This window comes from Falco biarmicus, chromosome 8 (genome assembly GCF_023638135.1).
Source record: "Falco biarmicus isolate bFalBia1 chromosome 8, bFalBia1.pri, whole genome shotgun sequence".
In the NCBI taxonomy this organism is placed as follows: domain Eukaryota; kingdom Metazoa; phylum Chordata; class Aves; order Falconiformes; family Falconidae; genus Falco; species Falco biarmicus.
This window is the reverse complement of record NC_079295.1, coordinates 15,209,094-15,271,208: the sequence shown is the minus strand read 5'-3', so window position 1 is coordinate 15,271,208 and position 62,115 is coordinate 15,209,094. Positions and strand designations below refer to the sequence as shown.

The following is a 62,115-nucleotide window of genomic DNA, read 5'->3' as shown; positions in this document are numbered from 1 at the left end:
GCAAAACCATCCTTCAAAGGCAATTTTAGTATTACTCCTTTGTTTGAACGATCTGTTGGTGGTGGGTTTTTGGGGTGGTTTTGTTTTGTTTGGTGAGCTACACTAAAAGCCACCTCCAAACCTCTTACACATTAGAAATGTGTACAGAACTGTCATATTAGAAATACTAGAAGCATATACTAGAAAAGAAATTCTGTCCCCAAAATATTATCATTCTCAGGATTTCTCTCACTACAGCTGGGACTTTCCAAGTTTCACAATTTTAACATAACAGACAATTGTTACAGTGACCTGCAATAAGCATCTGTACTTTTATATATAAATCTCAGTACAGGAAAGACATGGACTTGTTGGAGCGGGTCCAGAGGAGAGGCACAAATATGATCAGAGGGATGAACACCTCTTCTGTGAAGAAAGGCTGCAGGAGTTGGGGTTGTTCAGCCTGGAGAAGAGCAGGCTCCAGGGAGACTTTGTCGCAGTCTTTCAATCCTTAAAGGGGGCTCATAAGAAAGATGGGGACAGATTTTTTAGTAGGGCCTGCTGTGATAGGACAAGGAATAATGGTTTTACACTAAAAGGGCAGATTCAGACTAGATAAAAGGAAGAATTTTTTTGTAATGAGGGTTGTGAAACACCGGAACAGGTGGCAGATGCCCCATCCCTGGAAACATTCAAGGTCGAGTTGGATGGGGTTCTGAGCAACCTGATCTAGTGGGAGATGTCCCTGCTCATTGCAGGGGGGATGGGGGTTGGACAAGATGGCCTTTAAAGGTCACTTCCAGCCTAAACTATTCTGATTCTATATGCATGTGTACATGTTGTACAACACAGCTGCTATGATGTGGCTGTACTCTTTTTCAAACTGTTCTGCATTTTAGCAGGTAAAACATTCCTGTTGAATGGATGATTTTGCAACCTACTATTAATTCATTAGAACACATTTTCAACCAATAGTTTTCCATCTGCTGTCTACAGATCCCTGTGAGTCTGTGAACTAATTTAAAGGGCTCATAAAATTTTGAGGAAAGCAAGACTGCCTAAAGGCTTAAATTCTCTGTAAAAAGGAATGGATTTTTACTGAAAAAGGTTAGAGATCTGTAAATCAGGAAAGGCCAAAAACTTTCAGTATGAACAAGTTCCAGATAAGAGAGTTCATCATATGGATTTGAGGACGATTAACAAATTTTAACACACGCTTCTGCTACAGAGTAATGCAACTTCACTAGTATTTCTATTCCTACATGCAAAAAAGCATATACAGATGTTTAAAGAGCAGAGAAACAGTTAAAAACATCTGAAGTGCCTTCTATGTAAAATAAGGTACCAGGGCTTTGTTCTTGCATCTAAGTGAGAAGTTTTTCAGCTTCTTTTCTAACATTTCAGTGACACAATGGACCTTGGGAACAGAGGAAGAATCCACTGCAACATGAGACTCATCTGCTCTTTGCTAATCATGGGAGCATTCTGCATGTCACCTTTCCTCTGCCATAGCCAAACTGATCCACTAGCTCTTGGGCGAGCAGATCCCCAGTGTTGGGAATCCTCCTCGGCTGTCTTACTGGAGATGAGGAAGCCTCGCATTTCTGACTCTGTCAGTGGCTTTTGGGACTTCATGATCTTCCTGAAATCATCAGAGAACTTGAAACATGGAGCTTTGTTCTGGGACCTCGCTCAGCTCTTCTGGGATATCTATGTGGACTGCGTGCTCTCCAGAACCCATGGCCTAGGGAGAAGGCAGCTAGCAGAAGCTGAACAGAAGATCACTACTCTACGTTCTCAGTTCACAGGGAGAAACCAAGGTTACTACTCCTTTAATACGTCTCATGGGCAATAACCAGAGTCTAGTAGAAAAGAGATACAGGCTTACTGTATAATATGGTACTAGTACAGAAACAGAGGACAGTGCTGCAGAACTGCCCCCAACCCCATACTGAGCTACGTTTATGTTCAAAGTGATTTCAGTAAAAATTTAACCTCCAGATAAAAGCTGTCATTAGAGTTCCAAGTTAAGTTTCAGTTTGGTGGGGGAGGAGGGGCAGCAGAAAGCAAAACACGGGAGAGGATTCAAACAAAGAGGGCAGCTCAGCAACTGAACATACAAATATATTCTTCCACACCAGCATTTTTACTACTACTGTACCATGGACAGGCTAGTTCTGAATTCCTCATTCTGAGAGGTGCCTCACCCCAGGAACGCGTTGCACTGGTGCTGCTGAGGAGAGTGGCAGTCCTTCAGCAGAAGAGTAAGGATATGTTTATTTGCCATCTAGTAGTTAGCCACTAGATATTTCCTATTTCTATACTGGTAAGTTTTGCCCAACACACAATGGAAACAAACCGAGGACTCGGATGCATGCAGGCTTTCAGACACAGCTACAGCTTCAGGAGGAAGACCAGTACCTATGACACTAAATGCTGTAATTCCTAATCTTCAGGTTCCCAGCCCCAGAGCAGAATCCCCAGGCTTAATGTGTCTCCACATGCAGTAAGGTGTGAGCTGGCAAATAGCAGCAGGATCTGCAAAAAGTAGCATCACTTAGCCTCCCCATTCCCCGCAGGAAGATAGAGCATAGTTTTTCCCAAACCTCCGTCTCTTCTAAGGCATCAGTTCTGATCCCGCTACCAACAGACGCATCCTCCCCTTGAGAATGTCTGCTTTCAGAAAGGGACAGGTGCTATAATATGACGGAGGGGTAGAAGCGCTGCTGCCATCACCAACAGTGTAGCACATCAGGCCCACAGGGAGAAGGCAGAACTGCCTTTCCACTTGAATGGAGTCAGACACTTATCTCCACTTCCTTGATCAGTGTCTTAGTTACTAAGACTTCAGGGGAACATCCAGGGAATAGTAAAGAACCTCTCTGGACAGTTACTCATGAGTAACCAGAGTGTCTCTATAAAAGGGACTTGAACTCAGGATTCTTCCATCCCAGGCACACTACACCACTGGAAAGTGCAGCTCTTGCTCACAAATTTTAGAGGTTTGTGTATTGAAAGATAGGATTTGAGAGGAAGGGTCGAGAGGTCCTTACCCCCACGGTTACCTACAAAGAGTGTCCTAGCCATTAAGCTAGGAGGTGGAGGATGTGTTAGAATCAATCCCCTCACACTGAAGAACGCACACAGGGACAGTTTCTAAACTCCAAACCAAACAACCACTATCTGCATTTTAAAGGCAAGGAGTGGATCCTCTTCTGCTCTGCAAAGAATCTGAGCTACCACGCAGCTTTGAAGATGTGTGTCAAGAAATGCTGATGGCAGGCAGCACGGAATCCCCTGCTGGTTCCCAAGTGGCCTCAGACATCACAAATGCAACAGTTGCTCAGTCCTGACCAGACTGATGCACTCTTGGGTGCAAACAGAACACAGCTTTAGACACGAGGTAGTAGTACTATCAAAAATTGGCGTGCCCAGCAGGCTAAAACTCCAGATGATTTTTTGTTTTCAGATCGTGGCTTTGAATATCACCATCTAAGTTCCCCCTTAGCCTGTTTACATCAGTCTCTTCGTGTCTGAATCACACTGTGGTTTTCCTAAACAATGAGATTTTGTTCCATTCAAGATTAAGAGGTAACAGTCTCATACGTTTTGAAGAATCAAAGTATGAGGTTTGTGATTAATACCGACTTTAGTTTACTCCTATACAGAGAGATTTTAAGCACTGTAAGTATTCACACTTTAAGACAAACAAGGATTCCTCCCCTTCTCTATTCTTTTACCTCTGTGCTTTGTGAATTGTAATCAGTTAATCTGGTTTCCTCTGCACAATTGATTAACATCAGTCAGTAGCAGGCAGCTTATAGCAGTTACAGCCTGAATTTTATTTTTTGGAGGAGCTATCTAACCTTTTATCCAAGTCTCCCAGTTTCTTAACAAAGCCGACTGTTTTAATCTTTGTGACCCTACTGCCTTGTTTCACCGGTGAAAGCAGAAATCAATTGTTAATAATCGCAGGTAGAAATTGCATCCTAGCAAACAATGAGGAATAGAATTACTGCTTCTTATGCGTAGAGGTGTACAAGCCTGTTTTCTTAGCCCAAAGAGCAGCACTAGTGGCATTTGAATGACCTTGTATACTCTACCGCACATCTACATGGCTGACTATGAACACCTTTCAGTAGGCTTGTTCTAGAAGTCAAACAAAAAAGCAAGATTTTTTGCTTTATACTGTTACTTTTTCAACTATCGATACCATCTTTATTGATCCACACTGAAGTTTTTAATCTTATTCCTCTTTAAATATTCACCATTTTAAAATGGTTGGTTTGTTGTTGTTTTTTCTTTCTTTGATGGCAAACAGGATCATAAGTCAGGAGCAATCTGTAAGCTGCATTCACTGTAGTTCCTTAAACGTATCATTGAATTGGAAAAGCAAAACAGAGATCTGTACTTGGCAGAGAAACGCCGATGTTAAGGTGGTGTTATTCTAGCATCAGATTTCAGAACTAAAGGATAAAACCCCATGAGGTCATTGCCAATATTGAGTATCAGGAACAGAGTTTTTCTAAGAAAAAAAAACACCACCAGAAAAGCCCTCCAAGCCAAAAAACCTAGTGAAGTCCTTGGTAAAAGCTTCTCAGCAGTACTGAACAGAAATACTTCATCACATCTAAGATACATTTCCCACAGTTGCCCATACTTTGACCTTCTGGGAAACAAGTCTGTCCAAGTATATACCAGGACAGCGGTAGAAGTAGCCCAGGTCCAAACCTATAGGTTCAAACACCGTTTTCTGAACTGCTCTAGTCCTACCAGGTTCCTGATTGTAGTTACCAACAGATCTGAAGATAACTCTTCAAACTCTACAGGACCCATGAAAGACATGACAAAATCAGAACACCTGTATATGAGTTACCTCACAAACTGCCTCCAGCCAGCTAACGTTCTGCTTAACCCAGCAGCATTTTAACTTCCCTAGATACCCTGCAGAGGAGCATTAGTCAGCTTTAAACTGAGACAAGTTGGGAAGAGTCCTTTACAGTTACACAGCCAAGGTATCTTTAGCAACACATCCCTTTCCTCTAACAAAACCAAAGCACTATGAAAAAGCAGGTTTCATAAAAACATTTCCAATGGAGTCAGACATGTTATAAGTCTTTATATTGTCACTTTAACAACTTTTAATGAGCCAAAATAAGACTTAAAACCACAAGGAAAACATAGCTTTTGTACTTACAGCAAATATTCCTGAAGAGCAACTGTACAAGATGACCCTCCTCAAGAAGCCATGTAGCACATCCTCAGTATAAACCTTTGAAGAATACAAACATAAACCCCTCTCTACTACTTTTATGCTTGTTCTCTCCTCACCCAGCAGTCTCTCTACCACCTCACCACCCAAAGTGGCCTCAGCTGTGTGCACCTCCCTCACAGGTGCAGGCAATTGGGCTCAGATCAGCCCTTGCACCTGGCCCAAGGCAGACCCAACTTACTGTCCTGACTCTTCTGGGCTGCAGGGTGCTAGGGAGGGCACTGGGGTGAAAGCTGCTGTATTATGTATTTGAGGTCTGGTAAATAAATAGATACTATGTTAACCAGTTACTTTTTCAGAAGACAAATGTGTCTGAAAGAAATAAAGCCAACCTGTTGGCTTTTGGAGATCATTGCAAAGAAAATGCCCCATAGTTCCTCAAGGAAATAACAAATGTGCTACTAAACAGTGTAAGAGATCACATCCACTGTGCAGGTAGGTTGATAACAAGCCAGTAAGTAAGACTGTGAGCAGACTTCAGTGCTCTACTGACTGAAGGAAAAGGTCTATGCTGAGGAAAAGATTACAAAAGTAATTTGTCACTGAAAGGCAACTTGTGAATGTAGAGATATGGCTACCACCAAACAAAAGGTTTGGGGTCAATGCTGATAAAATGGGGACCAGCAGCAGATAAAGACAGAGGAGTATTCGGCTGTTCTTTGCTGTTTAGAAACGAATTACTTATATGCATTTTCATGTTACTTTTCAGGGATATTTTCTCACGTTCAGAGGTCACCAGTTCTGAAGAAGAAAAACTCATTTGAAGATTTAATAAGTATCCACATGCATAAGAGTAGATCGAAATTACTTGGAAGAATCATTGGAGAGCTAGGGAAAAAGAGGATATAAACATTTAGTTCAAGATCTTTGTAGATATTTTTTAACTTCTCTTTAATTTTTGCATTTTAATCTATTGATGTCAATTTACATGGTGGAAGAAGACCTATAATCAGAGATACAGTGCTCATAGTTAACTTGGACTTGTGGGGTTTTGTAATTACCTAGGAATTCAGTTTCCTTATTAAACTGCATGATTTATAAGCCATTGCCTTCTTCAATCTGTGTGTACCTCAGGCTATTTTGTAATGCATGTGACTATTCAAACTATTGTCTTTCAGGTGCCAAAGCAGGAAATAACTGACCCTTCAATAAGACATAGACAAGCAAAGAGGGAAGTTGCCAAAAATCTCCACTGGCTCCAAGACAGGATTAGAGTCAAGATGGTGATTGATGTCGTATTGTATGCATAGCTGTATACTCATACAAAGCAACCACTGCTGAAAAAGGTCATCCTACTGAAGAACAGCAGTACATGTTTTTATATTAAAAATACATTCAAAAAGTGTTTTTGGTTTTCCAGAAAACGTATAAATTTTAACAGGTTTTACCAGCTCCTGTTTGCTTTCTCATTATATTTTTACAGTATTTTTCCTAAATTTTAGTCATTAAAAATGCCACTTAATGTTACACATTTTCACTTAAAGTGTTTAATCAAAAGAATTCTCACACATAACTTGAATTTGCTTCTTCTTTAGTTTATAAGTTCTTTGTAGATAAACCAGTTTCCTCTAACTGTTTTTTACAGCTGTAATAGACAATTTGATGTTAAACTAATGCAATATAACTTTCAGCAGGTAACATCTGATGCCTTGATGAAATGAAATATTTCTATTGCCTGCCTGGCTGAATGCAACTACAAAATTCAGCTTTCCAGGGCAACTACATTTGGTTGTGCATTCTATGTTTCTTTCCTTGAAATGTGATAATATTTGGCTGGGTTTTTTTTTCTTTTCCAAATGCCTAAAGAAAAACTCAGTTGCTGGGTGTTCATCAACTTGCAGAAATGTGTAAATGAAATCTTAAAATGGTTACTAGGTCTGAACAAAATAAAGCTTAAACATAGTCCCATTGGGTGAAAACCTGATCTTATGAAAGCAAACAAAAACCTGTAAGACATCTACCAGCTTCAATGGCAATGAATTTGTGCTTAAAGTTAAGCATGCAACAAACTGTTTAAATGTTCAAGAGAAGAGGGAACACTAAAGCAGGGTAAGCACAGGAACATGGTTTACTCGGCAACACCTCCCCAGCTGCCTCTGCCTGCAGCTGCAGCCTGTGAGAGCGCTCTGCTACCACGTGGGAGGGACGCAAGAGCACTGTCACAACAGACCTGCTTGCTTCTGTACTACTGTTGTTAATTATCTAGATTATATTAATATAGAATTATTATATATTAACATCTATATATCTTTGCCCCATTGTGCACAACTTTGCATCAACATAAGGGACACAGTCTTCATCCACAGTACTTCAGCCATTAAGACTGGCAACTGACAGAACGTGTTAACAGCTGGATGCCTCAGCCAAGTAGGATTGGCGTTGAAGTAGACCAGATGTTACCTGTTCCCGTAAGCTCTCAAGCTCTAGAAAATGTAAAACCAGACAGATTATCTGGACCAATACAGTTTCTCAGATGCTTTTTCCACAGGGACCTTTGGGAAGAGGCTAGTGCTTCCAGTTTAGATATGTCCCACCTGTAACCACGGGATCTCCTAAGAAAGGACTGCTGGCAGCTTTCTTCTTCCCTTCAGATAGCAACAGAAATGTTGAAATACCACTACGGGCTAAGTTGATGTTTAACTTAAATTCACAATACATCTCCGCTGCAGCAAGCTTCTTAATTAACAGGCTGTAGCGTCATTTGGCCTTTGAGGAAATGAGCAGGAAAGGATTAGCATGTGCAGAAATGACTGAGAAAACTGAGATAGGCATAGGTCACGCTGTGGAGAACATTTGTAAACTGCTGATGTAAAAGAGACCGTCTGCGTTATTAATTGTGCTGAAATAAAAAAGGAGATACAACCTGCAAGTAAACCTGCAAGTGATAAATTTCCTAAAGGAACTCCTACCTCAGGCAATTTCTTCTCTTTGAGAGGTCTCTGCTACCTACAGCAAATCATCTACCTGTTTACAAATTTTGTGCAGTTTATATGTTTACTTACATGCATATATGCACTTGCATATGTGTGTACAGTCTTGATAAGTATTTTTAATACTCTGGAAGTTTTAGATATGTTCTATCAAATACAAAGTGCTAGTAACAGAGAAAACAATTACTTTTCTCAGATTTTAGATCCTGCAGGCAAAATTACATTCTTAATAACCATTCTATACTAAACATTACATTCTTCTTAATCATTCTATACTAATATATAAGTTAATCAATAATGGAAAGGCTCTTCTAAAGCCTTTAAATGTTCAAAGCATCTTTAAATATGAATTTAGTAGTTCAGAAAAATATGAATATGTAAATATCAAGCATTGAGAAGTCTGACTGAAGTCTCTTTTAGTCTAAGAAACAACAATGTGATAGTAAATACATCACTGAAACCAGCTGACTCAAGCCAACTCTCATAAAAAACCAATGTTTCTGAAACACAAGGACCTACCAATTACACAGCAGTAAGAAGAGAGGGCACTTGTGAAAGCCAGTGTAACAGTATTGAAGACATGCTGATTTTTATCAGCTGGGCCAACATCTACTGCACAGCAGCTGGAAACCACCAATACAAAAGGAACATGGTTCTCTAACACGATTTACGGTTCCTGGTGAAGTCAGTAAATGCAGAAATCTGTTATGCTGGCTTATTTATTACAGTGCAACACCTGAGACACTTTAAAGAGTCTGACATAGCATCAATTACCTTCAATAGTTCAGTGAAGCTGTAAGGAGAATGGTCTTTTCCATCATTTACAAGCTGGTGAAGTTACTTGGTTGATGAGGTCAGAAAAGGAACTGCAAACACGTTCAGCTGTAGAGAAGAACTCCTGCTGCAAAACAGACTGTTGAGCTGAAAACCAGAACAGATTTAAAGTCTTTTAGAGCAATTGAATGCTGCCAGAGTCCTAAAAAACTCTTTATAAATCTCTAAATTAAGGTAACTCTGTAGAAACAGCAGCTTTTTCTGTCATTCTCCTTACTGCATGCTCATTACCAAAAGTCAGGCATCCTGTGTGTTGAACAAAACTCCGCTGTGTAAGACCATTGGTTACAAAGGGATTTTGTACTCATGGAAGCCTGCCTGGGACTAGAGTCATAGTTACAATGTCACAGAAGTGGCAACAGTAAAGACCTCCAGTGCCCTCACCAGAATAGATTTGCTCCTTAATTGACCGCTGAGACTGATTTCCTCTTACGTGCTCTGACTCATCCCATTTCAAATTAGCCCAATATTAGGGGCTATATTCCACCTTACAGGAGTATGTTCTACCTTAAAGTGTAGAGCTGTACTTCTACAATGGCAAAGGCAAGTTCCAAGTTTCCTCTGAGGATAAAATGATTATGGACAATATTACAGAGTAAACTGGATGAAGGGGAGACGACAGTCTAGATAACTGGGAGAACTTATATATACCTGGTTGGGCTTGGAGAGACAATGCATTCTTCAGTTTCATCACTAGCTGCTGCAGTTGCTCTTCCTCACTGACTTCATTCTCATCAGGTGATACCTGCACTGCAGTGGGGGTAAGAACTTTATTCCTCATGATGCCACTGAGGGAATTTTCTGTCGATTCAGGCAGGTATGTTTGATTCTCTTTTGCTTTTTTATACTGTCCCATATAAAATCTGTCATTCTGCAGGGACACTGACTCCAGTGGGTCTTCTGAGAACATAAAGTCCACTGCAGTGGGAACCACAGGCATCTGTACAAGCTGCATTCTATCAGCAGAGCTGGGAGGATTCAAAGATTTCCAGTCCACACATGTTCTGGAAGTAGATCTTATTTGAGCAGGATTTAATCCACCTTGCATTCTCCTTTCCAGCAGGATATGTGGATTTCTTGGCATCATATTCTGACACTGTGCAAAAGGATGCTCTGATGACTGTAACACTGTCTGCAATAGACAAAAAACAGAAACTATGTTGTGAAAATAACTGATATTTTGGTTTTCTGGTAGTAGTAAAATAGGTAGAAAAATAATTTGGGGTCAGAATAATATTTTTTTTAATTTCCAGTGAACTAAACCAATTCTTTTCACAAATATTTTCCTGCAATAAAACAGAACATTGTGTTTGAGTTTGGCCAGTTTTCCACAGCTCCAATCTGAAGACATTATATGCTTTAATGCCATTGAATAATAATGTTCTGAGAGTAAATTTGCAGGAAAATTTTCTAAAAACAATGAAACTAAGGGGGGGAAAAAAGTGTATACTAAACACATATCAAACACCTCACACCTGTTAACATTTGAAATTCCAAAACAAGGTTGGCTGTCAGTGTCACAATTGTACTTGGAATTTTCTGGACAGAACTATGATGGCAAATACCATCCATTGCATGAACACAGAATCTGATGTAACTGGGATGCACTCAGCTGACTGCACATGCGCTGGACACTTAACTGTCTGCATGTATGCAACCAGTCCTGTGCTGTGGACAGGCCTGTGACAGGACTGGATTGGATGACATGCCAGGTCATACTGGACTCCATGTGCAAGTGATTTCAAAGTGACCAACTGTGCATTGCAGATGTGTCTGGCTTTTCTCTTACGTCTGACCACACCTGAAAAAGACTTTAAAAACAGCTTTGCAGAAAATACTACAAAAATGCTTTAGGTTGTAATACGCATGCATTCGTATGAACGAATAAGGGCTTTTTCAGAACCTCAGAGATACTTCAGTACAATTGAAAAGAAATGAAATATTTTCTGTAAGAGGTCTGTCTTACATCCCAGTACAAGACAGCGATTAGGAATAACAAGAGTGTTTTATTATTCAATGCCAACACAGGATTGTTCTCTAAAGAAAAGACTGCAATGAAGTATCTAACAGCTCTGTTGGAAATAATTTTCTCACTCTTATTGGAATACCTGCTCATTATTTTCATTGCAGTAGTATCTGAACATCCCAGACATGAATATCTGCTAGATGCTAAATATATACAGAATGACAAGAAAATCACTGCTGCAAAGAGCCTATCTGCCTTCTCTGAAGACAAGAACCTAAGACAACTGAGCAGACAAGCAGAAGGTGCAGAAAATAGCATCAAGACTGCTGGTCTACAGGAAAAGGAATAGTTAGTGTTCAGTAATTGCCTATAGCTGTGAAGAATCCTGGTATATTTATCACTATATCTTTACTTCTTGTTTCATCTGCTGCAGCTTCATTTGCAGGTTTTCATGACTTGCTCTCAGGCTTTGGAGCTTTGCCTCTATTTTGCAGCTTTTTTCTTCCTGGCGGTTGTGAAGAAGTTGCATTTTGTCCTTCCACTTGTTGAACTGCTTCTTCATGTACCTGCCAGGGACACGGGAGGGTGGGAATTTTGCTAGATCACACATATACAAATATATCCAGTCATGGAAAAGAGCAAACATTATAGCAAAACCTTTCTCCTCTTCATCAGTTCAGGAAATTTTTGTCAGCTGTCACTGGTGTTAGAGGCCCGTATTTCAGGAACTGGGCTGTATCCGTTGAGCTAATAAGAACAAGAATGTTCTAGATGAGGAAAGATATGAGCTGAGTGGAACTGTGGCCAGGGCTGAGCCTTGCATCTAGGGGTTTTACCTTTCACACAAAGGTGGCTGCAACAGGAAAGACATTACAGCAGTCCCTCTGTCTAGACACAAACTACTTAGGGCAATTCCTTGACCTGCAAAAGATTCCACCGCTTCCCCCTGGGCAACAAAGGACTAAAAGGAGCCTCTGCCCCTTTTATTGAGTTCCTTCTTGCTCCCGGTATTCTGTGCAGCTTGTTTGATGATACCAGTAGTTTCTGCACAGGCCACTTGTTCTTGAAAAGATACTGTGGTTTTTGCAATGAGAAGTACCGCCCTCCCACACACACCAGAAAAGATCTAGAAATTACCTATTCAGGGCACAGTATGACAAAAATACCACCCATATCTCTGTTCTAGAGTTGGGATTTTTCTAAAAAGTCAGGGTAGAAATACAGTTTTGTCTTCCCCTTGGCTGAGGTGGAGACAGACTGAAAAGTTTGTTAACGCTACAGTAATAAACCAACTGCTTCATATCACACAGCTGAAATAGCTAACTCCCTTGCTTAGTTATATCCAGAATTTAATCTGATTCACTTTATTTTGGGTATGCATTGGCTCACAGACAAGAGCCCCATCAGTTTCACTGGAATTATGCAAGATTTGTCCAAGTGGGACAGCAAGCCAGATCTTTTAAAATTAAAAATAATATTACAGTGGTCCCTTATAACAGCATTTAAGGGATCTTTACAGTAAAATGCTGACTACCTTCAAGTAACTCGGAGCCCAGTTCTGTGAATAGGCACATAAATGCTGGATGTTGATCTACAAATAAGAACAAAGAGTTTCCCATGAGTAGTGTGAGTCATTCACCCAGTTATATGATAAGCTCTGGGTCACAGGGTGATGCAGTATTTCAGGAGCAGGCTTGCCAGATACCATCTCAACTATGGCTGATCTAAACAAAAGCTGAAGATCTTTGCCGTATCTCTCTGTTTTCCCATGTGAGAACAGAGAGTGAGGTAAGGATGCAGACTTACAATGAAACTGCAGTTGTTTTGCTCTAATCTTGGTGTGCCCTTGTGTGAATTCGGAGCAGCAATTATACATTGAAACAAAACAGGAACAGAGGGAACCTAACATACTGAAGGAAATAAAAGGAGTAGATTCAGGATCAAATTCTACACTTTGCCGTAATTCCATCGGTTTCAGTGGTCACAGAGATGATTATATCTACAGCACATTCATATATACCTACAAAGATGAAGGAGGGGAAAGCAAAAGTGAAAGAAAAAGGTAAGCATTGTTGCCCATACACCAGTATCCACTTGCCCAACAAGCAAGCAAACCACCCAAGAAACCTGTAGTTTAGGAATTAATACTTTTGTCATGTCAAAGGTCTGAATATCAGAAGGGACTTCTGCAATAATCTAAGTCATGGAATTTTTACCAATAGTTATTGTATTAAGCCTTGTAATCTCTATGTGACAGCATATTTTTTTGAAAGATACCCTACTTTGATTTAAAAACTATATATGAATTATGAATTTGTTTTGTTTAAGCCTTATTCACAGAAAAAAATTAAAACCTGTGCTACTCTGATATTTTTATGCAATACATTTTTTCCCTTAAAAATTTCCTTTAGAAATGTAAACTAACAATTACAGAAATGCTGATGAAAAAAAATCATAATGTTGTGCTTTGCCAGAAATTATTTTTCCTGTGATGTCCATTTACAATTTTGTTGCTGAGTTTTTAATCATTCATCCCCATTTGATAGGATATGTTTTTTAAAATCTCTAAATCTCTAAAGTATGGAAAGATAATTTCTCTTCTAACTCTCCACCTGAGCAGCATTACCCACCAGTCTTCAGCCACTGTACTACCTGCATTTACCTACCTGCTCTCATTGTGAATGCTTTTGATGGATTCATGCATTTTTAAAACATCTGCTTCAAAAGAGGCTATGGCCTATAATAAAAAAGAGAAAAGTATCTGTTCATAACTTTATCAGCAATAAAATTTCATTTTCTAAGCAAATTTTGCTGTAAGAGGGCATGGCAAATTTGGGATTTGGTCTGTTTTACAGAGTTACTAGTTAACTTTTTTAATGTAACTGCAGTCAACTGATCCGTTAAAATATTCCTGATGGCTGCTAGAATGGACTGGAAAATTTACTCTACAGCACAAATTCTTTGTCCTATGACAAATTCTAAGTGTATGAGAATTATTTTGTTTTAAATTAGAACAAAAACCTTATTCCCTGGAATTCCTGCAAAATTGAATATTCTGATTTGGGAACAGTCTCTCCCAAGTCACGCAACTGCTTTGGGACAAGGAGATGGAGGGAGAGACTGGATATAGAAGAAAGAAGAGAAACTCCTGGTCTTTGTATGGAAGCAGCAGTCTCTGGGCCACACAGGGGACAGTAGCCCAGAAGTCAGGCAGATAAACACTTCCCAGGTACTTGCTTTAGAGGCATGGTATAAACTGGGCTGGAATAAGGGCTGCCAGGAAAGTACGAGATTGAGAGCTGGATCCCCAGGACCTCCAAGCTCATGGATTCTACTAAAAGCTATCACTGGACTTACACTCTGCACCCTTTTAATCAACATTGAAATCATCTGCACTATAAGATGTTGGAAATCAGTACAAAACTGCTCAAAAATAATTCTCAGCCCAGAGAGAAAAAGAACAAGGGAGCAATGTGTGTGACAGAATCCTACTACAGGGATGCAAGTCCCATCTCGCTGTCTTCTAAAATGAAAAATGCCAGCCATCAAAATTATCTGCTTAAGCAATGGTTGTTCACAACTTCTGCAGATATGTGCTGGCTGGCACTGATACCTTGAGCTGGGCATCAGAGTCCTAAAAGATAGGTCTTCCAAAGGGCAGCACAGAAGTAGCAGCCAAAGAAGTGACCTGACATGCACAGCCTAGTTCTCAGTTACTGCACCCTTGGCTTCTGAGAAGAACAAGATGAGTGGATGACACAAACTGGTTTGAACACAACCCAGTGTTCCCTGTATTCCAAGTATGTGCAGATCTACCAACCTCTCAAATAAATATAGAAATAAAAAACCTGCTATGCACTTATTTTTTTCTACACTGCCCTACCCACTCCTCTAGCATTGTTTCTATACAAGGGAACCTGGAAATGGTTTAGTGGAGAGCTTTTATGTATGAGCTGTTTTAGTTGAAAAGGACACTACTCCGTGTTTATCCTTGAGAAGGGCCCATTCTGTCCTCTTGCTATTGCCATGGTGACAAAAATGGCCTGAGTCTAATAAGAATTACGGCATCCTTCCTTGACATTTGCTTGCAGTAGGAGGACATGATGGCATCTTTTACTGTCAGAATAGAGGACTCCAGGGACTCCAGACTTAGCTAGTCTTTAATGTGCTACTCTAAGACAACTTTGGGGGAAAAAAGTAACAGAGCAAATATTTGTACAGAGGCTTCTGAAGGTTATGGAAGTCCAGGAGTTAGTCACTAATCTTGGGAGAGTATTGAACTCAAGCTTCACTAAGTTTTCAGATTCCACATTTTTTCCGTAAGTGAGAAATGAACAGGAAGGTGAAGCTGCCCATTAAATTTCTTTTTCAGTGGTAATTAGAAGGCAAGTAGATAGTTAACTTGGTAGGTCTTCTTCACAGCTTTAGCACTATTACAGCTTCATGTTTTGCTCACCCGGGCTTTTGTCTTGCTTTGCTCTGGTGTCTTGCTGTTATTCTCACCCCTCTGCATTACAATCCTGTTTTCAGATATGAACTTGGGTGACTCCAGGATAGGTCTGTCCACTGGGAAAGAAAGGTTTTCAGGGCCAGGTAGTGGTGAAGCACTGAGTTCTGCAGGGAGACTGTATACCAACAGAGAAATAATGAGTAGAGAAAGGATCAAGCCTTACATGGCTTTTGTACCAGAAAGATCAAAATAAAACTAATGCACTGTAAGTAGACAGAGAGCTGTGCTATTGACTAAGCAAGAAGTATGGTTTAGCTATGCCTGCTGGCATATTTTGGCTGAAGGCATGAGATTCCTGAAAACAAATTCCACTCTTTCAACAGAATTTCAACAACAGGTTCTTCTTTCCACCTATTTAGTATCAGTACAATTTGCTGCTTTTCTTTTTTTGCTTCCTTTAGCCAAGAGCTAAATATATTCGGAAATTCAACTACAAAAAGATAGCAAAGGGCCAGATACCCTGCTGTTCAGTCCATTCTATGCTAGAAAAAGCCCAGATACCTACAGTCCCATTGTGACACCTGTACAGCATCCCCACATTCTTCTTTCTCTCATTGCTACCCAAGAATTAGGTAAGAAAAATCCCACAGAATTACAGACAAATCTTGATTGCTCACAGAAGAATTAAAGACATTCAAATGGAAGAAATACTTTTTGTTGCTGAATAGAAGTGGAGAAATACTAGCAATGGAAAATGTTTTGCATTTGACAACATTCTAAAAACCAAACACTAAAATGATATTCTCCATGAAAATCACTGTAACTATCATCCATTGGTCTTAATGTATATAAAAATAGGTATCCAATAGCAATGTACTTACCTAGCAGTGTAGTACAATCAAGTTTTATAAACAGATTTTTCTCCTCCTTCTTCCTTTCAAGGAAGAAATTGATTCTTTTAGGGAGAAATGACCATTTTTTCCCTATTTCAGTCCCACGGAAGCCTCATTTGGAGAACACATGTAAGGTGTGACTTGCTAGGTCTTTATACAACTAGGAAGGAATCTCACCCTTTGTATTTTTGTAGTGCTTCTCTTGTATAATCATTCCTTTCAGTTTCTACACCTAAATATCAACCAAAATCTCAGAGCAAGGAAGGAGAAGCTATAGGGAAAAATCACGACATGACCTGCAATGCTCACTATTAATCACTGTAATCAGTGGAAATACAGTAATGATTTACATTATTGATTACATTAACATGAAATACATGTTAAATATAAGCACACAAAACAGAAGTGATCTGAAAGAACTGGAATGGTGAGATCAGCTACTCACTCTTGTGAGTAATCCCACGGGATTGCAATTCAGTGGGACTTGAGCAGCATGTCTGTCAGTGAACACACTGTGGATCACATGTGGAAAGTATTCACAGTTAATTTCCAACACATTTGTCAGAGGAGGTGCCTAAAAATCCATGCAGTTGTGACAGGTACTAAATATTTGCAGTGCTTGACCCTAGACTGCGCATAAGAAATGGCATGGAGAGAAAGAAATGACATAAGGAAGGAGGGAAGGAAGACACAAGCATGTTATATTTTAAAAGACAACTGGTCATTAGGTTGTCAGCATGGTAATCATGGTTAAGCTACAGAACAATGTGTAGCAACTCCCCATTTATGCTTTCCCTTTTTAATGGAAAAGCTGTGGCATGGTGCCTGTCATAACAAAATCACTTACTCAAAGGATATAATCAAGCAGTATCCCACAGCCTGACACATTATTCAGAGATTATAAACTTATCTGAAACAGAAACTCACAAAGTCTTTTTGTGAGTAGGGAAATGCCTCTCCTCCACTGTCTCTAGAGCCCTCCTTCTTTGAGCTTCCTTTCTTCGGCAGCGCTCTTGAAATAGGTTGTTCCTGATGGTGCGGAGAAAGTGCTTTGCATTCGCCTTTGCTGACACCTATTGGAATGAGGGATAATAAAGAAGGGATTGAATTTTCAAACAGGTGCTGCCCACAAGTAGACACGGTCTGAGGCAAAGGCGAGACATAAGAACACAAAGGTTCACCTGCTCAGCAACTGAAGAGGCCCATGGCTGCTGTCTGAGCCCTAGAAGAGGAGCTGAGGTGGGTGATGATGCATGACCACAGGCAAGAGTGGCTCCAGTTCTGTTAGGAAAGCAAAACACTCTGCCTGGGCCAAATTCAGGCAGTCTGGAAATGCCTAATGCAGGATTTTGGCAGTTACAGTGATTAAGCTCACAGTCACAGTAGTACTACCTGCCTAGTATCTAAGTTGCCTCTTGATCAATGGGAAGAAGTACCTTTATACTTGTATGAAGTGCTAATAGATACAGCCTCCTGTGCCTCACGTCCTCCTCTCACACAACACAGTAAAAACCACACTCCCATTTGTCACGGCAGTGTCAGACTTGGGTATAACTAAGCTCAGTAGCTGTATTATAGGAGGACACAAACCAATTCTGTCCCAGGAAGTGACTTCTGCACAACGCGGCGTGAGCCCCAACAGACTGAACAGGAAAACACAAAAACATACAGCATGACTCCTAGTCGTTCCTCATCGTGGTAATAACATTATAATAACATTACCACAAGGTGTCAGCGTGGTAAGGAAAACCAGTGCTGATTATTTCAAATCCCCACTCAACAGCCCACTCCCTCATAGAGACAACGTGAAAACTTACCCAGCCAACAGCATCTGCTAAGAGTGGAAGATATGGGAAAAGTGGCTTACTACTGATTGCTTTATGTCCCACATAAAAAATACAAAAATGGTATCTGTCATAGTGAGTAGCTTATCTTTTAAATTTTGGTATAGATTTTGGCCGCAAAAGTAGTATTTACAGGGTTAGTGTTAAGAGTAGGACTTCATAAAGGAAACTAAGTTCAGCGATCCATTTGCAATATTCCAGAAACAATGTGGGAAAGCTCAATGTCAGACAATAGTATAGAAGGCAACTTCATTTTAAAACAAACCTGCTTTCACTCATTCATGCTTACTCACAGGCACTAACATACATGTGTCCAAGTAGCCTTTCTGGCATTCATACACCAAGGTGTAAGTATACATATGGTATGGCCATGATGACTTAAGAGTGACATGGAAGACAAGAAGATGCCAGTTCTCCTTAAGCCTTCTGGGTTCCTCTTAGTGTGACCAAACGCTGGTTTTTGGATGTGCCTTTAGCTCCTTTGGGAGCTGGCAGTGATTGCAATCTTTTGTCTCCTTATTTGGGTGTCTTGTTCTTTACCTTCATATCATCAGCTCTTGTGAGGGCATCTTCAAATGGCAGTTTGTCCTTTCTTTCAGGCTATCTTTTGTTTATCTGATTGGGTTGTTGTGAGAAGCTGTGTGTGGAAGTGCTGTGATCTTGCTGACCTGACCAACCTGACCTAGGTTGCATCATCTCCTGCCTTGTTAGATCCCTCCTGCCCTTCCTTTTGGCTACCTAGGTATCTTTCATGTTAAGGACAGGATTTCAGGAAGGAGACCATGAGGCATGGGGGAAACTTTCATGGGTGCTTTTCAGCTCATATACTGGAACAGAAGAAGAGACTGTTATACAGATTCACAAAAAAAAAAAAAAAATAAATCCCTGTCTGCTGCTGTGTGAAAGGTCTGGAATCTCCTGCTCAAAGGAGAAGCTTATCTACCAAACACAAATTCCTAGTGCTGAACTTCACCACTAGTGTGATGAAAGCACAGGTTGCCCCTGTAATGGAGCCCAAGTAGGTGAGCTTAGTTGGGCCCACGCTACCTCTCTGTGCTGCATCTCTGACTGTCAGAGACAAATGAGTCCAAAAGGTTTACAATAAAGTGGGAAAGCTCTCAAACAAAGCAGGTTGTACAGCTTTAGGGTAAATTAATTTCTGAATGAGTCCACATCGGGATTGGGAGGAAGAAGCACTGGGGCACACTGAGGGCCCTTTCCACAGGTTTAAAGATGATCTGCAAATGGAAAATTTGCCATAAAACTCCTTGGGAAGAGGATTTGCACTATGACATTTCATGGTTCTGGGCAGTTATTTCAGAACAAAACACTCCTAAGGTTAGAAGCCTCCTTTTTTCCTTTCCCTGACTCACTGTTCCCAGATTAATAATGCTAATATGTCATGGCCATTATGGCTAATACACACATAATTTCATAACCAATGTAGTTCAAGAGTCTACTGCCTACTTGCCTCCATGAAGAACCTGGACAAGGAAATTAACCAGTACCACGGGACTCTACCTGCACACAGTGTTCCACAACGGGATGTGACCTCTTATGGGGTTTGGTGAGACGGCCAGTGAAAAAGCAGACTTGACAAAGGTCAAAATTGAGACACTTCAGACAGCGATACCTGCAAGGGAAAACAGAAGGATTAAGTTACTTTTCCACAAGTAAGAACCTGGTGTAAGTGCACTTTATTACTGGAAATCCAGATCCCTGGGTTCTGAAATGCGGAGAATCTTGATTAGAATAATGACTTTCCTCAGCATTCTCTGAATCCAAGAGTTATTTTGTCCAAATGACAGTGGACTATTCCCCAGAATCCACAAATGATTTTGATATTATTTGCTGCATCAAAATTCAATCGAAGGAAGAAATGCTTTTTCTAGCACCATTTTTGAGAATGTAGTTACACCTGCATGTATTACATGCAATTACACGTTCTTATGCACCAGCTTATCTCTGTTTGCTGCTCTCACGTAACTGTAACATCACTACATTATTGATGTAGGATTTGCAACTTAGCATAAAACTAAAACTGCAAAAAACTAAACCTGCAAGCTTACTATTAGTGAGAACAAAGTAACAGTAAAATGCTTTTCTGAGTGTTCTGGTCAGTAGGTAATGGTTAGTGTGGAGTGTTCTTTTTATACCATTAAGCTACTTTATACCATTACCTAGATGAGTAAAATGCTAAGATGCATAACTTAACTAGCCAGTTAATACACCTGATTATGGGGCAAAGAACTAAGAAATTACATGGGTTTAATTGGCTTTACCACTGAACTGCCAGTTTACTTTCCGTAAGTCTCCATAATCACGTCTGTGTTAGCGAACTAAAGAGAAGCAGGATGCAGGCTTGAGCACTAGCCTGTGACGGTTCTCTCTCTCCTTGTGTTACTTGTCAAATTAGATTATGCCCAAAGTTTTTTGCTTAATACAGCAGTTATAGCCTGTAAGGTATGTGAACAATGGTAAGAACTATTTATGTGGATGCTATAGACTACAGTAATTATTGACGCACCTGAGGCCTGTAATGGGGAAAATTTTGCAGACTCTGCATCTAGCTTGGTGAGAAACCATTTCTGTGGCTGATAATCTGTAACATGTAGGGAGCCACAGCAGAACAGCAGGCTCTGATCTCAGCCAAGACAAGAATTTTTCTTCAACAATTCCTGAATTCAGAACCTGGAAAAAAATATATGTCTCAAGTTCAGCCATTTACTTGAAAAGAACTGGTGTCTCATCTACAATTCCTAAAAAAAGCTCTGATATTGGACTCTGCTAGCATAGATTTTCCATTCATGTAAAATGTTACTGGGTTCCAAAGGTTTTGGAATAAATGCAAGAGTCTTCAGTAATATCTTACTAAACATCTTTTTTTATGAATATAGATCCTCCCATATTGTGAGATTGATAATCAGTCCTGCCCCTTAAATGTAGATGTTGGTGGATGTTATATGGTGATACACTTGCAATTTTAATACACTAGCAACATTCAGAATAATTTCCCAGGACATCATAACTTCACTCACCCCATGGAAACAGCTGTGAGTTGCATTTTCCACACAAGACAGAGTGCAGCTTTCTCCCACAATGGCTGGGATCTGCATCAAGAAGAAAGGCTCAGAAACACCTCAGTAAAACCCAGATGTTCCCATCATGCTCTGCTGAGATGGTGACAGCACACAGATGGTGAAGCATCTATAGAAATGCCATCTTACGTACTGTTCTGAAGAAAACCTGTTCATATTCATACTATCAGTATGCAGTTTCATAGTTCAGTATGTGACAGAATGATTCACTTCCAGCTCACTTACTGAAATGGATCAACATACTATGTTGCCATATTAGAATGCTGAAGGACACTAGGTTTGAACCTCAGGATTCATTTTCAGATCTCATTTTGAGCACCAGTTCAGCTGGAAATACTTGTATGCTAGGCATTTTTTTTTTTGCAAGTGCAAGCTATTCCAGTGAGTACAGACATCTGAAGCTTGAAGTCGCTTTAGGAACAGATGTATGCAGCTGTTCCCAGGACCTGTAAGCTCAGGCAAAATGAATGCACAGAGGCACTGAGATGCAAGTGGTTACTCTGACTGAGAAAAGCTACAGAATCTGATTCTTTTACCTATTTTGCACGGTGGCTGCCTGTGTCAACATAGTGCCCTACAAACTTCAGTCCCATAACGTAATCAAACATAAAATGTATCAGCCATGTATTTTTTTCTCCTAGATTAGAATACTCCCAACAAGATCTGTTGTGTAGCAGCACTGCAGTGGCATTACCTGGTTTAAGTCTGTTAGTAGGCTTCTCAGGGCACTACGGGTAATCAAGGCCACCTTCCCATCATGGACAGCATAAAAATGGAAGAAAGCTGAAAACAACCAGAGGAAAGAAAGTGCAATTCTGGCAGAGCCTGAAATGTCTTCTAGCTACTTATTCTCAAATTATCTATATGATGATTGCAGTCTACCAAATAAACCGCTCAAGAAAGTTCCCCTTTACTGTCTAACAGGTACTCAGTGACTGCTGTGACAATACTTCCTTCCTACAGGCAGGGGGAAGAGAAGGAAAATAAGGAAATTATGGCAATTCCTTATTCCTGGTAGTTAAGACAGGTATGGATGAAGGAAACAATGGGCTCAGTTTCAAGGCTTTAAGAAAAATATTTAAATAAGTTTATACAAGATATGCCCTATTTAAATCATTAATTGTTGATTCCAAATTGTAATTTGGGAGGAAATATACAATATACAGCAGAAGAGCATGAGGCAAATATGCTACTTGTGGCCCATTTGTTCTACATTTTGAGCATTTAATTTAGGCAGAAATCCTTGTGCTGCACACTGCACTGGACCATGTTATCTGCTATACTTGGTTCTTTAAGCATTTTTATCTAATGTTAAAAGGGCTCTAAAAGTTCCTTCGCTCAAATACACAAAATTGTTTCTAATCCAATGAAATTTAAAACTAGGAGTTTTCTGTTCTTTTCTGCTAGACAAATAGAAATTTGTCTTCATTTTTAAGCTCTACTTATCTTAAACTTTACTATGACTTGTTCTGAGGCTTACTCTTTATGCAAAGATGGTTACAGATATTGATAGAAAAGTTTTCTTCTGCATCAGCCTTTCTCTACAACTAAGCAGTCAACATAATTTACTTTTTGCGTGGCAAAACTGAATTCTCTCTTAAAGTAAAAAAATTACAATGGAGATTTTTCTCAATGTTCAGTATTTCAGGCAGTGTATAAAATCATATATTTCCCACCTCTGTATTTAGCCAGTAGGGTGCTTCCTGAAAGGGCAATTAGGGCAGCTGCAGCAGATCTAGTTTTGATATAACCTGTTCCAGATCTAGGAAAATAATGTAAGTTACACTACGTTCACCAAGAATGTAAAAACTTAAACCTCTAAAGAAAAAAAAGATTGCTATGTTGGAAGACAACTTCAAATCTTGTATCCTTTCATATGTATATAACTGATGTCACATTTTAGTGATATTTTATGTCTAGGACCCTTTGTCACCAAACATAACTACAGAGTTAACTGTTCAAGGTACCATGCAATCAGAAAACAAAAAGACAGCATCTCCTTCAAAGACCTCACATTCCAAGTAAAATATAATTTTACATTTACAATACATGTCCTAAAAAATTCTGCTTTTCGTTTGCTGAAAGCTTTCCCAAATGTGGAAGAGAAAGCAGGATTAGAATCTGGTTATTGTATTTTATCATCAGGCAGCTTCACTGTGGCCCCAGATCTGCACTGAGCTTCTCTTGGGATGATTCCCTTTAATTTCACTGCAACTCAATTTAATCAAAGGGATATATGCAGAGGCAGGACTTTGGTTTTGATCGTTAGATCATAAAAAATGTAGCTTAATTTGGAACCCAAGTTTGTGACCTAGGCACCTAATGAAATAATGTCTCTTTATGCGAAGACAAGGCAGACATGAAACCATAAATCAGGAAATCCTGGAATTCAGTATTTAAGATATCACTTCTACAAAGCAGTATTGCACTTCAGAATACCATTACATGAAATTGTCTTCAAGAGTTTAGATACTGCATTTTTACAGACAATACTACATAAAGCTGCAATATGGTCTCTAAAGTATGTGCTGCATGGGAAATTACTGATCAAAAGTTTCTAAATTTTGAATGTATATATTTAGTTTTTCCAGAACTTTCACAGAAAAAATTCCAAGATTGAAGCTAAAGTATACAATCAAAACCCTTTATGATGTTTTGTGTAAATTTATTAAGTAAGCTACCACACAAACATGGAAAAGCCCTTATGTGCTCTTGCCATGAAATACATTCCAGTGTTGATAGTGGAGAATGGCCCTTTAAAGAGAAAACACGATTAGAAGAAAATTATAAGAAGCTTTTTCTATCCTATGTACATGGGAAGAGACTTGTGAAATTTTTTTAAAGAAATTACATCAAGAACAAAATGACACACTGTTCTAAGAAACCAGGAAAAAAGACAAGGACAGTCCTGTAAAGAAGATTCTTCTAAATTATTTCCCTCCAGTGCACACAAATTATAAAATACTTTTGATGTTTCTTGCTTTGTTTCACAGAATGGTCAGGACTGGAAGGGACCTCTGGAGATCATCTAGTTCAACCCCCTGCTAAAGCAGGTTCATCTACAGCAGGCTGCACAGTTGCATCCAGGTGGGTTTTGAATGTCTCCAGAGAAGGAAACTCTACAAGATCTCTGGGCAGCTTGTCCCAGTGCTGTCACCCTTAAGTTCTTCCTCATATTCAGAAAGAACTTCTTGTGTTGCAGTTTGTGCCCGTTGCGCCTTGTCCTGTCGCTGGGCACTGCTGAAAAGAGCCCGGCCCCATCCCCCTGACACTCGCCCTTAAGATATTTGTGTACATTGGTAAGATCCCTCTCAGCCTTCTCTTCTCCAGGCTGAACAGGCCCGGCTCCCTCAGCCTTTCCTCACCAGGGAGATGCCCCGCTCCCCCCGCCATCTCTGTAGCCTCCGCCGGCCCCTCTGCAGCAGTTCCCTGTCTCTCCCGAACCGGGGAGCCCAGCACCGGGCACAGCGCTCCAGATGAGCCTCACCAGGGCAGAGCAGAGGGGGAGGATCACCTCCCTCGCCCTGCTGGCCTCGCTCCTCCTCATGCCCCTCAGGGTGCCATCGGCCTTCTTGGCCCCAAGGGCACACTGCTGGCTCATGGTTTCATCATACACCAGTTTATTCCTAGCCTTAATTGATTTTTGTAAGTATAAAAAATTTCACAACATGGGACCACAAGCAGTACAGATCAAATTATTAATGAACAGTGATTCAAGAAAAAGTCCTGGAGACCACTTACATCTCACTTTCAGTAAAAAAAACTGTGCTCTGATGTAGAAGGGAATAAATTTCACCTGTGGTGAATAAATTGTACAATGAACTTAACCTTTGTCTTATAAATCTGGTACAACCACAAACCAATTCTGCCTTTAGTGAATTAATTCATTATTCAAAACAATGTGTGAGAAAAGTACACTCTGTGAGCTGCTTCCTTATTAATCCCATAAACTATCTGCTATTCACAAATATAATGATCTATAGGGATCATAGCTATGAGACAATAGTTTTGTTTTCATAATTGCATGATTAACTTCTTAAGCTGGAGAAAAATGAATAATGAAAAGCAACTGGCAAATTCTTGACCTATGCATAGGTACTGTCATTCAAAGGCAAATATGGATTCTTTTTCAAGAGTGTGTCAAAATACCTTGGCAGCCAAAAGAAGAGCTACTCTCTGTAAAGCTGTTCACAGAAAAGTTAGTATGGACTGTCAGAAATCCAGATATCCAGTTAATTAGGGAAACATTTGACCATTCTTTCTCTGATAAAGCTCTGTGCCTCATATTCCTATAGCTGAACTACTTCCATTGTGTATACCAAGCAAAATACTGTCAAAATGGGAGTGTTTCATACAGAAACAGTGAAAGAGTGGTAGAAATAGACTTAGTCTAGCAGTTCTTTCTGATGGATTTACATTTTTGCTTCCTCTCACCTGTCATACATGGTAGTTAGCAGGCTCAATGTGAATTCAGCAGCTTTTGGATCTACCTGGCCTGGTTTTTCTAATCTCACCCTTTGGAACAGTTTCATCAGCATCCCAGAGATCTGCTGCACTTTCAGAGAAATCTGTTTTTCCCTCTGGCTCTGTTCACTTGATATGATGTGCTGAATCAGAGAAACGTCAACCAAATCTACTGTGGAAAAATGAGAGAAATGCATGATTTTCCCTGCCTTTTCATGAATGGAAGCTAGCTAAGACAAGCCTGTAAAATGAAGTCTAAACCAGTATGCAACGTAAAAAGGAAACAATCTGGGAAAGGTCTTGCTGTGCTTGTGGATGTAGCAAAACTTGTGAGGCTACAAAGATAGAACAGCTCAACTAAAATTCCCTGGATGTGATTTTGGGATAGGTAGGAGGGAAAGAGAATAGCACTATTAACTGCATCCAAATTATATAGGAAAACAGCATGATTAACTGCATCCAAATTATAGACCCAACTTCTATTCTATGTCTAGATAGCATAAACTACATGCCATTCAGTACTTCAGAAAAAAGCTCACCTGGGACTGTGAAAACAATATGTGCTTTGATGTAAGCCTTTTCCTCATGCACAAAGAGAAGGGAGGCACTATGGCCAAGAAAGGGGCAAACAGGTTGTATTTTAAAAGTGCCATGGAATAACTAATATCCAGTGGGAAGAGAGCGCTATGGCTTCTTAAAGGTCACATTCAGTACCACGCAGGCACAATCAATTAGTATTAATATCAGAAAAGAAAGATTGTAGTAGATCGAAAGTTTGTAGACAGCTGAAGAACCAGAGAACCTAGAGTATGTCGTCTATGGTCCTGCCAGCATAGAGGGGAAAACAGTGTGAGATACTGGTGAATTTCAGTCTTACAACCCATGTGCAATTCCAGTCATCAGAGTTCAAGGAGAGGTGGAGTAGCTGGATAGGTGCTATGAGTGCCTAGAGGAGACATGGAAGACTAGGCAACAGAGCTAATGAAAACGAGTATCTGTGTGAATCCGTACTCCTGTGCTATAAGATATAGCATGAGGCAGATTTACCATATCAGGGCTGAGATCAGACTAAATACATTCACAGAAGAGCATGCCCAAATGAAAAAATATTGCCAACAAACTAGTCATCTTTCCTGTGCTACCCTGAAGACCTCACTCGCAATGTACATTTTCAGCAACAGACTGTTTCAGGTGGAAAATTGAAGATTTCCATGCCTTCTGGCTCAATATGGAATTTACATCCAGTAATTTCAAAGCAAGCTGGATGACTGGGGCCTTGCTCCATAATTTTTGCTTGCACCGAGTTCTCACTCACTTCAAAGGCAGGGAGAATGAGTGCTAGCCAGGGGTTTTCTGGTCTATCATATTTTATGTTGTTCTAATTAGTACTTATAATATTAATAATAATGCATGCCAGTGCATTTATGATGGTCTATGATTATGTCCAATAGATCAGCTACTAAGAAACACATGAGAATTTGACGTTTAACGAGAATAACATAAAGATTCATTTTTGCCAGTGATGTCTATGTAGCAGTGTTACAGATTGTAGTAATAATTTGATTCTCCTATGCCTTTAGAATTTTACTAATGTACTTCCACTGACATTCAAAAGGGGGGAAAAACATCATTTTGTATATGAAGTACTATCTAGCTCTTAAGTGTTTGTGATGCGTTCTGAGATTCTCAGGTGGAAAATGAGAGAGCAAAGTAGCATAATAACTGATGGTGACAGTAACACAATTTTTTTACAGATTCTTCTTCCTATCAAAGCACACGATTCTCTTCGGGTACTAACACCGGCACAGACTTTGTACTGAGCGTAGTTTTAGGGCTGTTCTGTAGACGGAGCTCTGAACATCATTGAAAGCCTCTGTGAAAGAAAAACAACACACATTAAAATAGAGTGGGGGGGAAAAAAGGAAAGAAAGAAAAACTAAGTGCTTGACTAAAAATAAGATTTGGACTTGGTCAAAACTCACAATACTCTGAAGGAAAATTTTGAAAAAATAAAAAAATTAAAACGTTTTTGGTTTTGGTTTTGCTTTTTTTCAGTAGCTTTGTGAAGAAAATGGTCTTCTTGTGACCAGTGACACAACAAGTTGTAATAATAATATTTAACATAGACAGCACACCTGCTTCTTTGGGAATCAAGTCTATCCATGGACCAGAAAAAAGGATATGCACAGTGCATACTTTTAGCCAAGATCATAATGAAATAATATTTCTTCAGGCAAAACAGTTTCTTGATCAGAGATGCTCTTCTGCAAGGAAAAGTTTGTCAGTCTGCACAGCAAGGTTATTGTTTTGGATGCACGTTGTTTCAAGCATTAAACAAATTTTCTGTCAAGATCAACATCTGGGACTCTTGCAAAGATAAGCAATTTACCAGAGCAACTGGCTTTTGACATCTCGGCTTAGTAACCCCACTCAAGCTGCTTGACTAAATCCCATATCCTTACATGATTTCAGCTCATTCCTTTCACGTCACTAAAGGATGTTTTCCTGACAGGGAAGTCAGGGCCTCTGAACATGACCTATAATTGATACTTTACACATACAACTAGAACTTCCCGGCAAAAACAAAACAAAACAAAACAAAACAAAACAAAACAAAAAAACAACTTAAAAAATCACAAAGCTTTAGAAACTAGAAAGGAATTTATCAGTTATCCCCCTGTCCTCAGAGACTCTTTCTCCCTGTCCTTCAGAGAAGAAGAGTTACTCACAGTTGATTAAGGTCAAAGATAAGCAACAAATATGCATAACCCAGTAGAAACAACTCAGGAATCTCTTTACCTGTATACTCTGGAAATGAACCAATCTGTGTGCAATGGTTTCCCACAAATATACCAGACTAATGTTAATAGTCAGCAAATTATGGGCTCTGCTGGTTCCCAGATGCTGCCTAAGATATAGAAATAAGCCAATATCTGCTATACCATCTGTTTAGTCCTGCTCTTGTCATACTATGTTTTGTGATATTATTCGGAGATGTAGCATAGCATGTCATACAATGTGAAAAATGAGTTTTGACTTCCATGCATCATCAGTTCTCTTTCTTCAGTAAACTGATCCAAAGCTCTTTTGAAAGTAACAGAAAGACTCCCACAGTTTTCAGTAGGCTGTGGATTAAATTCCAAATGCTTATTTTCAAATACAAATGCTAGAAACATACACATGATCCAATTCAAACACCTTCCATGTGCAAGATGACTTTCTAAGTGGAGGGAATCTGTTTTAGTAGCCATCTGCTACTCACTTCAAGTCCATCCTTACAGACAAAATGTGGCCTCAAAGCAGGGCATTCTGTGCCTGCCAAGCACAGTTCCAGAATTAACTTGCAAGAGCACACAAGTAAAACAGCAGACAAAGAAAAAAAAGCCCAAATAAAATACAAAATATTTCAGGACTATTATTTATAATAATAAACGATAGTTTAGAAGCTATTTAGGGGCACTAAACTCTTTTATTTCTCATAGGAATGGAGCTTGCCCTTTAGACAGAAAACCAGCATGTAATCATTCTGCAGAATTTCACCTCAAGACTCATAAATGCCATTTTTTGCAAAGGTGACAAAGGAATTGCTACACATATAGAAAAGAGTGCATTGTTTCCTGACATCTCCAGCTGGTTACCTGTTAGTTCTGTATTTTGTGCTACTTGTTATGTAGCAGATGAAGTATCTGTCAAGATTTTGCACTCAAAAAGGGAGTTTATGGCCATCATTCATGCCTATTTGAGAATATGTGAAAAAAAACTTAAAATATATTATAATTAGGGATCATGGCCCCTGTGCACGTGACTATTCCACGAGCCAATGTGACAATGGCAAGGAAGGTGCCAGGACAGATCCAAAAATAAAGGTAGGACATCACAGCTGTGAAACTTGTCATTTATGTGCTACAGCACAGAGATTCTGAAAATGGTGAGACTTCATTACAATTCAGTAGTTTCTGTTCAAAAAGACACAGAAATATCTTTTGAGAAAAGTTGGGGAAAAAATGAGAAAAATCCTTACCCTGAAAGTCTGGATCCATTTGAAATGAACAGATGGCATTAGGCGTTCTATAATGAAACAAACCAAAGTGTAAAACCACATTTTCTAGACAGAGACATATCGAACCATTCAAATCAAACCTTTAATCTGAACAATTTACTGGATGCAATTCAGAAATGAAACTAAACAGACTTACATAAAGCAACATAATAGTTTTGGTGCCAAGTGCAGAGAAACTCCAGAAAATTGCAGGCTCTCTGCTCAGGATAAAGTAGGAGTAACTCTAGTAACTACATAATTGTCTCAGGGTGAAAACAGTCCCCAGAACAGTTTCAAGTACAGGAAATGGGATCTTTCACTATTGAAGAATCCAGTGTTTACATACAGGATTACGACACAGTCCATAGTGTATAATTTCAGGTCAGAAAGGGTATACCTTTACACTAGACATCCCAAGATTCATTGGTTGTAGTTTCTCACAAGTTTATTTTGTAAAATTTTCAAACAGAACTGAAGTTTTCAGCTGAGCTGACATCATTTCTTCTTGAGCTGAGAAGGAAGCGAAAAAGGAAGTGTAACCATGAATCTACTTCTTTACAGAACCCTGAAAGCAAGAGTCCCTGATAATAACAGAATCTGAATGTCTCCACTCAGGATTTATCTCATTAATGCTCTAAACTACATTATATTTTTAAATGTAAAAATATAAATATCAATTCAGTATATTAATTAACTTTCAGTTTATATTGCAGTTGAAAAACACTAGGTATAACAGATTTAAGCCACATGAGACTCCAAAGGCCTACATGTGGCTTATAGTGGGGAAAAAAAGGAAATTGCTAGAATAATTAAAAATTAAATAGTTGGAAACTATCTAAAACTTAAATAATAAATTAGGTATTAAATCTGAACTTACCCAAATGTTCACTTTATTACATTTTCCCACCAAGAGTCATTGATCATTTGTCCATGACCATTTGTCAAACATGAGAGAATACTAGCCAATTACAAAGCATAAATACTCAAGGATTTGTAACTATTGAGTCTATCATAAATATGCTTCTTACCATTTTAACTGGTGAAAGCTGCAACTTTGTGTTTGGGTCTCTAAATAACTTATAAATACTGAAAATGATGTGATACAGGTTTGCTTTAATAACTTCTTCATTAAGTATTACAATGCCAGAGTTTTTTCTGAAAAGTCCTTCTTTGAAAGCAATACCACTATGTTTCTTTTTCACTATTCTATTTTTTTCCTTACTAAGGTTTAGATCTTGGACTCGACCCTGGGTTCTGCAAGGCTGCAGTTCTGGCCAACATTTACATAGGCATGTAACCTTGCTTATACAATTACTTCTAAAATAGGTGCAGCAGTGTATGTCTCTGTATACTTGACAGAAAAAGCCCATGTAGGGAAATCAATGAAATCAGAAGATTCTAAGCAACAAATTAAACATAAGTGTTTAGTGAAAGCTACATGTAGCAACCTAAAAGATAGACTTACAAACACACAGCTTGCCTCATGTTTTCCTCCTTTTTTTCTCCCCACCAAAGGCACAAAAAAAAAAAAAGCAAGAAGATGAATGTAAAAATATGCAAGTTAAACTCACTTAAATTAGAACTCACTCATTAGAATTTGCACACTCAAGAACAGATCCACTGACCTCACTGAGTTGTATAGCATGCATAATCTATTAGCACTTGATACTTACTGTAAGATGATGAGCTCGCTATCCACTACAGCACGATGTCTAACCTTTAAATCACCCACATGGATAAATAACACTGTACTCCTGTACTAGGGTATTCATGGTCTCAAAGTATGTGTTTATGTGTTTTACTAAACTGGCTGTCATTGTGCAACATCGTAACAACATACCCATGAACCCTATCTCAAAAAAGTTATGAAAGCCCTTATTAACATATGTACAGTCTACATTTGTATACACAAAACTCTGTGGAGAGCTCAGATCTTAACTGGAGGAGGAATGCTTGGGTGAACAGGATCTACTTCAGTGGTAGCACATCTACTTTATAATTAACATAATATGAAAGTAGAAGCAGTATCTGCCTGCCATCAGATCTGAACTAACTGCTCATTGATACACTATTTCAGTCAGTGTGTTGTATTTCAGCTACATGTGTCCTTCAATAATTAAAAATGCTTCCACAGAACAAAAAAGAATTTTAAAATTAATTACAAATGTACAGGAAATACATTTTTACCATTATAAACCCCAGTCCCATGAATAGAAATACTTTTATGTGCAGAACAAGAGTAGCCTTATTCTTGAATCCTACTGGAATGTGCACGAAAAGTAACATGTTTGATTACTTAGATGTATTTTGTTTGCCTACACAGTTTCTCAGTGTATGTACTTTAGCAAATAAAATGCACTTTTATTCATGTTACATAATTAAGTTAAAGTACAGAGAAAGACAAACCAGATCAAGTAAGACAGAAATCTCCCAAATAGATCAATTGACTTAATTACAGAGGCCTGCCTTCTTTTGAAATCAACAATGTATGATCAATATTTTAAATATGCATAAAATAAACTACAATTACTTTTGTTTCCTGTGAAGGGTGAAAACATCCTATGTTGTGTTCAAAGGCTGAAATTATTGTCTCCTCTTAAATACAGTAACGGCACTTACCTTTCTCTCAGCTACTTACTAAAGGCCCAGAAGTCACACGATACCACCAAAGTAGTCCAGTAGTTTTATAGCACTTAAAAGTTGATTTCAAGACACAGTTCTACAGGTTTTGCTTTTAAATGAAAGCTGTTCACAACAAATGCCTTGCAAAGGCCCAGATCAAAGTATCAGGTAATTGTCTAAGCAGTCAAAACAGAGAGCACTAATTAATTAGTAATAAATATCCTGAATTATTGAAGATAAAACTTCTTTGATCTTTGTTTCAAAGCAATTTTTTCTTATGGTTGGATTGCAGTATTTCTAAATTGAGAGGCCTTTACCAAGCATCTCCCAGTTGCTGAGAAACAGTGTTGCTATAGAGACTGAAAATGAGGTGGAAGCTGGCACAACAATGCACCAAGCACAGTGTGCTGTAATGAACAGTTGGTACAACTACACAAAGAGGAAAAATAGTAAGTCCTAGTGGTAATGTCCTAAAATAAGAATTGTTCAGATCAACCGGAAAGCTTACACACTCTCCAGTACACCCAAATGCTAGGGTTTATGCAGAATATATATAATATCTGTAAGGTAGATACATTTATCTTAAAGCCCTTTTTCATAAATTTTTCAACAGTTACTCTAACACCCAGGTGGTAGGATTCATCAGTGCTATGAATGTCCTGCATACATAGCATTACTCAGTAACTTGTGAGAAAATGTATATAAAAAATTACTTACTACTTATAGAAAAAACAAACTTAGTGATGACTAAATTAATTCCTGTGTTACAACTGTAACCAACTTTGAATATGTTACCATATTTTACCTTGCCTATTATTTCTATTCTTTCTTTCTCTCCTAAACAAAAGCTAGGAAAAGAAACTTTCCCATTCTATTATGCTTCCATGAGGAATGACCTAAATTCCCCTACAGCCCACTAAGCAAATTAATTAGAATAATTTAGGATACAAGAGACGTCAAAGACTTTTTTTTTGTCTTTCTCCTCCCAACATCTGAGACGAAATTCTTTGTTTGTGGTTTTTAGGTAGTGACTTGCAAGTCCAGTAAGCCTGCTTATACATTGCAGAGAGTTCATTTCCTTCTCACTAACAGCTGTGCAGCGTTGGTGTTTGAATTGCAGTCTGTTTGAACTACTATCTTCACAGGTAGAATAAAAGAATTCAAAGAATAAAAGACTGCCAAATCATAATCTATACAGAAAAAAACAAATGTAAAGACACATTAGAGAAGCTAACTTTTCTTCTAAAGACTACTGTAGCATCCTTCCTGGCTATGCTCTCCTGAGACATCTGCCTTCAGATGCTCCTCAGAGGCTCAGCCAATTTTCTGTGCACACACTGCTGGAAACTAATGCCTTGGAGACCACTTCCTCATGAAATGAGTGATTCCTAACCACTCTCTTCAAGACTTCTTACATCACTGCCCTCTACCAGCTCCCATGTGAACTCTTACATGAAGATACCTGCAACAATATCTCACTTCCTGTAACTGTTGCTTCTCCCATGTATATTTCACATAAGAAACTACACTCTTCCAACTTCCTGTGATACCCCAGCCGAGCTCCTCTCTCTAAGACCAGTGAGACACCCCTTCTGTCAACATCAGCCGATAAACAGCAGATGAACTCCTCTTGGTTTCCTCATGTAAGAAGTTACCCCTGTTCAGAGTTGGAACCTCCACTTGAACAGAAATAATGAATTTATTCCAACTACATGTATATAATTCAAAGAACATGAAACTTCTTATTTTGCTTTAAAAACTCACTTCTGATAAAAAATTAGCAAATACAATACTATTTCATTTAACACAGTCTCCATCTTTTAAGACACTAAAGACATGCAAGTAACAGTGGTACCTCATCAATTCTGTTTAGACAAGGACTTAATTGCATGTTTGACTTAAAACACATCAACAGTCCCTATGAAACTCATTGAATAGATAAAAGACATGGAGACAAAAATGATCTTGTCACTAAGGAGATGTATGCACTTCAATTTTTGTGTTAGAAAATTGTTTTTGCCTGAGAATGTATATTCTTATGCAAGTATTGTGTTTAATTACATCTGAAACAAGAATTTGGAGTTATACAACTGTCACTCTGTGTGTGACAATCTCATTCAAAATTATTATAATATGATTGTTTTTGAAACAGTTTATTGGTCTGAAGAAATAAGTTGTTGGATGTAAATGAAATCCTAGACTTATTAAAGTCGGTAGGAATTTTGCTTTGGTCTCCAGATTAAGAATGTTACATTCACACTGTTTTTGAAATATTTTTCTGCCTGCAATTTCCAGGTTTTTGATGAGGAAGGTACTGTAAAAACTATGACAATGTTTAGCCTTTCTTTGTAGTTTGCTACAATGGAAATGGAAACATAGCTTTAGCATGGGAATTTTCCGCATTCTCTCCTCCAGACAACTCTGGTTAAAATGAGCCAGTAGACAAGGCTTCCATCTCTGTAAAAAAGAAAAAAACAGCACATATTTTTGCAAACTTCCTAAAATACTTACACATGCAAGAAGATAAGCAGGGCACTTTGGTAATACTCAACTAGTACAGCACCTGCTACTAAGGTCACAAGAGTAGGCCATAACTAAGCAGTTAGCTGCTAGCAGCAGAATGGCCCTCTGCTTGGTTTTTAAAGCAGTCGCAAGAGGAATGGGACAGCTACACAGAGAAGCAGTGCCATACAAGTAGAGTGCAGACAGAGAATGACATTCCTACCTAATCAGGAATCTCCTGTCTGGATTAATCAAGGTCATGTTTATAACTTTTCCTTTTGCCAATTGCCTCACGATTGGTCATGATCAGTAGAATAATTCAACTCTGCATTTATCAAGAAAATATTATTCTCTGTAGTCCTTCCCTGAGAAACAAGCATGGATAACCAAAAGGCTTATGTGCTCACTAAAGGGCCTGGCCATCAAGCTCCAAGTAGTTTCCCCATTCTTCAGCCTGCCCTTAATGCACAAGAGCAGCTCATAGTATAGCAAATGCTGATAAAAAAGTACTGGAAAGAATCTGAAGGAAGGGAGAAAGAAAACTAACTAGGGAAAAGGCCTGTAGGACCTAAAAGTAGAAAGAAATGACTATAACATTGGGAAAGTACAGGGATTTCAGAACCTAAGAATTGGGGAAAAGTGAGAAAACAAAAATAAAACACACTTTAAAGTTCATCTGTTCTTGTTTTGATGAATAATTCTTCTTTCCTTTATATAATCTTAAGAGAAAAGAGAACCTGAAAAGCAGAATACGTAGGAAAAGCAGCACAGAAAGACATTGGAGAAGATGTGAGTTTTATATTCTGCACAGGAAAAGCAGATTGTGGATTCAGGGGAGTTTTGCCATGGCAGTATCATGTAGCCTATAGCCCTCCCACATGCTCCTAAATATTAGGAAGGTATATCGGAGTTGTTCTGTAGATTTTTAGTTGAAATTTCTCATATCTTCATACATTTAAAAAAACTATGTCATGATAAACTTGGTTTGTCATTAACAAAGCAAAATGGCTTAATAATTCATAATGTAGGGATCTCTAAAAGATCTTTCATCTGTTCTAATTGGAAGAAGTGGCAGATCTGGCTGCCACTTACCAAGATTGCCTTCTCTACAGAAAGCAGAAATATCTCTTTTTTTAGCCTACTGTCTTTGGATGTCTCAACTTTTTCTTCTTCTGACTGGCTTATAGACTAAAGATAGTGAATGAACTCTTTGGTACTGTAACAGATAGAAAAATGAGAAGTTTGAGTTCCAATTTACAGTATTTTTTTTTCTGTTAGAAATTCAACTCATTATTGTTAGATAGTAAAGAATAGTATAGTAAAGAACAGCTTCAAAAACATATGGTAGGACACATGGTGGAAGTACTTCAACTAGGTTAAAACTATTTTTACTAATAACCCGTGGTAAAATGTGTCATGCTAAATGTATTATTTGTGCTCAGCTTTTATATTCATGGTCTGTGAAGGACACAATAGAAACTTAACAAAGCATTGCTACCATGCAGGCTTGCCCTTCCTATCACCATGCCCCGGGCACAGTCCAGCATACATCAGAGAAGCACTGTTATTTATATTCCTTCCTAAGGTTCTTACATGCATTTTAAACCAAAGGGACATAAAGTAAGAATGCACTACTTAAATTCCCACTTAAAACTTGATCTCATCTTTTCTGGGGAGAAAAACCCACCTTGATGCAAAATTTTTTTACTAGTGATTTTTTCAGCTGCATATGGATGCATTTCTTTTATTTCCTTTAGCGCAATGAGCTTTTCCTGAAAAATAAACCCAAAACACAATTTTAATATCACCCATTCTTTTCATGCACTGTAATTTCTAGCACAAACTTAAAATACGTTAAAATAAAATAATCCTTACCTGTTACTAGTATGGCTGAAGATCACAAAATCTGATAGAAGCTAGAATGTTGAGTTTGGGACCAGTCTTTTCAGTATTTTAATATTTAGTCAAATTATTTTTGCCTCACTAACTCACAAGAAGTTTATGACAAAATTACTGCTGACTGATTTTATGTTTTCTGACAAAAATACTAGTAAAATTCTAGTAAAAACTGGCCTTCATTCATGCAGAGTCACCACAATAAGGATCCCAAAAGATATATCTGCTGGCATACTATGCTGAATACCACACAAGCAACATCAACATCAGCAGCGCAGAATGTAGAAACATTACATTAAAGCTAATATTTCTGTTTTGCACAAAGCATGCAGAACTCAGGGGTGCAGGTTCTACACTTACGTAGGTATACTTATTTTATCATATCCTTTTTGAGCCACAGAACAACCATCTGTTCATTTCAATATATAAATACTACCTTACACTTAAAAATACTGGGTATTTATCATGCATAAATGCACATGTGCAGTTTGTACAGCTAACGTGGAGCAAAGGTTTCAGTATACAAAGTTATATTGCAAGGTACCCATAGGTGGCAGAATGGGCATACTATTAGATACAAAAAATAATCACCTGAACCAGCTCATGGGCTAAGCGTCCCAGAACTTCTTGGGTCATTTCATTAATTTCTAATTCTGTCATGACTTCCCAGTTACCATTCTGGAACCTCACTGGCATAGAGAAGACAATTCCTTCAGGAATGCAAAATTGACCTGCAGAAGAGGGAAACAACGACCCAAACATATTATTTCTGAACAAAAAACACATCCTCACCAGTGTCAAGATAGTCTTACAGACTTGCAAAAGTCTGCAACTGTAAGATCTTAGTATAAATGGAGTGTACATTTCAAAGACTAGAAGAGCTCCCCTTTTACTGTAACTTTGTCTTTTAGTTAAATGTACATGAACCATAGAATGGTTTGGGTTGGAAGGGACCTTTAAAGGCCACCTAATCCAACCCCCCCCTGCAATGAACAGGAACATCCTCAACTAGATCAGGCTGCTCAGAGCTCCATCCAGCCTGACCTTGAATGTGTCCAGGGATGGGGAATCTACCACCTCTCTGGGCCACCTGTTCCAGTGTTCCACCACCCTGATCATAAAAAATTCTTCCTTATATATAGTCTGAATCTGCCCTCTTTAGTTTAAAACATTACTCCTTGTCCTATCACAACAGGCCCTACTAAAAAGTCTGTCCCTCATGGAGCCTTCTCTTCTCCAGGCTGAACCCCAATTCTCTCAGCCTTTCTTCACAGAAGAGGTGTTCATTCCTCTGATCATTTTTGTGGCTCTCTTCTTGACCTGCTCCAACAGGTTCATGTCTTTCCTGTGCTGTAACAGAATTGCTGTAACAATTTTACATCTTAAAAAGGGGAAAAAAAAGTTTTATTTCATACAAGAGTTAAATGGCTGTTGGGTAGTTACATGAACCAATAATGGAACTGTAACATTACCTAAGAAGAACATGCTTTTATAGCTTAGGCTCTAAGAACTATAAGGAGTTCTTGCCTAAAATACATGCACCAGAAAAGCATTTAAACCAAAGGACTAAGAGGCAACTTGGAACAAGACAATATTAAACTAAGAGATGATTGTAAGAAGCGAGTACCAAATCACAAGCTCTAGAGAGCAAAACTGCTTAGATTTGGAGGTTCTTATGCTGAAACAAACTCTCAGCCTCCCATTACATCATGATTTGTTTTACAAGTTTTTAATAAATTAAAAATATTGACTAAAAAATAACATTATGCATATGGGGAAAGCTAGACAAGAATATGTGAAGCAAAAGTAGATTTACCTTTACTAAGTATTCCCACAGAAACAATCTCCCCAGGAGGAGAGCTGTGATACCAGTATCTCAGTACAGTGGCTACCGCATGAGCAGGTAACATTCCTACATAATGACAGAGCCGGGAACTCAGTGAAGTCTGTGCAGATAGAAATTCTGAATGGATCCATTCACTACAACAAGAAAAGGGGGGGGGGGGGGGAAGAAAAAAATAAAACCTGAGATGATTTCAGGAAGTGTAGTTTTCTAGAGGGAAAAATAACTAAACCTGAGGGAAGAGAACAGTTGAAATTTATTCAAACTTCACTGCTGAAGGCAAGGCACTCAAAGAAACAAAAAGAGGCTCAAAAGGTAAGAACAAACACTGCTTAGCTATGCAAGTTAGGTCATTTACCCAAGTCATAACCTCTCATAACCTAAGAACCCAGCCATGAACCATAATCCCTCTGTGGTCAGCACAGTAAAAGTATTGAACAAAAGAAATATCTACTGTCCAGTAAATTCTAGATTTGGAGAGTTCCATATAGCCAGGCCTGAGTGGATGTCACATCTGCTGCCCTCTCACTGCACCCATGCTTTCTCTGCTACTTTTCCTTCCACAAGAAGCCATCCAGTTGCCAGATATCCTTTTTATATATGTTAACAAATTGCCCATTTTGGGAAACTGACAACATTAGTGTGCTCAGGCAATGTGTTCAATGGAATTCATGTACTTCAAGATGCAGATAAATGTTTAGTATTATTTCAAAGTTTCCTCATGCATACTAGACATCTAAGTCACTAACCTGGACTTTCATTACCTCTTATAGGCTGTTCATCATACAATAGAAGAGAAACACTCTTAATGTGTAGGAAAATACAGTTACAAACGGAGTTGGCAGAAGAGTCAGAACAACGTATAGCACTAGGAACTACTCAACTTCTTTTACCATCCAAGTACTTAAACTTGAGTTTTCCTTTATGTACAGCACTAGTCAGTAAAGATAAACCTTGAAAACAAAAACCCTTCTTGATGTTTATTACACATTCAGATAAACATAGATTAAAAGATGTTTTTTTAGTTTTACTTTAAAAAAAAAATCTGTACTGTACCTATCATAAATCTTATTCAACAAAGGATGTGGAAAATCAGCTGGGCCCCAAATAGCACAGTCATATCCATAAAGTTTTGCATGTGACAAATCAATGTAGTTAGAACCAGTAATATTGCCCCACACAATCACGTCTTTAACTCCTATAACAGAAGGAAAAACTGAAATGAAAAGACAGACAAATACTTTCACAATGTAGACTGCACTAGATGACCTTCAGAAGTTCCTTTCAAGATGAATTGTTCTTCAATTCAGTGTCCTGCCTTTATAGGAGAAATTATTTGATCTGAAAAATGCAACAAGGTTCTCCATAACAGAAACCTCACCACAAACAGAAAAAGCAACTTTAATTTATATCATGTTATTGTACATAATAGGCAAACCCTAGTAAATACTTAGTTCTTTAAAACAACAACAAAAAAATCACATTGCAAACATACAGTGATGTTACTTTTAAAATCCTGTAAACATAAATACAGAATGCCTAATATTAAAAAATATATTAAAAAAAATAAATTAAATCTACCTGCTTTGGTACAAAAGGAATTTCTCAGATAATCTGCTGATAGGCTACTCAGCCTATTAACTTACTTCTTTTCTGTTTTCTTAGGCTCCAAAATACTTAGACTTCTCATTTATGACCAGTCCCTACTCCTGCAACACTGAGCAGGCTCCTGGAGCACACTTTTGCTATGCAGTGCAGAACTGTGCAAATATAACCAAGCTGTAACAACTGACTTGAGAAAGAAAGCTAATTAACCCAGAACTAATACTACAACACAGTTCTATTATACTTTCATTATCTGCACAGCAGTATGATATCAGGTTTCTTCACAGCTAGTGTGTCTCCAAAATAACAGCTGCAGAGTGCAAGTGCAATCTTGAAGCCTAGTTCATGATTTGCAACACTGCTTAGTCCTTCTTGGTGTATTTCCAGCATGAAATACACACCAAAATGGCATGGCTGCATCCAAAAGTCAGCAAAAGAATTGACATTCATGGGAGCAGGCACCGACCCAGATAAGCATAGAAAATGGCAGCACCTGCTAGTGACACCCTGGCACTCTGTACAGCCATGCAATTCAGCGGGGGCACTGCTGGGCTTGCATTTCTGTATGCACATCAACTGTGTTCTGCAATGAAATACATAGTCACAAAGGTGTTCATCCACTGAATTCCCCAAATGCCACCAGAATAAAAAAGTATTCACCTGCTGCATTCATGCTTAGCTTCCTGGCCAGCATGGCTTTAGCTGCACTTTCCCAGGATGTTGCAACGGCAATGACATTTTCAGGCTTAATGGATGGACCGTATGTCATAATCATCATCGCCTTAAGGTTTACAAAGGTCTTTCCTGATGAAATTACTCTGACATCACTCTTGGCATTCTTCTCGATCAAGGGAGCATACACTTGACAGATCTTACTCACTTCCCTGATGCAGCACTCAAGGGATTGGACTTCACGGTTTAAGAGGACATCATCAAGAACAATGATAATATCGGCTTGAATAAAAGCCTCATCTATTTCAGTGTGCTCTGAAATACTGCGGAGGAGTGGCAACGCCATGTCTTCAGCTTCCATTACAATACCACAAAGAACTTCCTTAAACTGGTCAGTGTCAAGCAAATGGATACTGATTTCTGTGGTCATCCCAAACACCTCTCCATTTGCCAACAGAGGGATCAGCTGATAACAGATTGGAGCTGATGCACTAAGAGGAGAAGTATATAGAAAAATCATAGTTAAAGACTAACAACTGCTTGTTTGGAAGTATTACATAAATAAAGACAAAGATCTTTCTTTTGTATTTGGTTATGTTTAAATAGACCACTATCTTGCCTCCTTTATCTCTCTTTCTGTCATTTTAACAGGTTAAAAATTAGAACAGCTCTGTCCTCCTTTTCATTTGAAGATTTTTCCATCCAATACATTTTAGTCAATACTGTCACTTAAAAATTGGTGTCTTTAAAGAACCAGATTTAAGATGCTCTTTTAGTACCACCAGAAATACAGAAATTTCTAAAGGTAGAACTGCAAGAGACTTATTTAAATATTTCCAAAAACATTTAATGCAATATAGTTGTGCTACAAAATTCCTGACTTTGTAAATACTTGCTTTTCCTTAAGGTGATCTGGGGTCTAAATGTTGCCTGTTCACATCCCTCACTTAAACTAGTGCAAAATGCAACAAAAGTAGAAATAATTTCTAGATTATATACTGAATACTCAGGGGTGCAGAACCTAATTAAAATCAGCAAATTACAGGAATTCATGTATAACTTCAGATGGTTACACCTGTTATACGCGATAGGAAAAAGTGCTTTCTTCTGAAGCTGAGTGAAACTTTACAGATATTCTTTTTACTCTCACCTGGTGATCCAGATCTGCAAAGGCTTGATAAGACTTTTAATCTCTTCCTCCTCTTTTTCAATTTCACTGTGTGCCTGCAGGTTCTCCTTAGCAATGTCTAACAGTTCCTCACTCAACTTCATTGAGGTGACGCCATAATAATGCTAAGAAAAAAAAAGGATGATCTCAAATTAAATGACAACCCAAACACAGCAAGATAACATGAGAAAGGATAGTTTTATTTTACATTTGAAGGAAGAATAAAGAACAATAATGCTATAAGAAAACATAAAATATGTGTTTACTGTATTAAAGGCAGCTCATTACCTGAGCATATTCCAGAAAGTCATTAACTCCTCCCAGAAGCAGACCCTTCCCTCCACGGTCCAAAAGTTCTCTCCAAATGATAGGAGACTGTCTGTATTCCCATCCATTCTTTTCACAAATGTCATGAAGCCACTGCTAACGTAAACATTCCCACCAAAAGGTTTTAACACTTTAATATTTTTTAAAACTTAAATGTTACAGCTATAAACATTCCTGTTATTTCCTCAATACGTAATAATAAGGTCCTTCATAACTTACTCACATACCAGTGTGTGCAAGATGGTGCAAAAAACAAAACAAGACATGGTGATACACTGTACAAAACTCAGCAAAAGGTCTTACTTCTACTTGATTTTACTGCTGTAAGTTTGCTTAATTGTCAATTGAAGACATCAATGTTGTGAAATAGTAAGTAAACTGAGGATTCCTATTTAGCTGCAGAAGGTAAGCAAGCTGCAGAGGTTAGTTAATTGCTGTTCACTTAACTGTTCCAGTTATTTGGCTGAGGTGTCAAGCAAAATGTAAAAGGCAATAAACGTCATAGTACTGCCTATCTCATGAAGTAATACTGCAGTTTTTTCAGTTCATTATAGGGACTACAGTGTAGACATGGCAATATGTCTACAGCAAAAGTACTCAGGAAGACCCATCCACATGGTAAACAAATATGTGAGATTTAATTTCATACTTTCATTGCAATTCAGAGCCCTTGAATGCCAGAAATGCTCTTGGCAAGTAACAGCTCTGAAGGCATATGCAATCGCAGTGTGCAAAAGATTTACAGGCTGAGCAGCCTGTAATAAAAAAATAATAAACTTCTTACTGACAAAACATAGCTTTAGGCTGACCCACATTTTGTGCCCATCTTCCATGGTAAGAATCACAAGAATGCCAGTCTCTCACAGGATTCAAACCTTTCCTCTGGCTAGCTTTTGCAGCCAAAGCTGCTTCTGCAACACCTCTACCCACACAGCAAAACACTAATTCAGAGGAAGAAGAGACTTACTACAGATAAGCACATTCGTTGCTTTGTAGAGTACTGGGGCATCTACTAAGGCCTCGACTAACGATCCCTTACCTCCCATTTGTCAGGGTGCTGAGTGATCTTGTGAACCCTGAAGTTGGGCAAGTTAGCCTGGAGATAGTCAGCCAGGAGTTCAGCCTTGGCATAGCAAGGGCAGTTTGCCTTACCTGGGAACACAACACCACAAACGGGAAATTTTGTGACTATGACTGATAGGGGCGTAACAGGTCAAACGTCTCTTCATTGTTCCAATTAAAAAAGTGTCTTACGCAACCATCATCCCGCGAGTTCCCAGAAAGAAACAGGACAAGCATATGAGCCAGCGAAGAAAGGATAACTTTGGAGGTGAAACGGTCTCCTCAGCCAGCGCTGAAGGGGCTGAGGAGGCCGCCCCGGCGGGACAGCAGCTAGTGACGCAGGACCCTCGCCGACGGGGGCCGGGGGGAGAAGGCTGGCTAGAAGGGGCAGGGGCAGCGCGCCGCACGGGCGCCGCTCTCTAGAGCGACGCGGGGCAGGGGCAGGTGCGGGGCAGGGGCAGGTGCGGGGCGGGCCGGGCGGTACGCGCGGGGAGCCTCACCCGCCAGCACCCACTTGGCCATGCGCGCGGCTCCCTCCACCGGCCGCTTGGCCGTTGCGCAGCAACGCGCCGCTGCCGCCGCTTGTCCCTCGGCTCGCGCCGTCCCTCTCGCGAGGCCCGCCGGGAGCGCGCGGGGCGGGGGAGCCGGGCCGTTATGGCGCCGCGGCGTGCCAGGTAGCGGCTGCCGGGCGGCGGGGTTGCGGCGGGTGGCGGCCAGCCCCGGTGTCGCCCGCCCTCGCGGCCGGCGTCCCCAGCCCGTGCGAAGCCGCCGAAAGGCGCCGGGCCTGCGCCGCCGGCACCGTGCCCCCGGCACCGTGCCCCCGGGCAGCCTTCCGGCGCCTGCAGGAAGCGAGCCCGCAAGCCAGAGGCCTTGCCCCGGCCGGGCGGCCCTGGGGCAGCGGCGGGGCGGCTGGGGCGGGCCGGGCGGGACTCCGTCCGCCGGAGCTGGGGGTGGCCCCGAGCCTCCGGAGCCGTGGCGGGGGGCGCGTCTGCTCGGTGGAAGGTGGGTGAGGAAAGGGCTCTCCCTCGGCACGTGTCGTGGTTAGAACAGCGAAGGGCTGACACCCAGGATGAGTTCGCCTTCTGCTGACTTGACTAAAACGTAGGAGGCCCAGTTGAAGTCCCTCTGCAAACCCTTTTCGAGGGATCTTTTCCCGAAGTGTTTTTCCCCACTCCTGTAAAAGATGTGCATAGATATGGAATTGAAACTTTAGGAATGGTAAGTCCAGTAACTAATCCATAATTTTCAATTGTTTTTGCAGATAAGTGCTCTTCTGCAATTTCTCCAGGACTGTTTCCACTAGTAGAATTTCATCAGATCCCTTACTTCGAATTGGCATTTCAAATGTACTCATGAGATGCTAGCAAAAATGAATAATAAAATAAGTTATTTGTTAAATACTGTTAGATGCATACATAGGTGCAATTCTGTGCTCGCTCCCAAATCTTCAGCCACAACAAGAAAACACACTTTATGGTTAAGTATTTTTCCTTCTCTGCATGGATCATCTCTTCGATTTGTATCTCAAAAGACAGATGTTTTTAGCACAGGTGCTAAAATACAGCCAGAGAAAAGTACGGAGGTTTTGGTGAGTCAGCAGGCTCCCCAGTGCTCCTTGGAACTTGAAAAGCTGGATGATTCTGGGAGCTTCAAAGTGAAGCATGTAATGGATCATAGCGAACAGTTTTTTAATAGTCTCCGGAAATGTACCTGTCCTTGTGATGCACTGGACTTGGCTTCAGAGTCTGCTGTTTCCACTAAGCACTTTACAAGCTGTTTAACTACAGTATGGAGGCTCTTTAAAAACCTGTCCGAAGACCAGCAGCGTTATGAAAAGCAGCTGATCTTTGAGCACCCAGCATTTGTCAAGCTTTGTCAGCAGCTGCTGCGGGACTCCAGAAGGATGACACGGGGCGATCTGGTGTTCAGTCTGCATGCCATGGTGAACCTCGGTGTTCCTCAGAACACTCTCCTAGTCCAGACTTTGCTGAGAGTGTGCCAAGTAAGTATCAGGATCCTTCTTCTCCTGAGTTTGGGCTGAAACCTTGAGGCTAATTCTGGGAAGCTGTGTAGCATCAGAGAGAGTTTTGTGTTATGTCCCTGGTTTAGTCTCATTTTCTGTGGAAACTGGGCTCCCATAGTTAATTTGTGTGTACTTCTAATTTCCTTCATTTTTGAAACCACTGCCTGATTTCAGACAGATTTAATAGAAGTCTCAGAAATCATTACCCTTTTCAAATCAACTAAATTTGACTGATGTGAGACCATGGAGGTCACTGTGGAATTAGAGCTTATGAATTGACTTCTGGAGGGAAAGAAAAGGCAGCAGGTACAGATTAAGACTGAGTAGTTTTTCTTTCCTGAAACTTTTACTGGTTTGAAGTTATCTGACACTGAAAACTTTTTAACAGGAGAAGCTCAATCAACTTGATAACCGATGTATCTCAGTTTTGGCAACTGCTTTAGCAGGGCTGGATAAAGACAAGAATGTGAGCGCTCTTCAAGCTGGATTACAGTGAGAAAAACCTCTTTCACATGTGTCATATTTAAATGTTGTTTGAATATATGTCTTTTAGAAGTCATGGAGTGGATGTCCACACATAAGACATGCTGTGGTTTTAGGACTTAAATGATCACATGAGTTAACAGCTGTACAAGACAGGGATTTTAGACATTGTTTTGCAGTTTCAAGCAGAAAGGCCTCCGATGGCATGGGGTGCTAGACTGCTCTGCAGGAGGTTCATATTCTCACTGCAGCTCCACCACTCTGTTTTTTTTGTGGTGTTGATCAAGTCACTTCACATATCTATGCCTCTTGTTTTATCAGTGTGTAAAAAGAAGGTAATGAGACTAGTTTACTTTGTGAAGTATTTTGATTTATCATGAAAAATGCTGTTTAACAGCCAGGAAGTATTTTCTTTTAATTTAGTAAGTAAAAATTAAGTTTAGATTTTATCTGTGCATCCAGCAAGGCCTTGTGTGTAGTGGTTTATCAGAATAACTTCTTTGGCTGTAGTGATTTTTTTCTGTGCCAATGAGATTTATGTGGGTAAGCAATCTCCTTGCTCCCATGAGATTTTTTTTTTTACTAAGGCTGTCACAAAACTTGCCTTGGATTAGTACTTTTGGTCCTGTGTCAGGTCCAGTTTTGAGAAGGTGGGTGTGTTAGTTACACAAAAACTAGTTTCTGCTGGTACATTCTTGTACATTGGTGGAAAGCAGGAGATCCACCTACAGCTCTTTCTGTCTTGATGTCTAGAGCTTTTGCCCATTTGTAGGAAGCTGTATCTGCAGGGATGAATTTCAGAGCAGTGCCTTAGAAAGCGACAATTCACATTTTTGTAGTTGTGCAGGTATATTTAAGGGTGTTTCAGACAAAACAATTACAATACCTCCTTCTGAGCCAGAAAAGGAGGTGCTGGGAATGCAGAACTCCATCTTGTGCTTATGATCCCTCTATGTTACAATATCCCCTTCTGTTCCTGCAGCCCACAGCACTGCTTGTTTGGTTTTTGTCCTCACTTACACCAAGTTGTTGTCAGTATCTGTCTCCAAGTTTCCTAATGGTTTCAGAACTTGCCTAGACATAGATGATTTTATGGTAAAAATGTGCAATCTCTTTTTTTTCTGCAGAAGAGTGTTAATTCCTTGAGGCTTAACAGCACTCACATCTGCACAGTCACATGTGCAGTCTGGTCAGGTGCCCCTGCTCTTAATATATTGGTGACAACATGCGTCTATCAGGATAACATTAAGAAAGCATGTAATTATTTCCATGTGCAAAATATCTGTGCTGCAGGTATATCATGTAGAGTTATGCCAATGTTGCAAAAAAGGAGGTGGGTGAGGAGCAGAGAATTACAGCTTTACATTAGGAGTATATCAGTGAGGGAAAATGAGGGTACCTACTTGTTTCTGCTGAAATGAGGAAAGGTCTATTAAAGTTACTCTCTGTAGCTCAAGGCCTTGTGTGTGTTTCTTCATCAGATTGCTAGTGGAGCAGCGCATTCCGAGTATCAGAGACATCTTTATACTGCAAAACCTGATGAAATGCATGGGAAAAGATGCTCCAGTCTTCCTGAAAAAGAAATTAGAGGTAAATTTAGTTGGAGGCTCATTTTTACTTCAACAAAGCCTGTGCTCTTGCGTTGTTTATAAATTGTGTATGGTTCTTTCCAGACACTCGGGAAGAAAGTATAATAAAGTGAATCATATTCCAGCTATATCTGTAGGAAGAACATAAATTTGGAGGCTGGGAATATCTCACCATGAAAGGGGGCAGAAAGCAATGGACATGGTACAAAAGGAATAGCAGTGCCCTCACCTCTTGTTTTGGTTGGCCACATGGTATTTCATAGAAGCACTTAGAGGCTGTGCCCTGATTCCCTTGCCCAGCTTGTGGCTGGAAGACAAGACAGAAAACCAGATCATGATGGGGCTGTGTCCAGTAGTGGTACAGGGCTAGACCACTGAGAACGAGGTGCCAGGAGAACTCGCCTAGCTCATGGCCTTATCTTCCTGTGTATCTGAAAGGTCCCCTGAGAGATACAGTGTCTGGGAGCAGGCTGTGGGTTTTATGACAGGGTGTACTGGGTTTCAACCCCTGATTTAAAGACAATTTGAAACCTTCTGTCAAACAGGGCCTCCTTGTGATTTTTAATCATATAGCTGAAGAGCTGTGAGGTCAGAATTTGTAGTAGCATTCATGAGGAAGTGAGGGAAGATAACACTGATGGGAAAACTGGGCGAGAATAAAGCAGTGCAGGGAGCTCATGCAGTGTGTTAGATGTAAGTAAATCCTAAAATCTGAAGATGTGGTGCAATATGGAACTGAGAGGAAAGTAACGTTTCCACATGTTAACTGAAGGGAGCTCTTAATTTTTCCGAGCCTACATGGTGCTATTTTTAATATTTTTAATATTGTGTAGTTTCTGGTGTAGATACATTTTGTATTTAACTTCTGATATGCATGCAGTAAGAATATTGTATTTTAATAGTCGCTGTGCTTTGTAGTCTCATTTTTAATGTAATTTATATCAATCTAATTACTGCTTTGATAAATGAAGTCTCTTTGTGGCATCACAGCTGACCTGCTGTGCCTCAGCCCACGTTTATAGCTGAGTGTTTGTATTAAAGATACACCATTCAGTGTGCTATTGGATCACTTTGAAGGCTTACAGCTTTTGCATGCATCCAAAACAATACTTGGAGTACTATTAAATAAGTCAGCTGTGCTAATTATATTTCTGCTATTTTTTTAAGAATTGGTAGAGGATACATATTCACAGCATTTGCAAATGAGCTTTACTGAGACTTCTTTAAAAAAAAATATAAAGGCAAATTGCTGGTAATTTGTATAGTGACACAGCTCTAGAATACTTGATCTGCTATAATTGTATATTAAATTCAGAGTAGTTACTTTGCTTTTGCCGTTTGTTGCTTGGTTTCTTTCATATAAGTCTAAACAGGCTGAGGAGTTTGGGAAAGTTTTGGTGAAAATGCCTTCATCAGAAAGCACTGATAACATACCTGAAGAATGAAGCATTTTATAAACTCTTAATTCACTTTAGATGGCAGTTTTGAAAGAGAGAGACCATCTGACTTCCCCGAATGCTCTGCGTGTGTTTTTGGCTCTTGTTGCAATGAATTATTGTTCCATTCCAATCCTGAATGCCTGCAGTAAAAAGATCCAGGGTAAGAAAAAAAAAAAAGTTTATTAAATTTCCCTTCCTTATACCAAATTCTTCCTAATTATTGTCTCATCTCCCTTTTCTGATTTCCTTTAAAACTCAGGAAACATCTTTGTTTTACAGGATATTATAGTAATGTGGAACCATTTGACAATCAACAAGACAGAAAATTACTGATTAGTAATGAAAGCAAATAGCTCTTGTCGTCTGCCCTTCTTAACATTCACCTGAATTACATGTATTTTCATTTTTCTGTATGCAGAATTTAGGAAAAAGAATTGAATTCTAGCAAGAAAAAATAGATTTCAGATAAACTTCTAAAACAAATCTGCATTAGATGTGTACACTTCGCAGGATGGATTGGTGGCTTAGTGTGATTAGTTGATAAACGAAAGGGAACATAGTGTTTCCCTTATAAACTGGATTTAATTATTGAATGCTGCTTAATAACTGACTTAGTGCTGTAGCCTAGAAAAAAATTAAATGAACGCTAATGGTTTCACCTCTCCCCATACCTTTACAATACATTTCTTAAGTATATGTGGTCAGTATGTATTGATTCACACTTAAAAGACATTTGAATTTGTGTCTAAAAAACATTAAGATAGCAAAATAGCATCTTAACATAAATGAACCAGGAGTGTTTGGGTTGCTTGTACAGCCTTTATTTGTCGTGGTTGCTCATATGTGTTAGGACACAGTCTTTAATTACACATACTGGCTTCTCCCATACGACTTTCACCACACTTAGTATGTAGGCTAGATGGATATACGGAGTGAGGAACTACTCAGTAGTTCTTTCTGCATTTTTTAGTGCATATTCTCAGGACTTACATGCCAGACATCATGCAAATGATGCTCTGGGGACAGAGTGATTAATTTCTGGGCAGAAGTGACCCCTATCAGAGGCTGGACATGGAATAGAAAGAAGAGGGAGGGCCATGCTTTGAGGCCCATGGGGCAAAGGAATTCTCCATCAGGTTTTCCAGGTCCTATGCTGTTGATGGGTCTCTCAAGAAAGTAGCCCCCTCTCCTGTATCTGGGGACCTGACCAGAATTGTATTAACTGTGTACTTCATAGATACTAATTGAGTTAATTTTTTGCAGCAGCAAACGAGTGACCCAGTAGTGGTGGTATTCATTTCCTGATTATGCAGAAGAGATAGGTTAAGGTCAAAGTGTCCAGTAATACGAGATTCTGTTAGCCTGCCTTCTTTAAGAGTACCTAGCATTACAAGTCACTTTGTGATGCACAGATCTCACTGGCTTCAATTGCAGTTGTCAGCACTCTGCACTTGAAGAAATGAAGTAACAGCATTTATGCTGAGCCTAGAAAGTCACTAAGCACAACTTAGAGGAGTTAAATTCAGTTATTCTCCTGCTATCCTCTTGAGTCCTCTGTCAGAGGGAAAGATAAAGTCTAGTTTTGATGGCTGCTGCTCTTGCTGCTGTAACTGTTGTGTTCTCTTGCAGTCACTGTCTTTTATGACATGTATGCCCCTCATTGCAGCAAACAGTGCAATGTTCGGGAGAGAGCATTGTTCTTCAGTACTTAATCTTTTTCATCTCAAGAGTAGGTCTGTCTTGTGTAGTAAATGAAGCAGCAGTCTTTTGCAGAAGTCTGTTGTCACCTGGTGCTTCATCTGTGTCATCACATTCATATGCCGAGAGGTTGTGTTATGGTTCCATGTTTTCCAGTTTGGTATACAGTAATGCTTTGGTGCCTTTTAGACATAGATTCATGTTCGTGGCTTCTTTCCATTTTGTAAAATGAAATGGGGGAAAAATGTAAATTTTGTCATGTGCTTGTTTCTGATTTATCAGCAGCTTTAGAATCCACCTTTCTGTTACTCCCTCAGCTGACATGGTGGACAGCCCAAAGGCTCAATCAGTACTAAAGGGACCAGTTTCAGGGTTTCCATGCTGAGTGGAGGGAGGTCCTTAAAATCAAGAATCTGAGAACACAATCTTCTTGCTGCTTCTGTTAATTTGCCCCCTTTTGCTGATTCATCCCTTCTAACCTGATCCTGGCTCACTTGGTTTCCTCTGCCTTTGTTTCTAAGTGTGTTCTACCTCAGCTGACTTTGCCCAACTATTCTCAGTCTGTTCTGCAGTTCCTTTTCTGATTTTTTTTTCTCTGCTCCTCCATCCCTTAGCCAAACTGTTCCCACAATGTCTCCAACCTACAACTCCCATTGCTTTGTATCATTTGTCCATTTTATGCTCTTCTGTTACAGAGAATGTCCATGATATTCCGTTTTGGCAGTTAATTCTCATTCTGGAAGGTTGCAGCAGTCTCCAGTACCGTAATGTAAAACTGTTCTCAGCATTAGCAGACTATGTTACTTCTGCTGCCTGCCTTTGGGACAAAAGACAGGTGAGTTTGAGACCAAATAATTTGTAGTGCTACTAGCAGAATATCATTGGGTACTTTCCATCTTACCTTTCATGTTTGTGTTTGAACTTTGCAGAACAGATTTTTTTTAGGAATACCAATCTGATGAAGCTGATATCATTGAATTTTTGAAATGCTTTTATATTTATTGATGAATACAGCAATAAGAAATAAATGGGCTGTTACAGTTTGAAAAATTTTCTTTCATTAAAAATGTCTTTTATGAAATCAACAGGTAGGATCCACTTCACTGGCTTTCTGGACTTTATAAAACTGTCTTTTCTTTTAGATTATCCTTCTTCTTTCTGCCTTTGAGACACTTGGCTTTCAGCCTAGTGAACTGATGGGTATTTTTGCGGAGAAGGTGACAGAAGATCCTGAATTTCTCAACTTGAAAAACCTTTTGATTGTTCTTCGAGTGTATTCACGACTCAACTATGTTCCCAGAAGCCAAAAGCATCTGTAGGTTTTATCTTAGAATGCCTGGTAATACATTCTCTTCATGTAGTCGTTAGATTTGACCAAAGTATTTGATTTCAGTTGTGAAAGAGATCATCATCTTGGTTTAGTAATCTGTAAGGCAGATTTGCTGTGCCTTTTCATGTTTTTTCTACATAGAAATTTTTCTTTGTAATTGAAAATGGAGACCTTGGTTCTAGTCTGACCAGGTTACTAAATCTGTTGATAGTAGCTGTATCCTCAAAGACAATCAAAAGCTAATGTTAGTTTACAGAATATATGATTATACAAGACAATAAAGATTTCTGCCTTGCATTTTTGTTTGAAATCTGTTTTTTATATAGCCTTATTTGTGTATTAAGATACTTTTCTTCTCCTTTTGGAAAAGGTTTTTTGAGACTCTTCATAGCTGCTTGAATAAATACCTCCCTCAGATTTCCAACACAGAACTGCTGAAGGCAGTGTATTCACTTTGCATCTTGGGATATCTTCCTCATCGTGCACTTGATAAGCTGCTGCAAAAGGACAACAGGGGTGAACTTATACTGTCAGGTCAGGCATTATTTTGTCATGTTCTTGTTTTAAAAGTGATAGTCTGCCTCTGTACGTTAGTTATTGTAATTGTGTTAAAGTTTAGAAATTGAAGAATGCAAACATGATTAATACTAAATTTGAAGTCCTCAAGACTAAACTAACATAGTTATGGTGATCTAAGTGATCTGTTTCTGCACTAGGGCATCAGGCTTATTGTCTTGAGACCCATGATAGCAACAGTTTAATAGTAGATGTGCACATGGAGAGAGGTGGATATGAGATTTGTGGAAATGGTAGAAATGTAAGAGCCAGATGTTCAGGCATTTTTAAAAACAAAGGAAGTCCTAACCTTTGTGAACCAACAGTACCTGGAATCACTAGAGTAAAAGGGTTGGGGTTTTTTTGACTGCTCTGAGTTACAGTGAAGAACTTGTAGTAGAATTCGGTTTCCACATTACAATTCTGTACAACCAGTAGAGTAGTTCAGTGGAGCAGAAATCCAGTTTACAGTAAAACACTGTCTTGCTGTGAGCCTGCTGTGACTGAGCCTGAAAGCTGTAAAGCTGTAACTGCTTAGAGTCAGCGCAGTTTAGTAATCTTAAAGTACAGTTTCAAACAGAGTATAGTACAGACAGGCCAAGTCTGATATCTCTTCTTTGTTTTATAAATAGGTTTCTAGTGGTCTGGATTTTATAAATGGTTTTCATGCGCAGAGCTGTGTACAGTAGAGAGAAAGACTGGATGAATGGGCAGGTCCCAGCCATGGACTTTATTATTATAATTAGAGAATTAATGGTGTATATTTAACAATATATTGAAGATACTCAATAATATTCAGTGAAAAAAAATACTGGGTTTTGATTCCTATATTGCAATTCATTTCCTCTGCCAGAACAGACTATAAATGATAATAAAAAATCTGAGATGCTACATCGGATGTAATATTTTTTTTGTGTCTTTTTCAGATGATCTTTACAAAGAACAAAAGGAAGTGATGCTTCGCTGTGTGAAAGCATGTATGGAACTTGATAGCCCTTCCTTCACAAAGCCTGCATTTGTGCTGACTGATAATTTCCCCTCATTGGTATCTTTTAATCTCAGAAAGGCTCGGGAGGCACTGATAGAACTTCTGGGAGATGAGAACATGTTTCAGCAAAATGTTCACCTGCCATATAAATATCATATTGGTATGAAGCCAAATTACTGTCATATTCTTTTAAATGTAGATTTATAATCCCCAAAATAATAAGGTGATAATAAATTTGTGTAGGGTGCAAGTGATTAAAAGTGTAACACTTTGAAGACAGTCGTTTAACAAATGATGCCCTTGATTGGTGAATCTACTTTCTGGGATGCTTCTGTTAAAGTATTTAAGTCAATTTACTAAAAATTTATGATTGCTCTTATTTACAAAATTGCTTTGGACTTTTTGTTAAGCAACAGCAAGCAGATGTTAATTGTACATAATTGCAATATGGCCAGCTGTGTTTGAGAGACTCGACATGTTAGTACAAAGTCACATTAGAAATGAAGCCAAACAGCAGCCTGCTTTTGTTCTCTGACTTGTTTCTTCTCTGAAATTCTGGCTAAGGTTTGGGTTCTGCTTTCATTTATTAAATGGGATATAACCTTTCACAGGTGATCATTTCGTAACACTTGCTTTCTTTTCTATTTTTATATTACTTATTTTTTTGCCAGCTACCCAGATTACAGATTTTTCTTTTATTTGTAATACTTTTCTTCCCAAATACTTCTAATGAGGAATCATACTACGGGGAGATCTGAGTAGGTAGGGCAGACTGTGATCAAGACTAGTTTCTTGAAATGATGATTTCATTCCCATAAAGTTACATCTGCAGTTTCCAAAAATAAATGTTTTTTTTCTGGAGTTGTGCAAACTATAGGTGTTTATATTTGTTGCAGGGAGGCCATCAATAATGCCATCAATAATATGTAAATTATTAGAGAACAGCAATTAGAAACAGAGCAGTGACAGTGTCTGTTAACTTTTGCAAATGAGGTGTTCATTTTAAAGCAGTTGAAAATAATCCTCTTGCAGTATTAAGTATTTTGTTATTTTGTTTCAGATTTTGAAATCAGAATGGATTCAGACAGAAAGAAAGTGCTCCCAATAGCTGCAACAGATGATCATGCTGACTCAAGTGTTCAAAGGTGTCTTTTTTGACTGTGTATTTTTTCTAGCAGGGTAGTTTTACTTGTATATACTCCATCCAGTTACTACTTTGGTTCACTGATTTGCAGAAGCAAAGTAGATAACTGACTTGTTATTTGTAATCACTGCAATATACAAAAATGGCCATGCCATTTCAGAGCAACACCTCATGCAGCTGACTACCTTCTTCTAACAGAGGCTAAAACTTAACATTTCAGAGAAAGAGTCAGGAAATGTCACAGTAATCTGATACTTTTGTAATGGGTACAGGTTTTGAAGTACAACTGAAATCCTTTCAAAAAAATTGCAACGTTACGGTTTTTAAATTCCAAGTATTGTGTGTCCAATTAAACATTCAGTTATTCTCTTAAGTCTCTAAAATATGCATCTCAATGGTATGTTATGGCTATTAATTCAGCTGCTGAGACATAATTTGAATAAAAATGATCATCATATCCACATTTTAGGTGATTAATTTAATCTTGTGTAGAAGAATGACCTCTCAGTTACTGAAGTGGGACATATATCATTTAAGTAATGCTTAAGTAGAATTGGGTAATATGTAACATTTGTGTGCTGGATCACTGCACAGCAAAGTATTTTGTATGGTTTGCTTTTTGGGAAAAGGAGAACTAGTGATTGTCTTAACAGAAACTCATTGTCAGGCTTCCAAGGCATTCAGCTTTCCTCTCCCTTCCAAGTAGGTTTTTATGGCAGGAAGTAGCTGATCCTGAATATTAGCAAAGGATCATAGTAAATGCAGAAGCTGTCAAAATAATGTAGAGTTTTGAATGAGCTGCTTCCTTCTCATTGTGGGAGAAGCGGAGATCTAAGGGCTTAATTCTGCTGTATTGGTTTGATTGGTAGATGCTGGTACTTGTGTGAAGCTCATGGAAGAGAGGGTAAATTACTTAAGTCTGGAAAAGGAAAAGAATAATGAAATTTGTGCAGTCTTGACGTTTTTGCCTGTCAGAAAGACAGCTATATATTCTGCAGTGTTAAAGGACATCATTGAATCAGTCTTAAAAACGCGTATTCTGCATTTGTACAGTGGAGTCTTCCCTGCTTTTCTTGGTTGTAGATTGGCTTTTCTCTTTGTTCCTCTGTCTGCCTTCTGTGTGGGCACAACGCACCCCCAAGGGAAGCTGGCAGTGAAGAAGCGACATCTAAATAGACTGGGCTATCATGTGATTCTGGTAAGAAGAGTCCTGTTACTCTTTGTTTTGGTCCTGTTACCTGCACAGTAATGAGTATGTTTGGTAGAACAGGCCTTGCAGGGAATGGTGAGCCTTCTCCAGAGTGGTAATTGTATATCACCTCTACTTAGAAGGTAGTAATGGTGTCACTGGGGAGAAAGGCAAGCTACCACTTACGATTATCAGCAAAATAAATATAATCATAGTTCAGCGGGGAAAGAAAAAATCAAGCCACTGAATTGCTTTGTAGCTAAAAAACCTATGTGACTTTGGCTTATTTCCCTGATATTTATAGAATGAATGATTTAAGTCAACTTGTTTTCAAAATACAGAGACTCCCTATGTCCTTCCCATCACTGAGCACTTGGTTTGTGGAACAGAGTAGTTTGCTAAAGACAACAGAATTAATGTACCCTTTCCTTTTCCTTTCTTCCAGGTCTTGAACAAGAAGTTTCAGGAAATGACAAATGAAGATGCAGTTGAGTTTTTGAAAGGAAAAATTTATTCAGAAGATGCTTTCCCTTTTTCTGAAGTGACTGTGCAGGACAATAATTAAAATAAACTAACAACTTTGGATCTCCTGTTCTCTCTTTTTCGCTGTGTAATTAATGTAAGGTTTTAACAGAAGAGATAAGCAGTTTTATACATAACTGCCTACTCCAAAGTATTACAGATTGAGAAAAGTTTGTATAGTGAACAATGTCTGCTGAGGGGTGTGTGTATGTGTGTTTGACTGAGTTTTCTGTAGTGGAAGGAACTACTTAATCCAAAAAGCATCCTGACATCTATTGCTTTTGAAATTTCTTAATTTTATCTTCGCTTTAGGAAGGGAAAAGAAATTTTATCTTCACTTTCACAGGGAAAAGAAGTGACTTTAAAGTGCTGTTGGAATCTGTCCTGCAAATATGCACTAGAAGGATTCCCCCCACCATCCCCTGTGTTCTTTATGCAGAACTATAGATGGTAAAGCAGTTAAATAACTCAGCTGAAGGGTATATTAAAATATCCAAAGTTATGTGAGAAGAAATCAGTCTCGCCCGGTTTTCATAAGTTCAGGCCAATAATGGTTGTTAGCTGTATGCTTTTTCTTTTGAACCTTTTGCTTCACTGCTCCTGTACTAGATTTTGAGACTTCTTACTACAAAAACACAGGTCTGGCATGTATTTATAAACTGACCCTTGCTCTCTGTTTCTGATATTAGCGTCTCGCCAGCTATTTAAAGAGGTGTTGCAATACTCAGATTTGTTCACTGCATACTGTGATGCATCTCCACTGGCCTGTTATATAGTGGTGGAATTGATTAACTTGGTGAAGTTCTAGAATTTCAAAGCAGCTTTGGGCCTTTGAGCTGAAGGAGCAGAGAGAACTGGTAGACTTTTCCCGGTCTTGGTAACATTTACTCATAAAATCCATTTGTTGTGCTGGAGTTGCTGAAGTACTTAGTGAAAGCATTGGGATGCTCAAAATACATACGTTTGCCAACAACAGCTTGCTTGTTTCTGTGCAATAATCAGATCTTCAGTCACAGTTTTGCTGTACCATCGCCACAGCCCAATCAGCATGAAGGGAAACAGAATACTTTCTACAGTGACTGTGTGCTACCTAACCGTGGTGCCCTTGCTTCACTTGATAAGCTATGAGCACTACGTTCTTTGTCTTTCAGAGGTAGCATGGACACATGCTTAAGGTATTACAATGATGAGTTAAGGTGAAAAGAAACAATGCGCTTAAAATTCACTGCCCAACTTCTTGCGGAACGTGTAGATAGAATATGGTGTGCATTTATGAAGGAAACTGCAACCGAAGAAGCATTGTCAGAGCAGTCTGGTGTAAAAAGCAGACCCTTTAAGCATTTCAGTCTGAAACACAGCACGTGCAGAAAAACAGAGTTCATGTAATTGTAAAGCTTAACAGCCAGAGCAGAGTTCGTCTGCTTGACTTGATGTGAAGTTTGTTGTGCCCCCTTTTTGGATCTGCTGATTTAAGAAAGCATTGTACAACTACATCTGTGAGGCAGACTGGTCAGAGCCATTCAGATATTCTGAGTTGGCTGACTGACTCATAGTCCCAGCCTGTGCTGGAGGAGGTCTGAACTACTGCTGGAGAGCCGGGTAGTGCTCAGAGCTGTGTTTGAGAAAGTATTTGGTGCTGTTCAAAGCTGAAGCCCTGCAAATCAAGCCGATGCAGTGTCAGTTGTGGCTCTTGCCTGAGCTGGGGACCTGCTTCCTCTGCTTCGAGCTTTTTAGTCAGGTCCTCTGTAGCAAGAACGTAGCTCCCATCTCTTCAGGGACAAAACAGCAAGCAGGGAAGTATACTGTCCTCTCGTGTGCCAGCAGTCTGGACAGAATTAGCCACCGGTAGGCAAAAAAATGGCATAGTATGTTACATTAAATTAGCTGATCACCACCTCTTCTTTCTTTTTTTAAACACCTTATGAGTAGGTGGAAACTTCTACAAGCAGTATGGAAGTGTAGTAGGCTGCCATAATGATCACCTTGCTTATTAAAATATCTTGCTTTACACTCAATAATTTAAGTCGTTACTATGTCACCTACACTGATTCATAGTTCCAAGCAATATGTAGCTGCTGCCAAGAGAGACTTCAGAACTGTGCATTTCTCAAATCTACATCTGTTGAAATGCTACTCTGCTGCAATGTCTGAAATAAACCCAGGTTTCTCAGGTGTCCGATTCATGTAGTAAGGGAGATCTAATCCCCTGTTTTGTGCATGACAATCTGTATTTAGAATACCATTCTCCTCTCTCTCCTGAATCATGCTTATTAAAATTAGTGGGAGACTCCCAATGAAGATCAATAATAATAATTTTGCTCCTGTAATTGTGAGTTTTGTCACCACATGGATTGCTCAGTGCAAAAGATGCAAAATCCCCCTTTTTAAGTGAAACAGATACTGAACGTGTTTTTAGCTGACCTGCCAGTGAAGCTAACAAGTGCAAGCAGCACTTTTCTCTAGCATTTTCAGTCTGCCTACAGACTCAAGAACATGTGTTTCTAACCTTTATTCACACTTGGAACACTTTGTAAGTGCAGTAGTTGGAATTTTTTTCTGAACAAGGAGTGAGGAACCAGGAAGGTGAATATGACTTTTATTTCATACAGCTTATGGATGTAACTTATTAATGGATGGAACACAGGCATTTGCTGTGGTGTTTGACTCAATAAAGGTATATCTACCCTATCTGTAGCAAGGCCATGGTTCTCAACCCTGTGTAAAGTGAAAATAAGTAATCTATTAAGTAAACTAAATTGCTAAGGGAGGGGAGGATCTTCAAGGAACTGAAGGCTTGTTAAAGAAGATAAAACAAGTATAGATCTTAGAGTAATTACATAGCTATGACTCAAAGACAGTGGACCCAGCTGCGCAAAGCAACCATATATTTGACCAGATTCTTGTATGAAGGCAGCATATTTTATTCCTGGGCCACAAAGAAGTCTGAAACGCAGAGTCATACAAATCTTTTCTTCGTTCTAAGCTATGCAATACTGGACTTAAGTTTGTCCTGCTAATCTTAAAGAAACAGATACTGCCTTTTATGATTCCTGGTTTTTACATGCAGCTTGCTGTTAGACATTTTTTGGTTCATAAAATCTTATTACAAAACAGTAAGATGCCATGATAAAGTTGGCTTATCTAGTAAATTTTTCCTTGAGAATAATGCATATACTGTTCATCCTTTTAATTGTCCAGGTCATCTGAAGGATATCAACATACAAAAGGGTGACAAACTCAGATCACTGTCATGTATCACACAATCAATTGTGTATCACACGAACACTGTGAGAAGGATTTACAAATGTAAGTTATATAGCAAATTTCACTGGCCCAAGGATGATGTTAAGCATTGCAGGATGTGTGAACAGATCTAAAATGAGAGCAAGAAATGGGAAGGCAGAAGATGTGGGCTGCAAGGGTCAAGAAGGCTCTTGTGTGAACAGATCTAAAATGAGAGCAAGAAACAGGAAGGCAGAAGATGTGGGCTGCAAGAGTCAAGAAGGCTTTTGCGTGAACAGAAAATAAACTAGTACCATCTGAGCAAAAATGAAACAAAGTTTGTGAAGCAATGCAGAGTGAGAACAGTGAATGTTTGGAAAAACACAGTGTAAGCAGCTGGATTTGCAGACCCTGATTGCCTGTAGTTCTCTCCTGCTTGGATTTGCTTATGTCTAAAAATACTTTTGAGCCCTAACTCCAGCCTTCTCTGGGTATGAAATATTCCAGCCACTCATTCACAAGATACACCCAGGAACTCTCTTTAAAACTTCCACCTTGCTCTCAAATTGGCCAAGATGTTCAAAAGTGACTACAAAAGAGAGACTAAAAGTACACTGCACAAGATTTTTGTTAAGATACCAGAATCGAAATAAACTGGAGCTTGGAATTAAAGAATCAAAGTCTGTTTCTCAGGTATTGCAACTGTTTGTGCATAGGCAAGAGTTTGGATAATGCTTTGTATGCAGTGACCTAGAGATATGGCTCTGGGCAATTGCTGAAGAAGAAAACACTATGACTTCCCTCTAATTCTCGCCACCCCACACACCCCCAGTCATTGCAGTAGGTGTTATTTCATATTGCCATTTGTTAATGCTGTTCTCTTTGCACACAAATCTCAGAGCACATGAGCTTGCATGCATGAGGTTCCAGTTTCAATACCTCTTTAGTGACACTAGAATATACAAATTAAAAAAGAACTGCAGGTGTTTTGTAGATTTCAAAAAAGGTGGAGCATTCACTCCTAGGTAATATCTGCTGAAATTAGTTATTTCAGAACAAAAGCAGAGCCATGGTTATCTGTTGTTCTCTACATGCATATTTTTAAAGCAATTATGGTATTTAAGAATAGGTTTTACTGAACACATAATCCTGTAGTTTTGCTCTTTGCTAGTAACCATAGTGGTTTTAGTAGCATTGTTCTTCTCTTTTAAGTGATGCAAATCTAACGGAACTCTGAACTATGTTTAGGATCTGTCCTTCTCGTTTTAGCAGGTTTTTCCTTTTTTTCATTATTTCTGGACAATCGCAGTATAAAGTGAAAGTATGAATGTGGTGGTAACTGTAAATAGCCACCCAGGAATAAGAAGAAGGAGAATCTGTCTTTGGGTCTGCAGCAAAAGTCCTGGTGTCCACAAATAACCAGTGAGCTTTTTGTTTCATCCTATTCCCGCCCTCTAAAAATGCTCCTATGCTATACACCAGTAACATTGTTGCCATGGCACCCATCAAAACCCAGATATGCTCTTGCTTTATGCAGCAAGATGCAAATTTTTGTAAACAGGAGAATTTTTCACTTTTCACTGCTATTAAGTAAGGGACTCTATCCATGCCTCCAGAGAGAGGCCATTTACTGTACACTCTTTGTCACTCCCAAGTGTGTGCGATAGTTTACTCTTATCAGTTCGATCCACAAAGGGCACTTGCTAAATTTTTGGTATTTGCCTGTTTGATTTTCATGGTACAGATTCTGCTGCACATAAGATGTCATCTATACTTGACCACCCTTTAGAAAGGTGGGGAAATGTGTGGGGAGTGTGGGGAAAGGAGGAGTGGCTCATTCAACTGGTTTAAATTAAAGTCATTTAAAAAAATTAAAAAAAAAAAAGGGGCATTACAGCAATATACGCCAGCTGAGGCTCCACAACTTCAAAGGAGAAAATTTGAACTGTTACGGAGTCCAGTTTTATCCTTCAGCAGTAGGGAACAGCTGGTGGATTGGACTCTGACTGCAAAGAGGCTGGTGTAAATGGTAAGAATTGCCACTAAAGTCTTGATGTTTACTGACACAGATGAGATGAGATTCAGGAAATATACAGCAGCTTGTTGTGGAGGAGGTTATAGATTTGTATGTTAAGACATTATTGCACACAATAGCTAAGGAGGGAGGAGAGACATAAAATACTATTTAATATTTTAAAACATATATACTGAAGACCAATACTGGGTTGTTACTTGCCCTTTGTGTTGGCTCAGCAGTTAGGTATCAGCTTTAGTAGAACAACGGACAGTTCCTTGACACTGAGAATTCTATGGAAAATCTGAAGACAAATCCCTTGTAAGCTGTGGTGTATGAGGCAAGAAGAGGGCAAAGACTGCTGCTGGATTTGTCTCTGCTGTTTTAGAATATGCTCCATTTTGCTAATGAACAATTTGTCCCAGGTCACACCATTTTCTAAATGAATCTTCA

At 39.2% G+C, this 62,115-nt stretch overlaps 4 protein-coding genes across 6 annotated transcripts in view; 2 read left to right on the top strand and 2 right to left on the bottom strand.

Moving 5' to 3' along the window:
- Nucleotides 1–6,465, top strand: part of FAM237A (family with sequence similarity 237 member A) — a 7,323-nt gene extending 858 nt beyond the window's left edge. Inside the window, exons 2-3 of the mRNA XM_056349619.1 lie at nt 1,384–1,799; nt 5,961–6,465. Coding sequence (XP_056205594.1) covers nt 1,391–1,799; nt 5,961–6,100 — 549 coding nt within the window. The 5' untranslated portion in view covers nt 1,384–1,390 and the 3' untranslated portion in view covers nt 6,101–6,465. The remainder of the gene's footprint in view (nt 1–1,383; nt 1,800–5,960) is intronic.
- A 2,492-nt stretch (nt 6,466–8,957) lies between these two features.
- Nucleotides 8,958–12,574, bottom strand: DYTN (dystrotelin). The gene is given in 5 exon segments (XM_056349618.1): nt 8,958–9,011; nt 9,014–9,102; nt 9,667–10,147; nt 11,394–11,547; nt 12,516–12,574. Coding segments are annotated over 4 exon segments (774 nt in total). The 5' UTR covers nt 11,544–11,547; nt 12,516–12,574.
- A 10,672-nt stretch (nt 12,575–23,246) lies between these two features.
- MDH1B (malate dehydrogenase 1B) lies at nt 23,247–44,059 on the bottom strand. Of its 2 annotated transcripts, XM_056349617.1 has the most exons (14): nt 43,967–44,059; nt 43,444–43,556; nt 42,366–42,500; nt 42,060–42,202; nt 40,898–41,400; nt 39,689–39,830; nt 38,606–38,769; nt 37,381–37,520; nt 36,581–36,665; nt 31,235–34,848; nt 30,167–30,279; nt 29,752–29,798; nt 25,701–27,603; nt 23,247–24,020 (listed from the first exon to the last, which is right to left on the bottom strand). In XM_056349617.1, the coding sequence occupies exons 1-10, from the start codon at nt 43,986–43,988 to the stop codon at nt 34,817–34,819; spliced, it is 1,479 nt and encodes a 492-aa protein (XP_056205592.1). In that variant the 5' UTR covers nt 43,989–44,059; the 3' UTR covers nt 23,247–24,020; nt 25,701–27,603; nt 29,752–29,798; nt 30,167–30,279; nt 31,235–34,816. The 2 variants fall into 2 exon arrangements, with proteins under 2 accessions (XP_056205592.1, XP_056205591.1); XM_056349616.1 differs by lacking the exon at nt 23,247–24,020 and having other exon boundaries at nt 24,356–27,603.
- A 27-nt stretch (nt 44,060–44,086) lies between these two features.
- FASTKD2 (FAST kinase domains 2) lies at nt 44,087–56,489 on the top strand. Of its 2 annotated transcripts, none has more exons than XM_056349615.1 (12): nt 44,087–44,140; nt 44,728–45,468; nt 45,878–45,981; nt 47,454–47,562; nt 49,037–49,160; nt 51,394–51,533; nt 51,841–52,013; nt 52,399–52,562; nt 53,510–53,731; nt 54,632–54,716; nt 55,799–55,913; nt 56,350–56,489. In XM_056349615.1, the coding sequence occupies exons 2-12, from the start codon at nt 44,824–44,826 to the stop codon at nt 56,467–56,469; spliced, it is 2,001 nt and encodes a 666-aa protein (XP_056205590.1). In that variant the 5' UTR covers nt 44,087–44,140; nt 44,728–44,823; the 3' UTR covers nt 56,470–56,489. The 2 variants fall into 2 exon arrangements, with proteins under 2 accessions (XP_056205590.1, XP_056205589.1); XM_056349614.1 differs by lacking the exon at nt 44,087–44,140 and adding an exon at nt 44,324–44,468.
- Nucleotides 56,490–62,115: the final 5,626 nt, after the last annotated feature.

What these genes read in the sequence shown, in the direction of transcription:
- MDH1B (XM_056349617.1), bottom strand. Translation starts at nt 43,988, where the DNA reads ATGGCCAAGTGGGTGCTGGCGG. An exon ending in GGCCAAGTGGGTGCTGGCGG is followed by an intron (nt 43,557 to 43,966) that starts GTGAGGCTCCCC and finishes TTGTGTTCCCAG; the next exon opens with GTAAGGCAAACTGCCCTTGC. An exon ending in TTGAATAAGATTTATGATAG is followed by an intron (nt 38,770 to 39,688) that starts GTACAGTACAGA and finishes TTCTTGTTGTAG; the next exon opens with TGAATGGATCCATTCAGAAT.
- FASTKD2 (XM_056349615.1), top strand. Translation starts at nt 44,824, where the DNA reads ATGCTAGCAAAAATGAATAATAAAATAAGTTATTTGTTAAATACTGTT. An exon ending in GCCTTTGGGACAAAAGACAG is followed by an intron (nt 51,534 to 51,840) that starts GTGAGTTTGAGA and finishes CTTTTCTTTTAG; the next exon opens with ATTATCCTTCTTCTTTCTGC. An exon ending in GCCATATAAATATCATATTG is followed by an intron (nt 53,732 to 54,631) that starts GTATGAAGCCAA and finishes ATTTTGTTTCAG; the next exon opens with ATTTTGAAATCAGAATGGAT.